At 42.6% G+C, this 51,126-nt stretch overlaps 2 protein-coding genes across 2 annotated transcripts; both read right to left on the reverse strand.

The window, feature by feature from the left end:
- Positions 1 to 3,874: 3,874 nt before the first annotated feature.
- Positions 3,875 to 8,696, reverse strand: otpa (orthopedia homeobox a). The gene is made up of 3 exons (XM_034546961.1): positions 8,403 to 8,696; positions 7,452 to 7,888; positions 3,875 to 5,227 (listed from the first exon to the last, which is right to left on the reverse strand). Exons 1-3 carry the CDS (start codon positions 8,437 to 8,439, stop codon positions 4,706 to 4,708), a joined length of 996 nt encoding a protein of 331 aa, XP_034402852.1. The 5' UTR covers positions 8,440 to 8,696; the 3' UTR covers positions 3,875 to 4,705.
- Positions 8,697 to 13,134: 4,438 nt separating this feature from the next.
- tbca (tubulin cofactor a) lies at positions 13,135 to 21,807 on the reverse strand. The gene is made up of 4 exons (XM_034547226.1): positions 21,662 to 21,807; positions 17,562 to 17,667; positions 15,376 to 15,462; positions 13,135 to 14,032 (listed from the first exon to the last, which is right to left on the reverse strand). The coding sequence occupies exons 1-4, from the start codon at positions 21,712 to 21,714 to the stop codon at positions 13,952 to 13,954; spliced, it is 327 nt and encodes a 108-aa protein (XP_034403117.1). The 5' UTR covers positions 21,715 to 21,807; the 3' UTR covers positions 13,135 to 13,951.
- Between the last annotated feature and the right edge of the window lie 29,319 nt (positions 21,808 to 51,126).

Genomic DNA, 51,126 nt, shown 5'->3' on the forward strand with positions numbered 1-51,126 from the left:
TGTAGATCCCCCTAAATGTTACACACTGTACCGTTAAAGGGCCAGTTACCCCGGAATAACCAAACAACTTCTCACTTCTAATGATATTTAGCCACGTAATTGGATTTTATCCACTTTATTTGCAAGATTTGAAACATCTGCCTCTGATACATTTGTTGGTGGATTAATTCTTATTTTTAATTGTGTGTGTGTGTGTGTGTGTGTGTGTGTGTGTGTGTGTGTGTGTGTGTTGCAAAAAATGCCATCTTTTTGATGATCCACAGAGCAGGTTTTCATAATGAATATGTGCTTCGTATAGAAAGTAGTTGCAGTAACTGACCCTTTGAACCTGCGTGGTGACACTTGTGCCATGAGACCTAATTAAAACCAAGTGATTGGAATATATATACGACACGTAATCCAGAGGGTGATGGTCTGAAGATGACCAGCGGAGACGCCTGAGTGTATTCAGGCTTGTCACTTTGATTTGTCACATGGGGTGTGAATGTAATTGCTGTGTTTCAGTCATCACAGGTTAATTATCAGCCTTGACCTATTACGTACACACATGCAGACACGCGCTTTAGACATGGGGATGGAAGAACCCTAAAAAAAAAAAATTCTAAAAAAAAAGTTAGAAGGCACACAGCTCATGTAATGTAAAGCTGCCACTTCTCTTTCACTCTGTATCATCTTCCTCGCATGTCTCACTGATCACCGCTGCCTGTCTCACCCCTCCCTCCCTCCCTCCCTCATCTGGTGACCCGCTAATGTTCTGTTCATTTTCTCTTATGAATAGATAATGGGCAAAAATCAAATCTCTTCATTTGCGTGTAATACAATTAAGACCTCTTCAAACGATGACAAATGGAGGCAGCAGCGAGGTGTCAGTCAGCCTCGTCAGCGAGGAGGCCGACCTCCTCCGTTTTAACGAAAATTAATAATAAAAAAAAAATAATAAAAAATGGAATTTTCTCGCGGCGCCATCTGGCATAACAATCACCAAGACAGCTCCTGGAGTCTGCCTGTCAAATAAAATTAAAGATCTCATGAATTTGGATTCACCGCGTGGACGTGAAGGCCCCCATCCACCCACCGCCCCCAATAATTACATATTTTTATACACTTCAATTTAAAGAAAAACTGATCTCAGAGATCAATTTCTGTGTTTCCTCATTAAAGTGATTTAAGGACAAACATTAGAAAACAGGTAATAATAGTGTTACTTAAAGGGTAAAAGTCTCTCTCCAAACAATGTGTATAAGTATATTAAAACTGTTTTTCTACTCATCCATGTATCTCCAAACTGCCCTGAAGAGATCCCTTTATGCTAAGCTAAGCTAAGCTAAAAAAAAGGGCAAATGTTCATGTTTCGAGTTATTTATTATCATATTCAGAGACGCATTTTATTAGCAATGGATCTCAATTTCGCTCAATAAATAAGTTTTTTAAAAAACAACTTGTTTGTAGGGAAAAAAAAGAGAATCTAAGATACAGAAGTGCAGAAGTTTAAATATTAAATAATAGAAATTGCATTATGAATGAGCTAAATGTAAATACAAATGTATTAAATGTGTCTGCGTAACGAGGAGTTATAAAATATATTATCCATAAAGGTAAAGTGACAACGTAATGGTGAATTAAAATGACTGCAAACCATAAAATGATTAGTTATATTCCTTGAAAGGAATCTCCTGTTTTGAGACATTTTTGGGGGATATGTGATTATTTGCTTGTGTTTATTCTTCTTTAGATAAGAAGAGTGACGCCATCAATGTTTGTATGCTAGAAGCTAAAGCAACTAGCCGGTTAGCGTAGCTTAGCATAAGGACCGGGAATTTTGTTTGTATATTGTTCCATCGAGACGGGAATCAGGCACATTTTGTTTTGTTAAGACAAAAATAATGGAAAAAAATGTGGACCCCTTAATTATTTAGAGTTTGAATACAGTAGGCTGATGCTAATTCATAAATATAAATTCACAGAAATTTAATTCAGACTTCCTTCCCCTTATTATTCGCAAATACAAACATGTGAACACAATAAGATTGTACACACACACACATACACACACACACACACACACACACACACCGTCTCTCTCTCTCTCTCTCTCTCTCACACACACAGGAAAATTAATGAGCTCTCATTCATAATCCCGGACAGAGAGAGCCGTATTCACCCTTGGATGGTTTATTGACTGATTTCATTTATTTGTGTGGAATAAATAGGAGGTAAACATTGGCTCGCTCTCACGTTGTTCCGCGACACACTCGCTGCACAGCATTCTGGGAGAAATGATCCCACCGGCAGCAGGGTCACTGATTGGCTGTACCTCGTCAGTGTGTGACAAATTACCCAATGAGAAATAGGTTACCCATTTCCACAAACTAATTAACCTGCGTGATAGTGAAACAAATTATTACATTTATGTAATATTATTTCACATCTGTCGCTAGACTGCAAAAATCTTTATCCGCGTGCTTCCCGGTGTCTTTTTCTTTGTGATTATAATCCAGACATCAAGGAAGCTCTGCCCTTTACTGTCTAGTTCATGAAGAGGGACTCACAGTATTTTAAGATGATCGACAAGACATTTATTTTAGCCATATATATTGTGTTTATAACTCAGGGCTTTCTGGTATTCTCTTTTTATTGTGAACTACTTTTTTTTTTTTTTTACCTGTAAAGCCTCTTTGAACCACTTCTTTAAAACATTGTTCATGGGTTAGAGGTTCAGTGTGTCGCATCTAGTAGCAAAACAATTAGAATATATTATTAGTGACTATGTTTTCAGAAATGTATAAATAATAATAAAGGTGTGACGTTTCAGTCGGTTGCGATATGTAACCTCGCCACTAGATGTCGCCAGATCTCCGACGCAAAGAGAAAGATAACAGAGAACCTGCTACTACCTATCTTTAGTTTAAATGCACGCGCTCTGCAGTGGTGCACGTGACCACTTTGTGCACGCAAAGAGTAAAGGCTTACAAATGAAAGGTAAAAGTGGATAACATGGATACAGCTACAGTAGCTGAAGCAGGTTAATATATCTTATAGGTAACACACCCACTAAAACATCCATGTAATAATGCAGTTTGAAGATATCTTTTTTACGTTACCCACAATGCAACTCGACAGCCAAAAGTTCTGTCTGAGATTCTGGTGGGTTGGCCCTGGAGCCTCATGGCCTGCAGTAGAGATGGGTAGCGAGTTACAGAGGTCTCACTTCTTCTCAACTCCGGATTATAATTGTTTTAAATCAATTTCAAGTTTTTAGTGATGTTTGTCCAACATGAAGTTCTCTCAGCAGGTTTTTGGATTAATATTTTGTGTTTTCAGCTAAAAGATAATAAAATGAAGAACGGCACCTTCGGGTCCTCTGCTAATTTATCAGGTTGGTCCTCACTGAGATTGAGTTTGACACTTCTGATTCTTGCCTAAATAATTAATGGAAATTGAGCCTTTTGTGTGGAGTTGCTCCTTGATGACATATATATATATATATATATATATATATATATATATATATATCATTTTTTTTAAATCATACTCCTTGAATGTAAATTAGAAATCTGCAAATGAGAAGTTTTTAGATATATATATAATGTTGTAAAAGAAAAAGTACGGTATTTCCTTCAGAAACGTCTTATATTGCTCAAATGTCACTTAATTTTGTTTATTTTGAGCTTTGACACGTATCTCCACCTTCTCCTCATCTTCATGTCTTCTCTGAATGGTGATGAGGCTTCAGAACTTCTGTGTACATTAAAAGTTCAATTTATTTTAATTATTATTTTGGATTTCCTTTTAAAAAAAATTCTAAGAACAGGACCTTTTTTTTTTTTTTTTTTGACATTTGCTTCAAAAATAAAGGAGGGTTGATTCGTGATGTGACATAATTGAAAATGATTTTTTATTTGATCATTTACATTTAATTGATATAAACATGTCCATGAAACAAAAATGGTTCAAACATTTAAGAAAGTGATAATTTCATTAATAAGCACAGACATACTTTTTTTTTTTTTTGGAAACAGAAGTTATCACAAACTGACCAAAATGGGAACAAGAGTGCTTCCGCTACACAAAACATCCTATATAACAGATTATAGTTAAGTCAGTTTCCAAGTCTTAATTTATAGTATTTCCCGTGTTTGTTTTTGTTTATTTTTCTGCCTCGGACAGCACATGCAGTCAAGTCCTCTTCCATGATGTCCTGATTCCAGGGGAATCTTTCTTGTTCCTTTAAACCTCCAGGTGTCTGCAGGTCCAACATCCCCCACCCCTTTTTTAGAGGCGCGTGCTGTGCAGCAGGTGGTGAAAAAAAATAAAAAAATAAAAGGCATCGCAACCGAGTTTTTTTGGGGGGATTTCAAAGTATCCCTAGAATTTGTCTTCAAAGAAAGAAGAAAAAAAACGTCATTCACCAAGCAAACGTCTCACTGAAAAGGCCGCATGTGCCCAATAAATAAATAAATACAGAACAAATAAGTTCAATTTTAAATAGATAAATAAAATAGTTGCCACGTGGCTACATGCGAAATAATAAGTCATATCTTAAAACAGAACCAGTCCGATGCTTGATGGCGGATCCCCCCGCTTGGTTTGTGATTTGTGGAGGAAAAACAAAAAGAATTGTCTTATTTGATCAAATATCCTGGTTGTATTTCTCCCGGAGCGCCGTTTTGGATGCAGAAGAAACTAAATGCAGAAGAGCTCGTCACTAGGTGAAGCTCATGGACACTGTGTGCTCCAGCGCTTTGCGGCGCAGCGACGCGATGCTTGTCCCTCTCCACACCTCACTCTCCGGGGAGCTGCACAGCTGAGGCGAGTGGGTCATGTTGGTGGGGCCCGAGAGGGACGCGGGCACCATCCCGGGGAAAGTGGGCTGGTAGAGGTGCGACTGAAGCCCGGAGCCGTTCGACATGTTGGACAGACCCATGGAGTTGTGCGGCTGCCCGGCGCCCAGGCTGCACTGGGACAGCGACTGCGCCATGGCCTGCTGGCGGCCCAGGGACGGGGGGAGCTGCAGCTGAGACACGCCGGGCATCCCCGCCGTGGCCCAGCGGGTGTCGTTGGCGTGGAAGGAGCACAGGCTGTCGCCCATGGCCACGGCCGCCGCCGCCGCGGACGGGAACTGAGACAGGCCGTGGTGGTGCGTTGGCAGCAGGGTCCCCGGAGACCGGAAGACGTTGGTGGTCTTCTTGCGCTTCTTCCACTTGGCGCGTCGGTTCTGAAACCAGACCTGCAGCGGGGGGAGACCACGGTGAGTTATAGGAGGGTGTGGTGATGCCTCTGCGGGGTCACGTTGTCAAGAGTGCACATAAAACACCGGTCTGTGGTGGTGATGATGATGATGATGATGATGTGAACCACCGGCGATAAATCTGCTGCGGAAATACACTGATTTATGTTTGTTTATTCTTATCAGCTTGTAACGCCCATTTACATTGTTATCATTTATATATAAAAGTATCCAATAAATGGGTTAAAAATATTATAATATCTGGATCAATCTCGTTATCTCGAGAAGCTTCCACGTGGGTCACATCATGTTAAAGAACATTTTTTTTAATTTAAAATGTTTTATTTTTCTAATTTTGCCATTTTCATTGTTATACTTTTATGTGTAATTATTTCGATTTTGCCACACGTGTAAATTAAGTTTTCGGGTTTATTTAGGTGCAAAATACATTTTTTTTAAAAGCCATTGAACACCACGCAGTCATAATAATAAAGACACCGGTATTGCTGTGACAATCACACTGTGTGTGTGTGGGGGGGGGGGGGGGGGGGGGGGGGGGTCCTTGAGCTCTATGTACGTTTGCTATAGCGCGCGCGTCTCTATGATGAATGTGAAGATTTGCTTGAGAAAGCGAGGCGCAGTAATAAGAACGGGACGATCTCACTTCCCCCCCCCCCCCCACACCCTCTCCCCCCGGGTTCCCTCCGCGTAGCCAGCCGTGAAATCCGGCCTGAAATGCATTACACTTCAGGAGAAAGAAAACCACATTTCTCATTGCGTTTAAAAAAGAAGAGAAGAAAAAGAAGAGAGAGAGAGAGAGAGAGAGAGAGAGAGAGAGAGAGAGTGATATCCCTCCGCGCGGCGTGAGGCATCAAGAAGATTTTTCTTATTCTCATGCCGACCGACGAGCGTCATTTCACTCATTCTTATTGCATGGAAATATGAACCCGCATGCAATAATATTAATATTAATGACTATTTTGGGGTTTTATTTCACATGTGAGAGCTTCACGTTTGCTGTAGTTTAATAAGGCGGCGGTCCCCAACACACACGCACGCACACGCACGCACACAAAGAAGTAGATTGAGCTCCATTTTAATCTGAAGGTAATTAAGACTCGGTTAGTTTTTACTCGAGGTGGACGCAGACGGTCCAATTCTGAATAAAGTCACCGGAAATAACAACACCTGTAAAACGAGCTGCTGCAGTTAAATATTATATTATAAAATAAGCGTGCACGAGTTGTTTTCGTTTGTTTTTTTAAAGGAGGAAATCTCGTGAAGTGAATGGACGACGACAGGATTTGTTGTAAATAAATTGTTGACTTGCTGTGTGTGTGCGTGTGTGTGTGTGTGTGTGTGTGTTAATCCGCAGGTTTGAATCTCAAGTCCACTGCCACTGCCCTTGGGCAAGACTCTCTCTCTCACACACACACACGCGCCTGTGTGCTGTAAGTACACGTCGTTGGCTCACTTCTAAAAGTATATTTTAATAAATAACATTACTTAACAGATATATCTTAATAAATAACAAGACTTCAATAACAACCAATATATTTACAAAAAGTCAGCTGTTGTAGTTTCGTTTTTTTGTAAGTAAAATTGTGGAATATAATGAACACGTGGGTTTTGTATATTCACATTTGTGTGTTTTATGTTGTAGGCTAGAATATTATCTCAGTGTAACCGGAAGCTAATTGGAGACGATCAATATACTTAAAGTTGAAATAACTTAAATTAAGACTACATCAGATGTTATTTTAGGCTACCTAAATTAAAATATAATACTTTTAGTTCCTCCTGTAATAAAATCCTAACACCGACGGCTGAAACAAGTATATTTAATTATATTTTAAAAAGAATGGCAAGCAAATTCTTTTTTTTAAAAGCAAATTTACTTTTTAATTTTAGAGGGTGCGTTTTTTAAATGTAAAATAAATAATTCGAAGACATGTACAAATGCTCAATAAGTGAACACAATAAGACATCAAATAAATAATTACAACAAGTTCTTCGAAGGGATTTAATTTATATATTTTACGACGAATAACGCAAGTTTTTTTTTTAATAGTTTTTTTTGTTATTAACACGCGGATTGATTCGGACCTGCGCGGTGTCTCGTGTACTTGATGCTGCTTTAGATTATTATTTATTTTTTGCCGAGTCCCCGTGATTTCCTCTCTGCCTCCGCTGATTAAAATAGATCCATCCCTTCGGTCCGTACCTGCACGCGCGACTCCGTGAGGCCGATCCTCAGCGCGAGCTCCTCCCGCATGAAGATGTCCGGGTAGTGCGTTTTGGCGAAGCTCCTCTCCAGCTCGTTGAGCTGCGCCGGGGTGAAGCGGGTCCGGTGCCGCTTCTGTTTCTGGCTCTGGCTCTGGCTCTGTTGCCCTCCTCCAGACTGGTTGTTGTTGTTGTTGCTGCTGCTGTTGTTGTTGTTGTTCTGCTTCTCCTGCTCTTTGCTGTTCACCTGCACCGCGTTGGATCCTCCGCCTCCGCCGCCGCTGATGTCGTCGCCCGGGAGCATCGTGGCTCCTTCAACGCCGTCCGAGCCCGGGCCGAGCTCCCCCCCGGAGTGTCCGGGGTCGGGCCCCCCTCCGCCGAGCCGGCACTTCAGAGCCTCCCTGTGGCCCAGAAGCTCCGCGGCGGCGTCCTTCATCCCTGCACAGACAAACCACAGCGGGTCAGATTTGTTTTTAGGTATATTATTTATTTTTTTGGAACAGTAGACACGTTTCTCTGGGAGGAAGAAAAGAAACACACGGTTAGGTAAACATATACTTCTCATGCAAAACGTTATTATTTACTGCAATAGAAACAGATGCGCGTGCATTAAACCAGCTTTAAAACACACGATGCAGAAATGTGAATAACAGCGCGTGCAGCTCTTTTGAGAGGGAGACAACCACAGCATGCACATTACAATCTGCTCCTTAAATACTCTTAATTAAATTCGATCACACCGATATCTTAGGAAATTGTTAAATCAAATTACGCAGTAATATAATAATAATAATTACTTTTCCAATGAATTAAGCGAGTTTGGCTCACTTTCGGTCACATTAAGAGGAAATAGGAAGCAAATTGACAACATTCAGAGCTTTGATTTAGGATTAAAAAAGTGCCTCCAGCTTACAGTAGAGTTGAAGACCGGAGTTTGGTGACGATAACTCACCGAGGCGAGCATCCAGGAGGTCGGCATGAGATAGCATTGCGCACCGCTCCAGGGCGAAAGTGCTATTCCCAACTAAAAAAAAAAAATATCTCTATGACTTTAACCTATTTAAGAAATATATATAGACTAAATGAAAGCAAATTCGGTTTGTGGTTAAAAGGGAGGTTCGTTGCATTATAATGTAGTTTAGAGAAATGGGGAGGCGCTTAACAACGGAATGAACCCATGAGCTTCTCCAAACGAGAACCAATCAGAGCTGAAGCCTGAGGTATGTCAGCTTTAGCCCGAGAGCCCCTTCCTCCTCCTCCTCCTCCTCCTCCTCCATCCTCCTCCTCCATCCTCTCACATCCACAAGTTCATTCCTCCTCATTCCTGTAATTGGCTTTGATTTCTCCTCCAAATTACATCCAATAAAATAACCTGATTTAATATCTGCGTGAAGGCTTTCGACCCGTTAAAAAAAAAAGAAAATGTTGGATCACCACAATGTTTGTTTAATTGTGCATTGCTGTTTTTTTTCCTTTCTTCTTCTTCTTCTTAAAACATTTTTTTTAAATAATAGTACACGAATATATGTGAGTTTATTCATATATGAGGAGGAAGGCTGCATTAACAGATGCAACCCCTTGAATATGAACTTGAGTCTATAATGTGAAGCTTATTCTTTGTTTTGTGTGTGTCTCCATGATGATATTGTCGACCTCTTCAAATACACTAAATGCCTCCTGGAGACCAAGTGAACCTCCTCTAATATGATTTCCCACTCAGCCAAACACAACAAACTTTATATAATTCTAACCAGGCTCTCGTGTTCAAGGCCATTAGGTCTTTTATGTAATTAGTGGTCCGATCCATACGCCTTTATTCCACATATCGGATCAGTGTTATTAGTGGTGATTTACTAGTATTTAGGCACAACTGTCACGAAGGGAGGGACTTGGTACAAATGATGTGTGAGCGAATTAATTCGGCAGAAAGTGGAAGTGGGAGTTCAACACGAGCTGTGAATGCTTTGATAAAAAAAAAAGAAAGAAAGGGAGACCGTTGAAACATCCGAATTTGCAACACGAGGAGGAGGCCTTTAAATCTAAATGATTTATTCTCAATGAGAAGAGAAGTAAGGAGATCCTTTTATCACTGAATAAACCACCATTAGACTCAATTAGCACACACACACACACACACACACGCACACACACACACACACACACACACACACGCACACGCACACGCACCAGCGTGCCTAAATATTTAAGGACAAAACTAAATCAGACCCGCTTTCAGACAGATGTCGGGACGTTTGGTGAGCGAGCAGGTTTTCATTTATTTATTTATTTATTATGTGCCCCCCCAAAAAAAGAAAAGAATTGTTATACAAAGGAGGCGTCCGAGCGTGAACGAGCTTCTTCTTCTTCTTCTTCTCCCTCTTCTTGTTCTTCTTCTTCATCCCCATAGAGGCTTCAATCGCCTCTCCGCTCGTCTTTTATTTGTCTGCAATCTGGTGGCACGAGGGCACCGACCGGGAGGGGACGCACGGAGCGCGAGGCGTGCTGCGCGCGGGTGGGGAGAGAAGAGAGAGAGAGAGAGAGAGAGAGAGAGAGAGAGAGAGAGAGAGAGAGACGCTTCCTCGGAAGGGGTCGCGCGGACGTGGAGGAGATCGCGCGCCGATTGTCGGAGGAGGAGAAGAAGAAGAAGATGCGTATTTGGAGATATTTCTCTCTATGTATTTTTTTTTTAGAAGCTTGACTGTAAGGTGGATTTAAGGCTTGAACAAAGCTTTGTTATTTATATATATATCACTTTTTTTTCTGGGCATGTTAACGTATTTATTTAACATAATTATAAAGACGTTGCCTTGTGTTATATTCGTGTTAATAATGAGGTGCACAATGTGGTGTTTATGTGTTTATTCTCGCGGCTGAAAGCCTATAAAAGGGCCGTTTAAAGTCGTCCCGTTGCGGGATGATGGACTGCGCGCTGCACTTTACGAGCTCCGACAGCTCAGCGCTTTTATGGCTGCGTGTGCAAACAGAAGTGCGCGAGTCCTCTCGTGGCAGCAGCAGCGGGTCATATTTAACCCCAAAACAGCGAGACAGAGAGGGTGATGGGGGGGGGGGGGGGGGGGGGGGGACACACACAAATAAATAAACAGGACAATATTTAGTTTGATATTTACAAAGCTGCACTATAATTATTATTTTCATGGTGAATAAAATAAACACTTTATTTTGCTTGCTGCATGCCTGTTACACAATGTATTTAGTTGGATTGAATCTTGCAATATTTCATGCTTTATTCAATACAAAAACAAATAAACAATGTATTCAATGCATCGGAGACACAAGTTTGTATTATTGTTATTATTTATGGAATGTGACCCAATTTGTATAGTGGTTAATCCTAGATGCAATGTATTTAGTTCGACTAACTCAAAGGCCTCATTTCACTTAATAATGTCAATAGATGCGTGCGTGTGTGTGGGTGTGTGTGTGTGTGTGTGTGTATGTTGAAGGTCCTGGTTCTGCTGACTTGCTAAGGCTGTAATTAGGGTAAACAAGGAGCACCGCGCAGTTCGCTACATCTCTCCACTAACGCGCTGACATCCATCTCATCCATGACATAAATAAAAATAGACAAACAAATTCGCCCCCTGCAAGTTAATGCGGTGCATCTGTGCGTAAAGTCGACGCTTTCACGCGCCGCGGAGATGAGGAGTGACTTTTAATAAAGGGGGAAAAAACAACAACATACGAGTGTGATACTGTAATGTGAATGGCGTATCAAGGTTGAAGCCTCCGAGGCTTTCTTGTACACACCTCCCAGAGCCACGTGTTTGACGGACGCACAGTTTGGTGTATCAGGCGGGGCTCGAACCTGTGACCTCTTGGTTGACAGTGCAGCCTCTCCACACAAAAAAAAACCCACAAGGCCCCGGCGGATTCCCCACCCCCCCCCCCCTTTCCTCCCCCCCCCCCCCTTTCCTCCCCCTCTGCAGTCTGTTTTCACTCAATTAGAGATTTCTGAGGGAGAAAGAAACAATCGATCTTCCATCATGCACGCGCACTAGTTTAACACAATGAGATTCTGGTGTCGTGCAGCGGACTCGGTGACAGTCGTGGCGCGGAGGGATTATGCAGGAGCGGCCGAACAACTCACTGCGCGGAGGAGGAGGAGGAGGAGGAGGAGGAGAGCAGATGATGCTGCAGCCGCGAGACAAACTTTAACGTGCACAAACTTTAGCGGCAGAGGAGGACAATGCGCTCACACGCGCGCGTGCACGGTAAAAACGCATCCGTCTGCCGCCTCGTTTCTATTGAGATGACTGCAGTCATATATATATGGCAACGCACCGCTTCCACGTCATAAATAAGGACTCGTGTCGTCAATATTCCCCATATTTAATATCAATAAACTCTTAACACATTGTTATAATCTAGTGCCTCTTTTGGGGGATTATTATTACACTGATTTGACCCCTTTAGTGTGTTAATTTAATGCTATATGCTCATTATAAGGTATCAACACATTCATCTTGAAATCATTTGAATATTTTCCACTGGATTGGGAAGTAAAAGTACCATAAATGAGTTATTAAAGCCCACTATACACCTCATAGTTACGTGTACAGCAGTTGAGCCAATGCATGCGAATGCACGTGTGCGGCATCCTCTCATTATTCTCTCTCAGTTGGATTGGAAGTGTCAGGTCAGCTCAGAGGTCACACACAGGCCAGACCCTGCAGTTAGTGCTCCTTTCAGAAAGCCCACAGTTGGTTTCTCTGATCAGAGCAGACGAGTTTCTTTAGTCACAGCCCCACTAAATGAGCTCATGCGTGAGTAATAGTTACTTAATAAGCATTTCAAAGTACTTGCACTTTCCTTTTTTTAATGCTTCTAGTCCTGATTGAGACAATTGTGCTTTTTAACTATTCATTTATCTGACAAGAGACTCAAGATTCTTTAAAAAAAAAAACATCAGTTTATGAAACAAGATGCACTTCCAAATAAACATTGAAAAGCATGCTTTCGAATTCACGCATTAGCAGCCTAATAAAAATCTAATTGCACAATAAATATAACTTCGCGAGAGCTTTTATTTTTGGTACTACGACGTGTAAACGTGTTACCCAGCAGCCACCGCGTGCTCCGGGCAGCCTGCACGCGGGGTCCTCTGGTCACACCGACCCAGATGTAGCGCCCCGTCGCCGCATCTCATGCCTCAATTAGCGCCGCTGCTGCCCCCCCCCACACCACACACACACACACCCCCCACACACCCCACACACACACCCGGACTCGATTAGGCCGTGATTTAGCCGAAAGAAATATAATTATACCTGCAAATAAAATAATCAGCATTGAAGAGCGATTTCCTTAACGAGACGGAGCGGGGTGGATGTCACGCAGTAGCAGCGCCTCATTAGGGCGCTAATGAGACTTTGGGGGTGATCCCGATAATTATCGAAATCTGTAAAATAAGGATCAAGTCAAATGTAACCTTAATTTGTCTGGCAATTTGAGTTCATTTATTAGTGGGACTATTCAGGAAGGACTCTTCTCAGCCTGAAAGGAAAAGGTGTCGTTATTTTTTTTTTAGGCCATTTGGATAATAGATGTAACAACTCGTTTTATCATTCATCTTTTAAACAGACAGGCGTCCCCCCCCCCCCCCAAAAAAAAAGTAATTCCTCTTTATTGCAGCTTCCATATAACTGTGCAATTAAATCCACCGGTTAAGCATTGAAACCATCAGTTTATTAATCGATTACAGAGAGAAAGAAAATTACACATTTTTGAAAATGATCGGAAAAAGAAAAAAAAGAAACAGTTGTTGTTTAAAAGTTTTACAAATATGATTATTTGTTGTTTTTACGTCACTAAAGTTGAATATATATCCATGTTTTGGACACACGACACAAATTAAAAAGGAAACGTGTCACTTTTTTCCCCTCTTCCTGTCATTTCATAAACGATCAATCAATCGAAAGAATGCATATAGTCGTTACTTAAATATTCTGGGATGCATCGTCAGCCAGAGCCAATAAACATCCTGCAGGCTCAAGCTTTTTTTATTCCTCCTTTAATATGCATATACAAAAGGAATGCAAAAAATATTATTCAGAAAAAGTATTAATGTAAACCGATTACAGTGTTTTAAATCAATCCAGCAGTGGACCCACACCATTAAAAGTGATGATCATAAAGACAAACATAAGGCGTGTGTATTTAATTGTGTCTTTTGGAGTCCAGATTGTGCATCAGTATGAGAAATAATACCCCCAAAAAAAACCTTGACTCCTCTGCCGTGATAAACCGAATGTTTTATCGTGCGCTTGTGTGATTATTATTTTTTTTTTACACACCCAGGAGGAGCGTGATCAAACGCGGTGGCACGTTAACGGTAAACAGGAGAAAATAATCACGTCGAGAACAGAGAATGGATTCAGTTCGCCCCCTCGGCAGGTTTTTCCAAACAGGGCCTGACGAAAAGGAATGGACATTTAAAGAAGCAAGTGAATCTCACAGTGAGAACAGAAAACAGATCAGAAATCATCCTTCAAGCTTCACCGAGTCTAATATGTTTCTAGCCTCTTTGTACTCCTCTGATTCGCCCAAATCCTCTTCTGTTTCCTGGAAAGACACAAAACACACACACACACACACACACACACACACACACACACACACACACACACACACACATAAGCTTTTAGTTTTATTGCCATTTTAGAACAACGTCGCCATCTCCTACACGAGAGAGCTACTTAAGAACTACTCCACAACCCTTAACTTTGTTATTTTGAAACCGAAAGTGTCGTCGTGGTGAAAAACTTAAATCCTTAAGGTCACATTTCAGTCAGCATCACGTGACGGAGATCTAAATTTAGCCGCTACGGGTCGTCCGTGCCGTTAAAAAATAAAAATAAAAAAATTAATCGAGTTCCTGCGGTGGTCACCGGAAGAAAAAAAAGTGACAGCGCTGCTAACGAACTGTGATGAGCGTGTGCGTATGTGTGCACGTCTGTCTGAAAAGGGGAGGAGGAGGACGTTGCTCTCACACCGCCAGCTGCCCGACTGTTGCTCCGACTTAATTGAGATGACCCCGAGACACGCATGCTTATGTTGCATCAACTCGAGCCCTGAAGGGATGAGACGCACGCCGGGCACCGATACGCCGAAATACTGTCAATTAGTGCAACGCGTGACACTCATTGAAATCACACACACACGCAAAAAAACAAGCATTTTCCCATAATTCCTTGCAGTAGGGCCTAAAAGGTATCGGACAGTAACAGTATCCATCACAGTTAGTGGACCCGCCCCCCAACGCATGAGAACCACGGATCAATTACAGAGGCTAACGTTAACCGTGTGTGAAATATAAGTTTTACCGACTGTCTTTATCCGCCGATATTCAGTAAAATATACGATCGGGACATCGGTATTAATGCTTTTATAGTCACGATCGCTAACGGGCGACGCACAGCGGTTCAGTTCCACTACGATGCCTTCAGGCTCTGTTCAGGGAAAATGAGTACTATCATGATGTGTTCACGTGTAAAAATGTAGTTGTTGGTTGTCTACAAAGAAAAAGGCAACTTTTAATGGTTAGCTACCATTAAAAAAACACAATAATATGACAACTGTGCCTCTGTCAACTTGTTTGAATAACTTCTGGCCCTGAAAAGGACCAAAAAGTATTCATGCAACTTTAATTTATGTAAAAATAGCAATGTTCACCTTCTCCTACAAAATGAGCCGTGGAACAAGTTCACACAAATCAGGCCAGATTTGGTTACTAAAGCACTAAAAAAAATGTTGTGCTAAGCTATGCTACGCTACGCTATGCTACGCTACAGTTATTTTCAATGGGCGTCTCCGTGGTCTCACAAGGCCGTACATTCGTTACGACATAAAGGGGTCGAGAGTCCCCCCCGATACGGATTTGGTCCCGTTGGGGGAGGTTCACTTACTAATAACTGGAGCAGGTCCGCGTGTGCGACGGTCAGACGTCGGTGGCAGTCCGGGACCATCATGTGGGACTCTTGCAAAACCTCGATCTGAAAACCACATCAGATCACCACTTGTGTTAATAAGACTTTCATCACACAAAACAAGCACAGAGCATTAATCCAAATGGGCGTATTCATTCGGGTGGGGGGGGGGGGGGGGGGGGGGTGGGGGGGTATGAAATATGTTATCGAGTTATCGATTGGGCCGCTAGGGGGACCGGGTGGGGGGGACCGCCCCGATCTGACTGACACACCTGGATGAATGAAGAAAACCCACCGGAGCCGAGGGCACCGTGATCAGGCGTAAAGCGGTATTACTACGCCTGGAGTGAAACTGTGTTACGGCCTGGAGGGGGGGGGCTTTCACAGCCACGGCTGGTGTGGAATTCCCCCAGCCGGCACCCCTAAAGAGCAGAGAGGAGCTGGCTAACGCTGTCAGACACACTCACTCACTGACAGACGCTTCCTCACCGCCCCCCCCCCCCTCGAGTCAAAACACGGACGCCGCTGCACGCGTGTACATTACACGGCTGTGCACACAAACAGGCAGTCGGATGAACTCGTACGCGAGGCGAGGCGGGGCTAACTGACACGCCGAAAGACAACCAGCGGCGCCGGGCCCCGGCCGTCCCGATATGACAAGGTGAGGAGTGTTGAAAAACGGAGAAGTCACGGCGCCCTCCCGGTTGCCGTGGAATGATCCCATCAGCGCTGGATAACGATGACACTTACGGGCGTATTGATTCCATTAAAACAAAAACCTCTAATCCATCCTGCCTCAGCCCTCTCATCTCAAAACCATAATCCATCTGGCCTCCCCAATCTCCCCCATTTTAACACCAGGCGAGCCGGCCGCCGCACGAATGAACAAAAACAAAAAAACACACACGCGCTGAATTTTAATGCTACGGGTAAAACATAAATCAGAAGCAGCGCCGCCGGCCGGCTCCGCGGTTCCGCTGCGGCGGGACCATCGAGAAGAGAAACATCCAAAATCAACTGGGACCCAGAACCCCGTGGAGCAGTATTCATGGACCCAACTATTTTAGTAATGTCTACACACTCGGCTGCTTTCAAGGTCACCGGGTTTTTAAGATTTCATCTTTAGTTTCTCTCTTTTTATAGATATGACAGCAAGATTTAGCTTAAAGTTTAAAAAAAAGAAGTACAAGACCACTATGAATACATTCATAAACAATGTCAACTATCTGGGCTCTACTACAAAAAGCTGAAGTAGCCTTACAGACAGAAGATATTGCCGTTTGTTTAATATTCCTTTAAATTTTTTTGGTAAATGATGACCCCCCCTCCACCCCCCCCATCCTCGTCCTTTTGTTCTGCATTTTTAAAAGTTATAAAAAGAAACGTGTCAAAGCGTAAAGATGCCCCACGCACAGATAAAGTAATAAAGCAAGTGAACAACGTTAAAAAAAACAACCAAAAACCCGACCCGCTCTTCTTCAAGTGCGCACCATAAATGATGGAGGGCGCCCAATGGGAGTGGAGGGGGACACTAAATCACCAGCGTGTCAGTAATTATCAAACTCCTCTAAAGAAACATGATATAATTACATCTGCATCAAGCGAATTACAAAAATCACTAATGGTTCTCCTCTCAAAACCTAATTCTTCATTATCACTGTGGACCGACCTCATTACGCCAAAAGAAGATAGAATTCCACTTCCCGAACTACGGGGAGAGCGACACCTCGTCACCCACCGGCTGAGGGCGCGGGAAAAAAACCCTGACGACGGGAAATGCAATATGGAGACGTTTTCGACATCATTGTCGTGCGGTAGTGGCACGAAAAACTATCGTCAACCATCGCGGTGTGCAATAAAAGTGTTACCGACGATCGTTATCCGCCAATATTCAGCCAAATTGTGGGTATTTATGCTTTTTTTTTGTGGTTCAGTTGGGTTACGTTATGATGCGTTCAGGCTCTGCTCTGTGAAAATGAGCACTGGGAGTTCATATAATCTCGTAAAATACATAATAATAGAAACTTTTGATGTTTTACCGACTTCATAGCGATTAATATTATTTCTGGGACGAAAATCTGGATCCTTGTCGTCCGGCTGCTTTAATCAAACAACATCAAAGACCAGGAGAACTTTTATTTTTGAGCTGATCCGCGCGTACGTACCTGCTTCCTGAGGACGTACTCGTCTCCCTTCTCCGCCTTCATGCGCTCCACCTTCTCCTCCTGCTGCTTCGCCTCCTTCACGTATGAAATCTTCTCCTTCGCCAGCCTACCCCCGACAGGAAGAGAGGAGCAGACGGTTCAGTGACGCGGCCGTTGTGCCATCAAACAGGAAGTGGAAACACACACGGCCTTCCCAGACAGATGATAGAGGCCGAAACGGGATTAAAACACTAAGTTTTTATTTTAAAAAAAAGGCGAGCTGCAATGGTCACCTTTTATAGACCTCATCCATCCTCGTTCTCCCCAACGTCGCTCTGACCGAGGGCGAGATCATCTCCCGAGATACACACCTCAACAACAACCACCGAACACATCAGTCCTCCTCGCGGAATACAACACACAGTATGTGTGTGTGTGTGTATATATATATATATATATATATATATAAATATATATATATATTTTTAATATATGACGGAAATGCTTTCCATACATTGTTTAATAAAACAGAAAATTAGCAAATCACTTTCACGTTCATTAAATCGTAAACATTTCCAGAGGCAATTAAAGATTCTCAGTAAATGTAGTGACATTAACTTTAATTAATCATCATTTGATTACATCTTTCTTCAAAAATATATTCTAATAAAAAAATGATGCGGTTCATAAAATACGGATAACATACATTTTTTCTACGTCATTCCGGCTGTACGTCTAATTGAATTCTGATTTAATTAAATCATTAGGAATTAATTATTCAAACAAAAGTAACGTCCAGCACAAACTTTAACGTTAAAGTTGTACATCAGCATTTTTCTGTGTTGCGTAAACCAGCAGCATTAAAAATAATAACCGTCTCATTCATTCCAGCGTACACGATACCGTCGCTGTGCTCATGCGACTCCTTTATTCACCTCCAACACACACACACACACACACACGCACACACACACAGTCCTTTAGAGATTAATTGATCATCAATTTAGTCCCCTAATTGTGGACCAAGTCAGGTGGTAAATGGGCCTCTTTTCCTTGATTGTTAGTGAAAACTGGCTCGAGTGCATTGATAAATTTTGATTATTTGTCAATTACGGTGCCAAATGGAAGTAAATCTATTAAACAGATTTCCGACCCTGATTGGCATAATAAATATCGCTATTGATAATGATTCACAACTAATAGTCTTTTTCCGGCTGTCGCGGTGACAACACAAATTACATTTTTCATATATAAAAAAAAAAAAAATCAGCTGCGTGTGCGTAAGTGAGTGATCCTTCATTAATCAGTAACATCACTGGGAGGACCTTCCCATCCGCGTTACGCTGCTCCGTGCTGAGCCAAGGAAAGCCGACGGCACTCAGTCATATTTTACATCAATTACTCATTCTAATACGGATCCATCAAGAAGCTTTTTTCTTTTTTTTTTTAAACAGCCACCATATGCAACAGCAGCTCCCGCTGAGTGATGCAGAGTGAGTGATGTCACCCGCTCGGAGTCAAAGAAGGTGGCAAAGAGAAGGGGAAAAAGATGGGAAGGCTGGAATAATTTGAATAAAACTGAAGGACAGTCTAATAACAAAATGTCCATTCCTCTCCCCCCCTTTTTTTCCAGGCCTGATGTTAATTTCTTATTTCTCCCAGACTTGGAGCGCCGTGTTGAATGAGGGGTGGGGTCGCGGCTGGTTTTTAAATAGACCTGCCACCTCAGGCTTAATGGAAAAGGCAGCTCTCTGGAAAATAGAAAAAAAAAGAATTAGAGCCAGCCGACACACACATTCGGGCCGCCTCCTCTAGCACTGTATTTTTGAGCCACGCTGTAGTCTGTGCCGGGACCCGGAATGACAAAGGCAAATTACTGTTGTCATTTTATTAAGGGCATCCGCCTCGCTAGGGCAGAAAAGGCACCGACTGGAATGTGCAGCAGAAAAGCCACTGGAAATAGGCCCGGCTAAAAAAAAAAAAGAAAAAAAAAAAAGAGCAGGCAGGTTTCCTCTAAACTCTGATGTGTGGAAAGGGAGGAGGGAAGAGAGAGAGCAAGGTAAGAGGAGAGGAGAAAGAGGGAGATTATGAAGAGACGGAAAGCAATGACAATCCATTCGTTTTAAACCTAACAGCTTGCTTAAAGCTCCGCGTCAAGATGGTACCTTTTGGCCAACAGGGGTGTAATATCTGTAGTATCCAATAGGACACTCCGACGGGCAGTTCGGGGGAAACACTGCTTGATGAAGAACACCATCGTCCTGTTGTTTTCCCTACACTGGACACATTATCCGCTATGGGAAATCCAGCCAGCGTCATCATCGCCGCCTCGGGGAGCCTGTTAGTAATCTGACCCTCATCAAAACACAATCGATAGCACATTACACGATCAGCGCTGACGGGAGGGAATTAGAAGTCTGTCCGATCGGCGAAAAAAAAAATACTCAGTCCATCACACAGACGACTATAACGAGGACATTATGCCACACATTTAGCTCACAGGGGATGCCAACTCTATTAACAGGCCGTCTTAGGCCACATCCGCTACGTTTCCATTTTTTTTAAAGCACGTCCTTTGCTACGTTATCGTCTTGCATCCGCATTTATTCGAGAGATTTAGAACGCCCTCAAAAAAAACAACACCCCGAGGCGTTTGAAAACGCCACCGACGCCGCGTTAGTTTGAAAACTCTGAGGTCGAGTCACGTGGACGGAGAGAAACCGATGACGTAGACCCACCGTCCCCCGTCCCGTGTTCGCTACTCGATCGGGTCTCTGCGGTGACGACGTGTCCGTCCCCGATTCGTCACGCCCGCCGGGGACAAAAACAAAACTATACCATTTATTCCACATGTCTTTAGTATTAGCTGTTGTGCAGTTAAATTCATCCTTTAATAATTCTGCCACTGCCTCCATGCAGAGCATGCGAGCCGCTATTGGGGCGATTGGCGTTATCAGCCTCCAGTATAACAGGGACTTCCAGCCACCCATTAGAGCTACAAGTGTGAGAAGGTTCAACAAAGAAAACGAGTGAAAAACGCGTGTTGATAACATTTCGTTTGAAAAGTAAAAGATTCTCCATAACATTTGACCGTTTTAATAGAAATTCATAAGTCTTTTTTGTACTGTAAGAGTTGATTTTTGTCAGACACACAAAATTCTTAGGCTAAGGCAAAGTGAACGAAGTGGGACAGAATATTGATTACATTTCTGCCATGGACTTTATTTAGGAAAATAATATATTTGGGGTGTAAAAGCAGAAAAAAAAAACTGTTATTGAATCACTTGATTCCTGCTGATTAATACGATGCTGTATCACTAGAGCTGAAACAAAGTCAATAAATGACTGACAGAAGATTACTTCAGAAATACTTTGAATATCAACACTATAATACATTTGACATTTCAGTGATTTAAAAAATAAAATAAAAAAATGCAGATTCATACAATTTGACTTTCAGTCATTCAGTGTTTGCGTTTACCAAACTCCCAAAAGAACTATTTAACTCTACTGGTATCTTCGCAGATCAACTAACTTTCACTTAGCTACTCGGAGCAGCTTTGTTTAGGATTTAATTCACTACATTTAACCACTACTGTCTGTGTATTAGTTTTATTAATCTAATATATTCCCATGTGTTACTACACAACTAATAGTACAGGCTTTGAAACTGGTGTATTACGAGTAATGATCAACACAGGATCTGTTTTATTGTTGAAAATGTTGGATAATCGTTTGATATGCTCAGTCACAGTAGACCTTTAGGCCTTTATACTCCTTGTGATGACCACAGGCCATAATACCAGCAGCGGTACGTGATGCTGCGTCATGGATGTGCAGCTATTTCCTACATCGTCAGCTCAGACTGGGGGAAAAGTTTTCCTTCATGGAGATTAAAACAAACAAAAAGACGACGGTTTAGCAACCAGAGGGCCGCGACAACGCCCCGGGGTGTAGTTGAAAAGCAGACGGACAAACGCTCCTCCACGCGCGGATCAATGTGGAGCTAGCTTGTCTGCCCCGGCTAAGCTAGTTAGCTTGCTACAATTAGCCCATGGACGTAGTTAGCTTTTTTTCGGTACGTGTTAAATCGTCTAATTGAAACAAAAAGACCACCATACCTCCTCACGATGCCGGTTTTGATCTTAATTTGCCGTATTCTTGGATCTGCCATGGCTGTAGATTTTAGATGGAACAAGCGGTCTGTGTTTGTAACGTGCGCAGGTTGACTGGAAGGCAGGGATGACGAGCTGATGGCAGATACATCGAACTCTAGGGGCGGATGATTGTCGAGTGGGTCGATCACGATGACGGTTCCAGTATTTTTTTTAAATTAGATTAGTATTTCAGAATGAATACATAATATAATATATAACATAAGAACGGCCTATATATATTAATAATACAAATATTATTATTATTATTATTAATAATAATAATAATAATAATAATAATAATATAACAACAATAATAATAATAACAATACCCTTTTATTTTATTTAATAACATTTAAATTATTTGAACCAGATTGTACACATTATCTACATGGATATCTGAGGGTTTAGCAGAGATTTGGAGACTATTCTTTGACACTCCATAAACTGTCATTGTTATGCAGATGATACACAATTATATCCATCAATCAAGCCAAAGGAGACCAACCAGCCCGCTAAACTTCATGCATGTCTTAAAGACATGAAAACTTGGACCTGCAACTTCTGATGTTAAACTCAGACAAAACTGAAGTTATTTAACTTGGCCCAGAACACCTCAGAGATCAATTATCTGGTGATGTGGTTTCTCTAGATGGCATTGCCCTGGCATCCAACACCACTGTAAAGAATCTCAGCGTTATCTTTGATCGGGACTTGTCCTTTAACTCCCACATGAAGCAAATCTCAAGGACTGCATTGTTTTCATCTACATAACATTTAAAAAATCAGGCACATCTTGTCTCAAAAAGATGCAGAAAAACTGTTTCACGCTTTTGTTACTTCTAGACTAGATTACTGAAATTCCTTATTATCAGCTCTGTCTGAAGCTGGTCGTGGCTTCAATTCAATTCAGTTTATTTTGTATAGCCCCAAATCACAAATTACAAATGTGCCTCTGTGGGCTTTACAATCTGTACACATACGACATCCCTGTCCCAGCATCGGATCAGAAAAACTCCCCAAAAAACCCAGGAGCCAGGAGCCAGGACCGGCTTCAGACACAGCCAGGTCCAATGGAACCTGAGGCGAGAAGGCACAACAAATGGAGTTAGTAAGGTGCAATGGAGAGACGTACATTTGTCCATTAGGAGAGAGAGAAGATGAGATAGGTGCTCAGTGTATTCTAAAACATCCCCCAGTAGCCAATAAGCCTATAGCAGCATATCTAAGGGGCTGGACCAGGGCAAACCTGATTCAGCCCTAACTATAAGCACTATTAAAGAGGAAAGTCTTAAGTCTACTCTTGAATGAGGTGACTGTGTCTGCCTCCCGGACTGAAAGTGGAAGCTGGTTCCATAAAAGAGGAGCTTGATAACTGAAGGCTCTTGCTCCCATCCTACTTTTTAGGACTCTAGGAACCACAAGTAGCCCCGCATTTAGTGAGCGCAGCTCTCTAGTGGGGCAATATGGTACTACAAGCTCCTTAAGATATGATGGCGCATCACCAATCAAGGCTTTGTAGGTGAGGAGAAGAATTTTAAATGTGATTCTTGATTTTACAGGGAGCCAGTGCAGAGCAGCTAATACAGGATAGATACATAGATAGATCGATAGATATCGATCTATATCTAGCATGTGTTTCACTGTTTACTTAATGGTTCAATTAAAGACTAATTAGATTAATTATTAAGCAGAATGGCCTTTCAACAGAAATAACACACTTAAGTATCAGCTCTAAATCTTCAGTGTATTTAATTGTGTCTTCCAACATTTATTGTCAGTGAGCATTAGACTCATATACAGACACATATTCAACGCTGTGTGCCAGTTTCTTTATTTACACAGTATATCACTTAAGCTAAACAATTGACATGGCTTATAAAGCTGTTACAAAGACAGCACATTAAATATCATTTGAATCTTTGTGCATCTGATATTGATTTGTGTGATCTATGAAAAAATAATCAATTTCATAGTTTTCTTCGAGGCTGCTTGTGTCAAAAGAATATATATATATATATATGATTACAATCCATTCTTCAGCATGCCAATTCCATTAAAAGTTTATCTTACTCAACTAAGTCTGCACATTATGCTGCAACAGCTTGAACACCAAACAGTAGAATACTTATACAGATGTTACAAAGACACCTTTAATGTCTTAATTTCTCATCACAACTGATTACAAAATTACAACTAATGTCAAGAAAGAAAAGGAAGACAGCTTGAATACTTTGCATACAATTTGCCGTATTATTGACATTAGTTGGCTGTGTGGTTTTCGTGTTTTTTCCTCTGTCGAAAGGCAAAATACTTCATCATGTCATAATGATTAACATGAGAAAATTTGAGTGCTTCAGTGATGCCAAAAATGTAAAAATAAAACAGTGTATGAAAAGCTGTTGCACCTCCAACCGAAACAGTTTTATGTGCGTCTAAAGACAGAAAGTCATCAGCATTATATTGGTGGTGCTATTATTTGTAATACAATCCATCCTTAATACAACATCACTGTCTTTTTACATCTTTTTTTACATAACTCAAATTGAAAACATATACTGCACATATTGAGATCAACCAGCACAAAAAGGGGTTAAATTACAGAAACATGCAGGACCAGGATTCCCTTCTAACGCAAAAATAATTAGAATGAGTTGCTATTAATTTATATTATACCAAGACTAAATAGGTTAACATAAGAGGGGAGAAATCCGTTCATTCTCTCTGCAACCGGAACGATCTCATGGTGTTAGATGAGATTTTCCATGCATTATGCACAACGTTATTAAAAAGAATATATATATTAATCCAAAAGGTGTGAGCATGTCTAATATTTATATAGATCTACATGTATATATATATTAATTATTTAAAAAAGAAAAATATATATGTTTCTAATATTTATAAATATATATATATACTGTATATGTAATAAATAATAAATACATATATTATTTATCAATAGAAATATATGTTTCTAATATTTATATATATATTATTTATTTAAAAAAATATTATAATATTTATATATATATACATATTATAATTTTTTTTAAATTTTTATTATTATATAATAATAATAATAATTTATATATATATATATATATATATATATATATATATATATATTATATATATATATATATATATATGTTTCTCTCCCACAGTTGGATAAAATATGTCGCAGGTTTCTGGGGGTTTCTGCGTGCGCGCGTGCCTCCTCCAGGCCTGCATGCACGAGACAAAAACCAATACCGACTGAAGCTCGTGTGATTGCATCTGAGAGGTAGGAGAACCCCGGGCTCTTTACCACCCCCCCCCCCCCCCCCCCCCCCCCCCCCCCCCCCCCCCCCCCCCCCCGCCCCCGCAGCTCCACCGCCGTTGATTATTGGTATTTTCCGAGTTTTCCAAACTAATAAGTGGCACTATCAAGCATTTGGAAGCGCCGCGAGACTACAGACGGGCTGCTCGGCTTAATTGATATTGAGCGAGGCTGCGGTATCGAGGCGCGCGCGCGCGGGGGCCGCTGCTGGGTAATTTGCAGTTTAATCAGCGTTGGTAATGAGAGCCGCTGATTAGCGCGAGGTGGAAATAAAAGAGAGTTACAAGCAACGTCTGTCAGAGTCCGGTGATAATTCACGACTAATTGTAATGATTAGAGCAAACTGGATGACTTTGGAGTTTTCTAATGCGCCGCGCGCCCGCGTGTGTGTGTGTGCGTGTACTTGCGGTCTTTATGTTGTATATGAGCGTGCGTGTGTACGTGTGCGTGTGTGTGTTGCAAGATAGTTATACCCTACAAAAATCTGATATCAATGGCAATTTTCTCCATCAGAAATAGGGTAAGGCATCTGCACACGGTGTTGTGAGTGAGAGAGAGAGAGAGAGAGAGAGAGATAGATAGAGAGATAGAGAGAGAGAGAGAGAGAGGGAGGGAGAGAGAGAGAGAAAAAGAGAGAGAGAGAGAGAGACAGGCTGAATCACATAGATTTGATTATCAAACCAAAGCTAATTTATAACTGAGAGGAGGGAGAAGGGAGTGGGGAGGAGGAAGAGGAGGAAGAGGAGGAGGAAGAGGAAGAGGAGGAGGAGGAGGAGGAGGAGGAGGAGATCGGTGATGGACTCTGCAGCGGTGAGAGCGAGATGTATTCCTCGAGACGTGCCTCGGCCACTGCTGGAATAGCAAATGAGAAATTAGTGAGAAATGTGTGTATGAACGCCGACGGTCAATTAGTGAAAGGCGAGAGGAAGAAGAGGAGGAGGAGGAGGAGGAAGAAGAGGCGAGAATATCAGCTGGTACTCTTATAGTGCGCGCGCGCACGCGCACGCGCACACACACACACACACACACACACACACACACACACACACACACACACACACACACACACACACGGAGACCCCTTCTGTCTTCCTTCTCTCTCAGAAGCTTTATGTGATTTCCTCTGAACTATAATAAATAAAATGGTGGAATAACATCTCTGACTGTGATGAGTGTTTTATTATTGGCTCTATTTCCTGGACCAATCACAGCCCTTTAAAGGGTCAGTTCACTCAACTTTAATACAAAAAAAAAGAAATAAAATCACTTAACTGCAGATGTATAGTTTCTATTCATCTCCGACAATAGAAAGCACTGAACAATTATCATGAATGTGTTTTTCTTTGATCACAAACGTCACTGAACAGTTTTCATATTCTTCAAGCTAACACGATGTGTTCTGTTTTTAAAGTAATGGACATTGTTATTAAATGTTTATTGTGGTTAAAGTGTTGTTTTTTTTGCCCACATGTGAAATAGTCTCACACACCTCGAACCAGAATCAGTAAAACAGAGTTTAAAATACAACAAACAGGCGACGTCCACGGTATACGTTCTCCTGTCGCTCTGCACTGACGTCTTAATAAAGGCCAATAAGAACAAGTTCAAATCAATCAATCAATTAATCAATCAATACGATAGAAGAGAGGGACAGTCTGGCTTTTACTGTAAATAGAGTGCAAAGAGAGATCAAATCTATACAAACTCATATTGATGACAAACATTTCCAAACCCCAAATAACTTTATTTTTAAAATTCTATATGTATATACACACACACACATATATATATATATATATATAATATATATATATTTTGGACACTGAGTTATTAACCTTTGCATGTAAAACTATTCATTTATAATTAATACAGTTTTGAGAATTGAAATCACAAATTATTGCGATTTTTTCAATATTTTCTAAATAAAAATAAAAAGATATTGTGTTATACATTTGACATGTTTTGTACTTTAAAGTACTGCAAACCGTTCTATAATAAATACTTTCAGCAATTACCTCAAAAGATCCACAAATTTTTCGGAAAAAAAATGTAAAAAGTGCAAAACAGAGACAAAAGGTCAGCAAAGGTCAACCGAATTAAACATTGAGGAAAGCTTTAAAAAGGAAAACATTGTGATGATAACGAGACGTTGTGGTTTAAAAAAAAACCTCTATTTCTCCTGAAATGAATCAGTTCCTAGTGTTGCTGCCAGGAGGCCCCTTGGACCCCCCCCTCCTCGTCTCAGGACCCCCGTTGGCTCCTGAAAACCCCTTTTTAACAAAACCCAGGAGCCCCCCACCCCGCAATCGATTCTCCCGCGAGAGGGTTATCTATACGTGGTATTTTAATGTCACGGAGTCAGGCCAAATTGATAGTGATAAATATTTGCCGGAAGATTAGGTGAGGGGAGTGTGCCGAGGGCGCTCCGTCTCAGACCCGTAACCCCGGCAGAGCCGTTGCTCTCTGTGTCGGATTAGCCCCATCCATCCAGTGTCAATGGCTGTCTTGTTGAGAAAATCAGTGAGTAAACACGGCTGACAGAGAGAGAGAGGTGTGTGTGAGTGTGTGTGTGTGTGTGTGTGTGTGTGTGTGATAGGCGGCTGATTACTCATACAAATAGACTCCAAACTCCGCCTGGTCCCTCCAGAAATGTGTTTCCCTCTGTCACCTCCTCTCCTTTTGCTCTCCTCTCCAATATTTACTCCCCCCCCCCCCCCCCCCCCCCCCCCCCCCCCCCCCCCCCCCCCCCCCCCCCCCCCCCCCCCCCCCCCCCCCCCCCCCCCCCCCTCCCCTCCCTCCACCACCACCCTGTCCTGCTGTTCCCACTTTGTCCCCCATCAATCACCGCACCATTGTGTCCTGGATGTTATATAGAGTGACTTAATATCCCCTCCTTCATCTCTATTCACTCCCAGAGACATTTTGGACGAGGGTCCAACGCTGCAGCCGCATTTGTTATTTATTTGTTTGTTTCTCATCGTATCAATTGGGTTTTATTGTTTCGTTTATTTATTTATTGTACCGTTTTAACCGTGTTTAAATGCTCCCTCATGCTGAAGTTGAATATGAAGTTATATTCACGTAACTTGCTTAAGGTTGTTTTTTATTTCAACACAAACAACGATCTTTGCCCGAAACCTAAACAGGTAGTTTAGTTGCCTCAACCTAACCGAGTAGTTTAGTTGCCTCAACCTAACCGAGTAGTTTAGTTGCCTCAACCTAACTGAGTAGTTTAGTTGCTTCAACCTAACCGAATAGTTTAGTTGTCTCAACCTAACTGAATAGTTTAGTTGCTTCAACCTAACCGAATAGTTTAGTTGTCTCAACCTAACTGAATAGTTTAGTTGTCTCAACCTAACTGAATAGTTTAGTTGCTTCAACCTAACTGAATAGTTTAGTTGCTTCAACCTAACTGAGTAGTTTAGTTGCCTCAACCTACCTGAATAGTTTAGTTGCTTCAACCTAACTGAATAGTTTAGTTGTCTCAACCTAACTGAATAGTTTAGTTGCTTCAACCTAACCGAGTAGTTTAGTTGCCTCAACCTAACCGAGTAGTTTAGTTGCCTCAACCTAACCGAGTAGTTTAGTTGCCTCAACCTAACCGAATAGTTTAGTTGCTTCAACCTAACTGAGTAGTTTAGTTGCCTCAACCTAACCAAGTACTTTAGTTGTCTCAACCTAACTGAGTAGTTTAGTTGCCTCAACCTAACCGAGTAGTTTAGTTGCCTCAACCTAACCGAGTAGTTTAGTTGCCTCAACCTAACCGAGTAGTTCAGTTGCCTCAACCTAACCGAGTAATTTAGTTGCCTCAACCTAACCGAGTAATTTAGTTGCCTCAACCTAACCGAGTAGTTCAGTTGCCTCAACCTAACCGAGTAATTTAGTTGCCTCAACCTAACCGAGTAATTTAGTTGCCTCAACCTAACCGAGTAATTTAGTTGTCTCAACCTAACTGAGTAGTTTAGTTGCCTCAACTTAACCGAGTAGTTTAGTTGCCTCAACTCAAAAGAGATATAAATTGCATGTAACTAGCGGAAATTGATCAACGCTGCTTGATGAGTAACTTTACAAAAAGATATCAAACTGTTGCATGAAGACACATTGCTCATTGCCTCACTTTGTTTTGCTTCGTTTCTCAAAGCACTTTGCAAAGTGTTTTTAAAAGGTGAAATATAAATAGTAATCATGATTATTATGATTATTATTAGGAGGAAACAGGAAAGTTTTTACTGCAACAATGTTCAACATTTTGCACCATTCAATATCTGCCGAATATAAATGTTTAACATTATTATCTAAACTTTGCTTTCTTGCGAATAAGATCGATACCTCTCTCGTGCGTTTGATCAAATATGAAGCTAGTTAGCTTAGCTTAGCATAACGACACGAAACAAAAGGTGCTCTTTGGTTTTTAAAGTAATTAATGTTAATTGATGAGTTTTAGACGTGCTGGTTTGCAGATTCTACCTTCAGCCAGGCTAGCTGTCTCCACCCGTTTCTAGCGTTTATGCTAAGCTAAGCTACATTTACTCTGAGGTTTAAAGCACTTTGGTTGAGATTAGCAAAGATACTGGTTTTGGTTAATTGTTGCATGATCGGGTACTTTTGTCAACATTTTTAAATGGTGCAATCAACATTCTAGCAATTTGCCAAATGTGTTAATTAACATTGAGTCGTAAAATAATTATAAAATGTAGTTTGGTTCGATTGACAAGAAAACAATATTAAAAAAATGATAAAAATATTTACAATAAATCATCAAAACAGGCTGAAAATCTAATGTTAGTAAATAAAAAAAAAATAATAATTTAAAACAACATTATTATATTTTCTGCTGCAGCACATTTAGTGAAATCCACTGGAATAGTGTTTTTCCCCATTTTCTCTTCTCTTTTTTCTTTTCCGCCCTCCGTGTTAAATGAAGACATCACATCTCCAACACCGTCCTCGTATTTTATGAAGGGTCCCTGACAAATAGGGCCTCCCCGCCACGCTCGGGCGGGCGCCTTCATTCCGCACTCGGCTTGTTTACATAGCACCGGCACCGTTTCCACGGATTAAACAAATCACGGCCCGAGGGGGGACATCCATAATCCGCTAACGGGTCACCGGCAAAGACAGTTATAAATGCTCCCGTCTGGTGTTCGGGGGGCTAGAATAGATGTCCGTGTCCAAAGATGACCTTCCCTGAATGCAGCACCCACCGGCAGTTTATTATGGGATAGGGAGAAAAGAAGAAGAACAAAAAAGACAGAAAGAAATGCTTTTTTTTATGAAAGGGCTCGTTATAACAAAAGAAAGAAAAGGGGGGTGGAGGAGGAGGAGAGGGGCTCTGTGATGAGAGCCCATCACCTTTTATCAGCTTCCATCACTCTCTGAATGACTTTGTGACACCTGCAGTAATAACTGGAGACGTTTACAGAGGCCGGGGCGAGCACGACGGGCAAAATATTGCGAGGATCTCCGACCAATTCGCTCCATCGTTCCACATTACAGTTCAAATTCGATAACAAGCACTCCGTTGGCGTTATTATGCAAGTTAAATTAGACTTTTTGCTTTATAAAAAAAAAAAAGGATAATAGATGCGATGGCATTCGGTGGGCTCCTTGAAATAAAATGTAATTTGTGTGAGAATTTGTTGTATCTGTCACAAATATTCACAATTAGCGGCGGTAATTATTTGATAGTTTCTGCAATTACGACTTAAACGGTTAAATTTGGAACTGTGTGGAAGCCTAATTGGCCTAAATGCAATATTTTGCATATTTGCATAATGAGGAAATTGGTAGAAAATTGTGTTCATTCATTTGTGAGAAGAAAAAAAAAAAAAAAAAAAAAACCTATGAATGTTATGAATTTGAAAGGTCTGTTGCTGCAGTCTGTGACTTTGCCGGCGGCTCCCCGAGGAGCCGGCTGGAAAGTGGGGAGCAGGCGAGGGGCCAAGGGGAGAAGAAAGGCTTTTTAATCCAACTTTAAAGTTTGTAATATGGCAGCTGTGATGATTTAAATTACTTTTCTTTGGGGGGCAACAAACAGCGCCGTTAGGTCCAAGTGAGTATGACCCAGAGGTTCGTGAGGAAGGTTGGTGGATTGGCCCCAAATACTCACTCGAGCACCAGAATGTGGATTCATCCGCTCCAGAAAATAGTCCCCCCCGTTAAATCGACGACATACTCCTGGCACCTGGTCTGCGTATCGTCACTTCTTCCATGTCAAAGGTCAAAGGTCACGAGCAGCCAGTTGTAACTTCTTGAAGTTGAATCTGAAGGTTTTCCAGATGTATAAAAATATATATCCTCTCTTGTTATCATTTGTATTCGATGAGTATTTTTGCCGTCATTGAGGTCATTTTCCCCTTTAACGCTCACAGATGGTGGCTTTGTTATTTTGGTGCATTGCATACGCAGCAACCTTTAAAATGTTTCCCATCATCGCCCCCGTGAACACGTCTGCTTCTCGTCCTCGTTCACGTGGGAAACGACGACTAAAATGACTGAAAATGTGCTAACAGCCAAAACATAACAATATGTTTATGAAACACTGTTTTAGAGGCCGGAACAGATTATGAGACATTAAGCGTCTCAAGCTCGAGTTGTGGCACCACTGTAATGCTTTATTAACATACCTACAATGTGTTATAACCTGCTTACAACGTATTATAGTTATGAGCACTCATAATTATAGCACGTTAGAGAACATAATGAGGTATCATAATACATAATACATTATAATTTGTTTATATTGCATAAACATAAAGCATTATAATGTGATTATTTGTCCCTTCTCATATGAAAGGCATATTTTAAATTATAATTACTACTTTGACAGTTATTCTTTATCCGTCGGCCTCCACTCAGGAAGAGTTTTACTTATTAAAATGTCTTTTCAACGTATTTATTAAATGTTTACGCGCTGCGTATGAACACATGTCACCAACAACCCCATCCCTCTGAAACACAAAACAACATGTTGATACATCACCGACTCTTCGGCGTCTCGTGTTGACACAACAAAACAAAAAAAAAACATTTTCATCAAAAAAAAAAGGAGAATCTGGTTTGTTTATGTTTTGAGGATTCTTCCGCATTAATTACAATTTGATAGATCCAATTAAAAACCTCCAGGGGGGGAGAGGAGAGAGCGGCCTCAAAACAAACAGCGCTAGTTTAATGTAAAGGTTGAGGGGTGGGGGGGGTGGGGGCGGGGGGCAACGCAGGGACTACTTTTTCACGGCGTATAGTCGCTCCTCTCCGCCGTTCCCCAGAAGCTCATAAAGCTCACAGACAATAACGATCCCGCCATAGACCGTAATGATGCCGCCATTTCATGGGGTGTTACACTATAATGATGATAGTCCTGCACATTTGCATCCCATCCAGCCTTTAGCAGCCGAGCTGCACCTCCATCTTTTTTCTTTTTTTTTTTTTACCTGGCACGGGTAATTTATAGAGCAAAGGCGTGAATAAGCCGCTCTGGAATAATACAAGCTGCACTTAGAGTCAGCCGCGGAGATTTATTACAGGAGGGCGAAACCCCAGAAGGCAAATAGAAATGTTCGTGGTGTGTGTGTCTGTGTGTGTGTGTGTGTCTGTGTGTGTGTGTTTGTGGTCGGTGTTCAAGAATGAAGACATCCATGACAACCCGCCAATGACAGCACATAAAGGATGATGGGGAGCTGGGTGTGAGACCTGGGAGGAGGAGGAGGAGGAGGAGGAGGAGGAATCGTAAAAATATTTGTCTGCATGAAAAAAAAAAAAGAAAAAAAAAAAAAGAAGGTGTTTCTTTGCTCGAGAAATTTTTCCCCACCGTTCTTTACAAACAGAGAGACACGTGCAACACAAAGACACAGCGAGGAGGAGGACGAGGAGGAGGGGGAAAAAAAACAACAACCCTGTGCGTATTTTACTCTGAGAGTTAATGGGAATAAAATACCTCGGTGGATGAGTGCAGATGTGTTTGATACAAATAGTCATTTTCCTATTTGCTGCCTCATTGAGCATGATGAATGATGGGAGTCAGGGAGGCGGCGTGATGAATGGCAGCACCTTGGCTCCATTGCATGCCCTATTGATTCTCCTTCTTTATTACTCCTACAACCCAGCTGGCTGCTCCTGCCCTCCCTACACTCTCTCCTCTCCACTAAGGGGGGGGGGGAGGAGGGTCTTCTTCCTACTGTAAGGGCCCACTTCTTATGTGCGTGTGTGTAAACAAGCACTGTGTGTCTGTGTGTGTGTGTGTGTCTGTGTGTGTGTGTGTGTGTGTGTGTGTTCGCGGGCTGCTGGGAGTTCATGGATAGTGGGGTGTGGGTGTGGGGGGGGGGGGGGGGTTTGGGGGGGGAAATGAGTTTTCTGATTAGCGGATTAGAGGCCAACCGTCTCTAATAGGGACTTGTCTGGGAGCTGCTTAGTTAGGAGGCGCTCTCAGGTGACAACGAGAGGGGGGGTTGGGGGGGGGGCAAGGCAAGAACGAAATCAGACTTTAATAGTGTGAATCTAAACGACAAAGGGAGACGGAGTTTCCTCAACTTGTGTCGGGGTTTTAAGATGAGGAAGAATAAGTCTTTTTTTGGGGGGGATTTAATTCATATTTAATAATATATATATTTAATTAAATGTAACATATCAACTTTCCCCTCAGAAATGTGTAAATCCTTATAAACGGATATTAAATTAATATAATATATACATTTTACGCAAAAACGTAATATCAAATTATATAATTTAATAGTTGAATATAAATGACGTATTTTGGCAATGAGTCATTTACGATGACGCACATCTTCTATTTAAAAAAGTAATAAAGTTGAAGGTATTTCACACAATATTTTTAATATATTTTAATATATTTAATATTAATATTTTTGTATATTTGATGAGTGATTTTTTTTTTTGCTCGTCGCCAACAAATGCCACGAAAAAAAGACAAAACGCAGCCTTGAATTCATCCTACTAACAAGTTGTGTCTGTCGACGTTGCACCGGGTTATTATTATTATTATAATGAACACTGTAGTTTATTTCAATCCCACATACACTTTTCTCCAGCTGTGAATAATCACCGGCGCACCAAGTGTGGATTAATCCGCCGCTGAAAATAGTCCCTAACAAACGCACTATTTACTCCCGTTTAAGCAACATTTGATAGAAACCACAGTGCCCGGTTGATTAGCCTTTTAAAGAATGAAACCCATCTAATCTTTGATCTTCAGGCCCACTTCCCCGGTCCATCCCAGGTGAGAGTATCGTACCCACGGCCCTGTTTGAGTGGCGCCTTTGGAGACTCGACTGTAACCTCAGTCCCTCCGACTGTCAAAACAAAAGGCCTGTTCATCCATCCGTCCTCTCATCTGAGTCCACATCTGAGGGGCCGAGGCGGTGTTTTTTCTTTCTTTCTGGAGGTGTTGACTCCGAGTCTCTCTGCGCGACAGGCGCTTTGCTCCCCGTGCGGCTCCAGCTTCCCGTGACGCCGTTGGGCCGAGAGGATGACACGGAGAAGGTTGAGAGAAAGGTCACGACAAGGAAGGAGGAGGAGGAGGTAGGAGACACAGTGGATCCACTGCGGCTCCATCTCCAGAGTTTAAATCGTGGAAAATAATCGTTGGAAAGCTACGATGTCGACAGCGTTGATTTATGTATCGGTAGAGGCACTTTAACCCCAAACGACCATCTTTTTTTTTTTCTCGAAAACCCAACCGAGTAGTTTCCTGTGAAGTTTACTTTGAAAAGCTGCAACTAGAGAAATCTGGCACGTGTTGCTGTAAAAAAAAAAAACGCATGAAAATTGATGGATGATCAGCTGCATTCCTGCAGAGCGGAGCAAACTCTACCTCGGGGTCGACGAGAACGACACCTGTAACCATGGTAACTAGGCACATCACGGACGGCGACAGCGGCAGCCAGACATTAAAAAAAAATAATTGTAACACGAAAAACGAGACTGACTGAACTTGACTTGAACTAGAATCAAGATCAAAAACACGTCACGTGAAAGACTAAAAAACGCACGCCGCCGCCGCGTGGCGTTCGGCACCATATACGTCTCCGTGCGTGTCGTGCACGCGGCCGGCGCTCAACTCCGGGGTCAGTAAATCCAAATCCGACGAGCCCCTGATTTGAAAAACAATACTCATTGAAAATAATGGGGCAATCTCTGCAACTGATGAATTAAATTTCGATTCATTTCCTAAATGGGCGAGCTAGAGATAGAAATGATCCCGACCAGTAATATGCATGCAACATATCACCCTCCCGAGGCCTGCACACACACACACACACACACACACACACACACGCACACACACACACGCACACGCACACACACGCAGCCATCTTCGTCTCAGCTCGGCCTGCGCGGAGCTTCACAGACTAAATTACAAATGTTTCAGTGGATTAGAGTTGCAGGACATAATGAAGCAGTGCGGCACGCTGAGAGGTAATTACCCAGCAGCACTGCTGCCGTTCTGCAGCCCTGCGGAGGTGAGAGAGAAGATGAATAGCCAAAGTACAAAACCACTGACCCCTCAAAAGTTTCATTTACCATCTCCCCCCTCACTCCCTCCTTGTATCTCCCTCCCCCTGGGTTTTTTTTTGGGGGGGGGGAGGGGGGAAGAGCTTGAAAGAGGTAATCATCTAGGGACAGTTTTGGTGGGTTGATGAATGGTGTGTGTGGCTTTGGTGCCCGTACGCACACACACACACCTATTTATCTGCTCCGGGGCCTAAAGAACCCAGCCGAGCAGGGCTGGAGATGCGGAGCATGGCCGAAGCTTTATTGAGTCACCAGGGCTGGTTGGGTGGGGGAGACAGGGCCGGGGGGGGGGGGGGGGGGGGGGGGGAAGGGGGGAGGGGGAGGGGTGGAGGACGGAGCGATGGAAAGAGGACAGACCGCCTGGCTGGGAGACGTGGCGCCGATCAATTTTCCCCTCCAGCCTATCAGTCATGTCCTCTCACTCTGTCCGTTTCTGCTGATGACACACTTTCTCTGCCCATCGGCCCATTTCCAGGCCAAAAAAAAAGAAAAGAAGAAAAGTCGAGGTGTGTGTGTGTGTGTGTGTGTGTGTGTGTGTGTTTGTGTGTGTTTGTCTTGAGCGTGCATGTGTGTGTGTGTGAGAGGGGAAAGAAGGCACACCTGGGGGTCGTCCGAAGGGAACGTCGCGGAAGATGGAGGCTGGCTTCTGTCAAAGTCTCCTCCCCCCCCCTCCCAGGAGTGCGAGCGTGGGACGGAGGAGCAAGGAGTGTGTGTGGGGTGTGTGTGTGTGTGGGGTGTGTGTGTGTGTGGGGGGGAGCAGAGCGGAGGCCCCTCAGGTGAGGCCCGACTCGGCCTCCTTCTCCCCGGCGTGCCAGCGAAGGTGGCAGGATCCAAAGCCTTGTCAATGCATAATGCATTAGAGGCCTCCTTCTACTGACAGCCCCCTCTGCCGCCTTCCACTCCGGCAGCCCGCCCGCTAATCAGAAACGACACATCCGAATGTCCAGACACACACACACACACACACACACACACACACACACACACACACACACACACACACACACACACAGGCAGAAAATTTACTAATCAAAAAGTGTATTTCCTAGAGGCTGACTCCCAAGAGAAATCCAGCTGGAAGAAATTGGAATAATTTATTAGCTTACAAGTTTTCGTTGACAGTTAGCCCGAGGCTATTTATCTCAGTAATAGAGAACGTCTCCAATGTGGCAAAATTGACCAAATCAAACAGCTTTGATCAGAAAATGAATCTGGCAAGGCTGTCGGTCTCTGGGTGTCCCGCGAGGGCGGGGGGGGGGGGGGGGGGACAAACAAAAAGCAAGAGACGGAGAGAGTAAGACGGAGAGGGAGAAAGAGAAAGAGATTGTTTAACAAGTGACCACGGGGAGAGGACAACGGGAGTGAAGGATATCGGCGAGCGCCGCAAGTGAAATCTCTCGCTATAAATTATTATTAATTCGACAAAAAGGGAGGTGGGCGATATTCCCCCCCACAAAAAAAATGGATAGACGTCGCCGAGGGTTAAAAATAAATAAAATAATGTGACAGCGGTAGAACATCGGAGCAATTTGTAAAGAGTTTACGGTCTCTCTCTAGAAATATTACGAAACATTCCGATTCCCCCCCGAAGCCAAACATACTTCCATCTCCGTCACTCGGCCTCGGTGACAAAGACACTGAGGCGAGCTGTAAAACACGCTTTTGACACGATTCCCCGGGACACGTCCATTTGCCCGGAGGAGACTGACAAGACGGTTCAAAAGGGGTCGTCGGGGGCGACGCCGGAGGAGGAGGAGGAGGAGGGGTTGGGGGACAACGACAACCGTCTCAATTAGCGTGGGGGCCCTTTTTGATTCACAGGCATCCCGGAGACGGGTCTCATTACGTTAAATGCGTGTCAATCACGCGACACGATGGAGATGGAGGAGGAGGAGAGAGAGAGAGAGAGAGAGAGAGAGAGAGAGAGAGAGAGAGAGAGAGAGTGACGCATGAGTTTAAAGAAAAATAAAAGATGAAAGTTTCACTCCGAGAACAACAACAAAGCGGAGAGAGCCGCGCGGTGAAGGAACCGGGAATCGGATCGCAGAGGGAAATTTCTCCATAGACTGGCATTAGCATTGACCCCCATCCTCCCCCCCCCCTCCTCCCTCCCCCACCCTCCACCTCCACCTGTTCTAGTCCTCCCTCTCCTCGTCCTCTCCAATCTATCCGCCTAATGAATTTTTACCTGGCACAGACTGTTTTAAACTCCATTTGGACTCGTGCCTACAATTACCTCCTCAGAGTCTCCAAAGTAACTGCGCACAGCCTAATTAGTATGCATTATCAATTAACAAACTTAATAGCTGGCAGATTGATTGGATCCTCTGTAGAAAGGGGGAGGGGGGTGGGGTGGGGGGGGTGCTGCAGAGCCGAAGTGATACACAGAATGAAAAATCATCTCCCTCCGCACTTCTCATTCCTCTCGGACGCAGATTCATACGCACGTGTACGACCAACACTCAAGATTTATTATCGTCGTAAAAATCCATAAAATGTGCAAAAATATGAACATATTGATGGAGAATGTAAGCTAGTATGATAGAATACTGTGTTACTGATGGAAAAATACTGCAGCGGAAGAAGTATTCTGATCTTTTTACTGCAGTAGAAGTAGTAAGAAGGTGGTATTATTGGAATAAACAACTTGTTTTATTATATGTTGGATTATTGGATTAATATATCGGATGCATTCAGTAGTATTTTACCGTTTTAGCTGTTCGAGGTGGAGCACATCTTTTACTGCTTATATGAGTATGTAAAGGTTAAAATCTACAAAGTAGTTCAAAGTATATAAAGCAGTAAACTTGGATATACTCAGTTAAGTAAATGTACCGGGGTTTCTCTTCACCCCCCGTAAGGTTGTATGAATGTTATGTAATACATATTATACACACATACCAAATAAGGGAGGAAGTATTCAGTAAAAGTAGCAATAGTGTTGTGTAAAAGTACTCAATTACAAGGAAAAATCCTGCAATAAAAAAAGCCATTTAAGTAAAAATACATAGTAGCACCGAGGTAAAAATACACCCACTATGCATGATGTTATAGATTATATTACTGTTGTATATAGGATTATTATTACGGACGTATTAATGTGAGTAGTGAGAGTATTTTACTGTTGTAGTGGGTAGAGGTGGTGCCTATTGATTAGTTTAATCTATAAAAAAGGTGTTTTATGTTGACTCTTAATCAACAAATGTCAAATAAAGAAGTAACAATGTTTCCTGCCTGAATTGTCGTGGTGTAAAAGTCTAAAGTAAGATTAAAATAAAGTATTTGTTGTCCCCTTCCCCCCCCCCCATACAGTAAAGGACACTTCCTGTAATTCAGCATTAGGAGCCTCATGAAGAAGAAAGCCGGCTGACGGAAGCTGCCGGCGGGTGAAAAATGAACCGGCGTTAAGTGGCAGCCGGTGAGACGCATGTTGGGCAAAAAGCAACCGATTTGTCAGGGACACAGAAAAAAAAAAAAAAAAAGAGAAGTTAAAAGGCGAGCATTCATTTTCCGGGACGTCGACGTTAACAAAAATCTGCGCTGCCCGACATAAAAAGTCGCTGAATGGAGAGGAACGTCGGCATTTTTCACTCCTCTCGTAATTAACGCCACCAAAAAAAAAGAATCTCATTTCAGAAGACGGACGTGTCCTCGAAACTACCGCTTTGTGTTTTTAAAACCAGATATCTATGTTTAAAAAGTCTATTTTATAGTTTATTTGTATTGTTTGGCTCCAGGCAGCTACTTAGCAACACAACCGGTCCACACCATTTAACTGCGAGGGTAAATAATCCACCTTCATATCGCTCTCCGTCCACGGCGCTAATGCCGGGGAATAACATTCATAAACGCGTTACCAAAACGCGTTTGACAGAGTCGTTTTAGATGCAAATTGGCCGATACGTCCTCGGGTTTAAGCGCGCGCGAAGAAAATTACCGCCGCGTCGATTCTCAGCATGCGCGGCGTCCTAATGAATCCAAAACGGGTTTTTTTTTTTTTCCCCTCACCTGACTCAAACGGTTTGATTAAAGAAAACTCGCCTATTTACATAAATATCAATAAGAAGACATTATGACAATTACCCGCCCTATTGGCCACAAACTTTATATGCTTGAAAATATACTTTATTTTCATTAGGAGGCATGAAATGCAGTCATTAGCGCATTAATTAAAGCCACTATAAACAATTATCTGGGTTAGTTTTTCAGTTATCCTGTAATGGGTCATTGTTGTGATAGCGTCAACACCGCAAGTGAGACTAATTTCTACAACAATGCCACTTAGGACGGTGCAAAGGCCGGGAATTTCCTCCAGCAGCAAGATGAACAAACAGAACATTGTTTGGTCTTTTTGGGGGGTGGGTGGTGGGGGGGGGGGGGGGGGGAACCAGCACCTCAGCACATCGGCAGAACAAAAACAAAAAAACAATCTATTATCTGGTGCAAACACCGGTTGTCCAGATAGTTCATAGCGCGGTAATGCAGCGGCAGAAATGTGCTGTAAATGCAGGGAAGCAGCGAAATTGAAGAGTCACATGCAATGAGTGTCACCTCAGGGTGGGGGGGTTGGGGGTGGGGGGGGGGGGTTGGTGGGGTACAGCTGCAGCAGGACTTTCTAAAACACCGCAGCAACTTTATAGAAAACAGAAACTTATCTTTACTTAAATGTTAAATACAAGTTGGACTAGTTTTAAAATAAAGTTTGTTAAATAATAATAATTTTTTTTTTTTTTTTTTTAAAGTGTGATTTCAGAAAACCAGCGACGGATCAGGAAGATAAATTGATCGACGTGTTGTTCGCCCGTTAATCGATCACAGTTACTTAATGAGCGAATACTTTGACAATCAATGTTTTCCAGCAAAAAAGCGATAGACCAGCTTATTTGATATTAAATTTAGTGTTTTGAAGACCTTTGTTTTCCGAGCAGCAGGGTCCCTTTCGGCCTCTCATTTGACTGCATCGGTCAGCTAAGTGCAGTCCTGGTCCTGGTTCTGGTTCTGGTTTCCCCCCCCCCCCGGGCCTCCCTTCCCTTTACATGGCCCAGGTCTCCAGCATTGTGGTGATGGGGTTGGCTCCCAGATAGGGAACGCCAATATTTTAACCCACAATTCCTTTCTAAACCTAACTGAGTATTTTTTGTAGATTTTCCCCATATTTTCTTAAACCCAACTAAGTATTTTCACGATCTTTTCTTAAACCCATCTAAAGATTTTCACAATCTTTTCTTAAAACTAACTCATTTCACGATCTTTCCTAAACATAACTAAGTATTTTCTAGCTGTTTTAAAAAAAAATCTTCCTAATTATTTTCACGATCTTTTCCTAAACCTAACTTAAAGATTTTCACGATCTTTTCTTAAACCCAAGTAATTTCACGAACTTTCCTTAAACATAAGAATTTTATATATATATATATATTTTTTATCTTCCTAATTATTTTCACGATCCTTTCCTAAACCTAAAGATTTTCACGATATTTTCTTAAACCTTAACTAATTTCACGATCTTTCCTTAAAACATAAGTATTTTATAGCTTTTTTAAAAAATCTTCCTAATTATTTTCACGATCTTTTCCTAAACCTAACTTAAAAAAAGATTTTCACAATTGTTTCTTAAACTTAACTTAAAGATGTTCACGATCTTTCCTTAAGGTACTCAAAGACACTTTACATGTTACATTCATACAACCGTAGCGCTACGGGGAGCAATGCTTGGCTAAGTGTCTTGCTCAAGGACCACATCGACTAGGGCGGGGATTGAACCGCCCAACCCCCCTGATCGAAAGACAGACCTGCTAACCACTTAGCCACTGTCTCCCCTTAAACATAACCAAGTATTTTCTAGCTCTTTTTATTTAATCTTCCTAATTATTTTCACGATCTTGTCCTAAACCTAACTTGAAGGTTTTCACGATCTTTCCTTAAACATAACTAAGTTGTTTCTTTGTGACAGAAGTTTATTTTGAAAAGGACTAACGAGCAGAAATTGACACTAGTTGCTTCCCCTTTAAGAAAGGCCTGACAAAAAATAAGCAGACCGTTTTATTTAAACGTTATACTCACCATTGAGGATACGTTGACCCATCATAATATCTGCCAATAGAGGCCCCTCAACGAGACACTGTTTCTTTAAGTACACTTAACACACTTTGAGCTTTGGCCGATGCACGATTGTGTTCTTTCACAAATGACCAAAGCATTGAAATATCAAGGAATGTGTGTATATATATATATATATGAGAGAGAGGGAGAGAGAGAGAGAGAGAGAGGAGAGGAGATGAGAGAGAGAGAGCATACAAGGGCATGTGTTTCTGTCTTGTGTGTGAGCATGTGGCTTCCTTCTTTTTTGCATTGATGTATATTTCGTTGTCCGTCGCGCCTTAATTTTGATTTATAGTTCCGTCCATAAATTAGAAAAATATGTTTTAGAATTCCATCCCGCGGAGAGAGAGAGAGAGGGAAAAAAAAGCGTCCCGTGATGTCATCGGGGGATTGGGTGATATTTAAGATGTCAGAAATACATATTGGATTAGTGCGCTTTTGTTCCCCCCACAATGCAACAGCAGTGTTTTAATCATAGCTGATGGCTGCTGATGGTGAAATGCGTTGAGGACAGGCCCAGGCACACGAACTAAACTGGGAGCCGCATTCCCATCTAGCAGATAAATCATGATACGGCCCATCGTGTTTTGTTACATTCACACTCGGATGCCTTACACCACACACACACACACACACACACACACACACACACACACACACACACACACACACACACACACACAAGCGCTCAGGGTGTGTAACTCCCATCATCACGTGCTTTCCTCACACCTTTTTCCACCTGCGGGTTAAACCAATTGATCAGCGGTGTAATTGAAGCAATAGTCCATTATCTGAGCCGACAGGTGAAACAATAGGCTCTAATATTCATTAGAGCTAATAAACAAACAACCCTGCTTTAGAGAAGACGCTTTTGAAAATATATTTTCTTTTCTGTCTTATGACTGGGAACCGAGGGCCCGGGTGTCATTTCCCCCTCTATCAGCGCGGATGAGCAGTTGAGGACAAACCAATATACACAGTCCCTCTTTAAATCTGATATAAATCCAAATCCCAAAAAACAAACTAATTCACGCCTTTCTGGAGGCATAATTGATTATTTTTGTTGTTCAATTTGTTTTAATGATTATTAGAACTCCTGTTTTATGACTCCACCTCTAAACCCCATCACATCCCCGTGATTATAACCGTCTTTGTGCCCCGGTTCCGGTTCGTCCACCCCCCTTATACCCCCTCTATCCCCCCCCCCCCCCCCCCCCCCCTCCAAACCGAGGCTCTGTTTCTCTCCCCGGGTTCGGCCGTGGGAGACGTTTAGGAGAGCAAACATTCTCAAGGTCACCCGGTGAACTGGAACAAAAAGGAGGGGAGATGCATGGAGAAAATAGTGCGTTTTGACACCCGCGTGCCGTTTGATTAAAAGGCAAAGTAATGGGTTTAAACACACGCACCGAGAATACCGCCAGACTCTGTTGCCCCCACCCAAACCACCTCCCTCCCCCCAAACCACCTCCCGCCCCCCACACACACACACAAATTACTTAACGGTGCAGTGATGGAAATAAGGTTGTAATGTTTGGTAATGGAAAAAAAAGCCTATTTATTCCTTGTTTTTTTTTTCTTCATGGGTCTTCTGACACACACAAATAATTGCCCGAGCTAATAACCGTGGCGCATGGGAATTTTTATTTTTGTTATCTGCTCCTCCAGTGAGGGAGTTTTGATGTTCTGCCGTTTCATTAAAAAAAAATATATATATATATATTTATTGTTTACATCTGTGGTCAAAATGATGACACACCAATCTTGTAATGTGACTAGAAATAGAAGGAAAAAAACTACAAAAAAATCAGAAGACTGTGTTTTACGCAGAGTCTTTGAACGCCTCGCGGTGGGCGACACCTGCAGAGCAGAACAATGGAGGATTTACTAAAACACACCGGAGGATGATTTAATAGCTGGCCGCGTGCACGCGCGTGGGGGGGGAAAAACAACCTCGAGCATATTAGCTTCCAGAGGGGAAAACAAAAATAGTGCTAATCATGCATGCGCGCCGTGAGGGAATTCTAAATATAGACTTTATTGAACATGGGAATCCAATAATCAAAGTGACTCGGCAGAAAACCACTGCGGGGCCTCGTGCGTTCTCCTGCCTGTGTGCGTGCGTGTGCGCGTGTGTCTGTGTGTTTTACCCTGGAACCAGCTCTCCAATGAGTCTCTTAATTCCTCTCTAATTCCGCGTGTCAGGGCCGCGTGCACCCGCCGGCCGCCCTTTGTCGCCCCCGGTTCTCACCCCTCCAGCATTACTCCGCTCAATGACACACGGCAAATTGCATTTAATAAATTAGCTTAATGGATTCGACGATCGGTTAGCGCCTGCGCGCCGTGTTTCCTCTGGTTAAGCAAACATTTATATCCCACAATCCCGCGCGCTCTCACAGAGACACACGCGCACGCTCTCTCTCTCTGTGTTACATCACACACACACACACACACACACACACACACACACACACACACACACACACCACACACATCTCTGCTGCGTGCATTTTAGTTTTCGCAGATTCGGAAATTCACACGTGCACAATTACTCACAAAAAAGATGTCAGTCTCGCGCATTCCCTTAAACCTGTGCGTCATTTAAACCACGTGCGTAAAAATGTGATTCCAACTCTTATTATAGGCTATAAATCATCATCATCTTCCTCCTCCTCCTCCTCCTCCTCCTCCTCCTCCTCTTGCAAACAGGCCACGCTGCCTGCACGCGGTTGAATGTCATGACATGCCGCCTCCCCCCACGCGCACGCGCGCCCCACGACAATCCTTTATGGCCCTCTGCATGTTTGGTTGCGCAAAACAATCTCATCGGACATTATTGATGTTACAGATGTTATAGTAATCAAATTATCGGCCTGTGAAGGGCCCCGCTGTCCGCGCGCCGTGTGATGAATTACAGTAAAGGTCACAGCCTGCCGGGGCTCTGTGGAGGTGTGTGCGGCGACGCTCAGGTGAGCGCCTCCAGGGCCGCTGACGCGCACGCACGCGCACGCACGCGCGCGCACGCACACATCATTCGTTCAGGTTTAAGGGCTTCCTGCCTCTCCCGGGAGGAGGGTGGAGATGGGGGTCAACATTTACAGGTAATGGGAGCTTAACTTCCCATGAGCCTCTCTGGTGCCGAGAAAAGTTGTTTTTCTTCTTTCATGCATTGTGATCACTGGGATTTGGGGGATTGTTTTCTTCTTCTTTCAGACAAGTGGAAGGAAAACTTCCAAAATACACATTTAGGTGTTTATTTGAGTACTTTCTCTGTTTGCATCTGCAGATTCACTAACAGTTAACCATAAGACAATGCCTCATTTGCATATTTAAACAATATTACAGACAACTTGTGATACAGACATATGTGTCTTAATGTCAGTAATCAACTGGGGAAGTTTCATGGTGATATCTATTAGTTATTCTTTTTTTTACCTTATTCACATTTAACGTCTTCAAAATGTCTGTAATTTGTAACAAAACATCTATAAATTAGTTTTTTTCTCAGATTCACTTCAGCACCTCTCACACCACCCAAACTTACCAGTTTCATTCTTCTCTATTTTCTGAAGGTTACATAATTAATAAATATATCATTCATAGTCTGATTCATACATCATTGTATTACTAAAAACATGGAGAAAACGTTATATGGATATTGGCCATATTTTCTGATAGTGATAAGAGATACATTCCCTCTGTAAAACCCTTTGACTCTCTATATGTCAGTAATCAGCTGGGTTGTCATGGTGATACCCATTAGTTAAAATGTTTACCATAGAGTCTCCCTTTAAAGTGAGGTTTTCTAATGGTCATAAAAAGACCAAAACAAACAATATCTCTTCATCCTGTGAGCCGTTGAGCTCCATTAAAACACCTCAATGAGCCTCACTGTTGTTCCTTCTTCATCTCCATGAACACACACACACACACACACACACACACACACACACACACACACACACACACACACACACACACACACACACACACACACACACACACACACACACACACACACACACACACACACACACACACACACACACACACACACACACACACACACACACACACACACACACACACTTTATTTGGACTCAGTCCAGCGTTCACCGGCCGGCTGTCACAATTACTTATTAGAGCACCAAATGGATTAATGCAATATTTCCTCCTGTTCGTTGGATATAAAAACTACAGTGAGCAACCGTTTAGGGAAATTACTTCACTTACGTCTCTTTTCTTACCCGTTTTTTAAAGATGTAACCTGCGTAGAACCAACGAGCACACATAACGTTACGTTGTTATGGGATTTCCTTTGCCAATAAAGATTTAGAATGAAGCCATTTATCCATTAAACGCTCAATAAAGGAGGCGAACATATTTATGTCACAGCAAACTTAATCACATCAGACGTACTTTTATCTTGCAAGCGCCCCGATGATGATGGCATTTACATGTTTAATTAGGTTCTACATTGTGTTTGTAGGAGCTAATTTGCATCTTCTTCTTCAGCTGATGGACATTTGTATTTTAGTTGCATGGAGGAAAGTTTGTGTTTGTTCTTCCATCCATTTCAAAGTAAATCAAACTCAATAAAAACACACGTTTTCCGGTGTGTTATACAACATTAAATGGGGCTTCGCTTTCTAACGGCTGCATTAGAAGATTAGGTGAAAATGAGTTGCCCATAAATCTGATGATATAGTTATCGAGTCATTATTGAATAAAGCTCAATGGAGCTTCTCAAATGATTTTCATCACTTTAAACTGAACTTAACTTCCTATAACATCTTCCAAAAAAAAAGGTATCCATGCAACACCAATTTCTGCTGTTTCTTTTCAAAATAAAGTTCCGTCTTCACAGGAAGCAGCTCATTTGGTTTTAGGGATTAAAATGGTGGTTTGGGTTCAAATAACTATGCAAGTGGAGTTCAGGTGCGGAAGTCAACGAGATAAATAAATCAATGTGACTGAGATTTCGGTCTTATGTTTTCTGATTGGTCAATAAATAAATAATCTAAATGAATTAACCTCACGGTGAACCATGCTTTTCGATACTCCCGAGGGCATTACATACTTCATATAGTCATATAAAAAGTACAGATTAAGAAAACTGATTACACATTGGGGTATTCAAGGTCTTTGAGTTAGGAGCCGTTTATCGTCAATACATGTTATTCATCACGATATATATATATATATATATATATATATATATATATATATATATATATATATATATATGATTTATTCAGGACATGATTCCATTGAAAGATGATACGTTATTAATATTGAATTAACCCCCCTCCCCCTCGAACATGCTATAAAAAGGCTGATAAAACACCTCTCAGATGAGTCAAACATTAGGAGTGAGAATCAATTCCATGTTCAGATATCAATAACTGGCTTTTTTTGGTGTCAAGCGCTTCGCTGTCAGTGGGGGGGGGGGGGACATTAATCCAGATGCAATTAGGTGTCAGAGAGTTAGTTTGATATGTGTGTGTGTGGGGTGTGGGGGGGGGGGGGGGGGGGGAGAGAGAGAGAGAGAAAGAGAGAGAGAGAGAGTCCTAATCAGGAGAGTAAACTCCGCTATATTTCAATTTGGGCGCGCGCTCTTCCGCTCCGGGGGGCCGTGGCACCGGTGATAAATAAAGCCCCCCCCCCCCCCCCCCCCCCCCTTGTCCTCCCGCAGCTGAAGCTCGCCGCCGGGGCTCGTGATCATGGACGGCGGACATAAATCACACGATTGGAAACGCCATGATTAGGGATGCCAAAGTATAAAAAAACAAACAAATGCAGCGTGTAACCTTGTCAGCACATACGCACGCACGCGCACACAGGCTGATGCGGGAATCATCCTCCACGAGATGACGAGATGACGCAAACCCCCCCCCCCCCCGCGCCCCAAATATTCAAAGTCGCGCTGCAGAGCTCCACCCGGCCCCAGCAGGATTAGCGGCCCCTCTCGTGTAATCCTCCTCAGTATTATGACACGTCCGGTATTAAATGTGACCAAAAAGGTCTCGCGACCCCCCCCCTTTCAAATGTTAAGCGGCGTGTTCATGGAGCCAGGTCAGAGTGTTAATTGGCTGATTGAGTCCATTTATCTAATCCCTCAGCCTCTACTCCAACCCGCCAGTGGATTTGGGGTGGGGGTGTAGGGGGGGGGGGGGGGGGGACAAACTGCTCCAATTAAAGGCCGCTCGCTTTTTCTATTTAAATCGCCTCCAAAGAGCGCCGCTGTGTGCGTGGCGCAAACAAAAGGATCGGAACGGAGCATTTAACTCCCCAAAAAGTGACTCTGAGGGCTCGACCCCCCCCCCCACCCCACCCCACCCCCTCACGGGGGCCCCTTTCAAAGGCTGGCGGTCTCTAGGGGGGGGGGTTTGGGGGGGGATTACATGCTGGATTTGGGTTTTTTTTTCTTTTTTTGGGAGCACACCTCCTCCATTTCTTTGCAGGGTGGCTGCGTGCGCGTGTGCGGCACCGTGGAAATTAGATGCGCATTTAAAATCTGAGAGGGGGGGGGGGGGGGGGGGGTTGTGACGCCGTGGAGCGGACAAGCGCAGCCAGGGAAACCCCGCCCCCCCGCCCCCCCGCCCCGCCCCACCGGCCGGCCCAGGGGTTAATTAAGCGGCCCTCAGAAGGAGGCTCGATGCTCTCTACATCTGTGGTTTCCAGCAAACTCACCTCCTCCCCGTCAGGGAGGATTTTTAAACAGCATATTAGCATTCAGATGAGAGGCCGAGACACGGTTACAGATTACACCGCGGACTATGGGATGCCGATTTACTAAGTGGGACCCAAAAGATGCTGCGTTCGCTGACTGAAGGAAGAACAAGATCTCACTGAACACAACTCAAGATAAATAAATATTTAAGTGTATAGAACCATGAAGTATCTGTCAGAATGATAATCGGGCTTTAAAGTGCCCTCAACCAGATATTAAGTCTTATTAAACTAAATAAGAGTACTGGTCACAAAACCCCATAACGTTGTGTCTAAAAAATATTTTGCAATGGGGACTTTTCAGATAAACATTTGACATTAAAAACGGTATTGTTATAAAACCCATAACGCTTTATTCAAGATTACAGAAGATTAGACCACGTGGTTTCTGTGCTTGTGACTTTTTATAGCTTATTTTTTTTGTGTTTCACTTGTTTCTGTTTTACAGTTTCTCCAAAGAGTCTTTTCACCTCCAAACTTCTAACATGGTTTAATTTAAATGTAAAATATAAATATATATTTGAGGATGGCTCAGATCGTCTAACCAATGGGTTATGATGACCAATACTATTCGCCTGAAAAAAACTGAAGTTTCTAGCTCCACCAACCCAACATGCTGCTCTATTATTGACAGACAAATTAGGCTTTAACAAATTTTTTAACAATATTTTGTATCACTGATGAGATATTTGGTCCATAAGTCAGACCATTGATAAAATCACTGTCAAAATGTCCAAGAGCTCAACGTGGCATCAAAATGTTTAGTTTTGGACAAGAAACAGTCCAAAAAACCAACAAATATTGAATTTGAGAAAGAGAAAGAGTGAGAGACAGACAGAGACGGAGAGAGAGAGAGGGAGACATAAAGATAGAGAGACACAGACAGAGACGCAGAGCGAGAGACAGAGAGACAGAAAGAAAGAGAAGACAGAAAGAGTGAGAGACAGACAGAGACGGAGAGAGAGAGGGAGACAGATAGAGAGACACAGAGAGAGAGAAAGAGAGAGAGACAGACAGAGACAGAGAGAGGGAGACAGATAGAGAGACACAGAGAGAGAGAGAGAGAGAGACAGACAGAGACAGAGAGAGAGAGAAGACAGAAAGAGTGAGAGACAGACAGAGACGGAGAGAGAGGGTGAGACAGAAAGATAGAGACACAGAGAGAGACAGACAGAGACAGAGGGTGAGACAGAAAGATAGAGACACAGAGAGAGACAGACAGAGACAGAGAGGGAGACAGATAGAGAGACACAGACAGAGAGACAGATAGAGAGACACAGACAGAGAGACAGATAGAGACAGAGAGAGAGAGGGAGACAGATAGAGAGACAGATAGAGAGACACAGAGAGAGAGAGAGACAGAGACAGAGAAGACAGAACGAGTGAGAGACAGACAGAGACAGAGAGATAGAGACACAGAGAGGGAGACAGAAAGACAGAGAGACATACAGAGAGAGAGACAGAGACAGAAAGAAAGAGTGAGAGACAGACAGAGATGGAGAGAGAGGGTGAGACAGAAAGATAGATACAGAGAGAGCGAGACAGAGACAGAGAAGACAGAAAGAGTGAGAGACAGACAGAGACAGAGAGTGAGACAGAGACACAGAGTGAGAGAGAGAGACAGAGACAGAGAGAGAGAGACAGAGACAGAGAGTGAGAGAGGGAGAGAGAGAGACAGAGAGAGAGAGACAGAGAGGCATTTCTTTGATTTCCAGACTCCGCTCCGGCTTTTATGATCATTGAAAGAACCCGGAGGCTGATGCAAAGTGTTTGCAGGTCGGCGAGGCTCCGGCACTCTGCTCGTCACACACAGGTCTTCATTAGTGTGTGTGTGTGTGTGTGTGTGTGTGGACGGGGTACTTTTGTGTGCGTGCATCACTGAGGTTTATTTCTTTTTTTGTTGCGCGCCACTAATACGCCACTCTGTCAGGGGGAGTCTGTTTTAGTGCCACGCTTTATGGGGGCAAATGGGCCTCCGGAGCACTTTACCAGCACTCACCCCCCCCCTCCCCTCCCCTTTTAACTTATTAACTTACATCAACTCGTTTCCACCCGTCAACAAGCTCGGCATCTGTATCGCAAATAAATCACAGCGGGGCGCAGAATGCGTGAAGCTTTTTCTTTACCTCTATTAATGAAGCCCATCTCCCCTTCTTCTTCTTCTTCTTTTTTTTTTTAAAACCGCGTGATCACTTTTTAATGCACTTGAGTGTTTTTTTTTTTTTTTTAAAGTGCAATCAAATGCTAATTAAAGGCTGGCGGTGGGTGTTGACTATAAATGCTCTTTTGTGCTTTCACTTTGGAGGAGAAACACAAGCACGAGTCAATTGTTAAAATGCACCTGCAAGATGGCCTCTTTAAAAAGAAAAAAGGTAAACAATGCAATGAAAAGCCTCTTAAGGATTTGAAGTTGTTTTTTTTACCCCCTTTGCTTTGCTCTCAGAGTGACAGCAGACACACAGGAGTCTATACTTTTAAAAGCTAATTATTCATACGTTATTATTGCACAAATATTCCGATGTCAAAGATGTATCCTCGCAAGACGTCTCCGCGTAACGGACGAACCTCGTCTCCTCCTCGACTGTATAGATTGATAAACGTTGGGACGGCGGAAAAAAAAGAAAGAAAAAAGATAAAGTGTAAAAAAAATCAAATCAGCAGAGCCGAATGCGTCTGTCCCTCTAATGAGCCGCTGATTGAACATTTCAGTGGGCAAACATGGAGTCATTAGTCTCCGTGCTCACGAAGAAGC

The sequence above is a fragment of the Cyclopterus lumpus genome, chromosome 12, assembly GCF_009769545.1.
Source record: "Cyclopterus lumpus isolate fCycLum1 chromosome 12, fCycLum1.pri, whole genome shotgun sequence".
NCBI classification, from domain to species: Eukaryota; Metazoa; Chordata; class Actinopteri; order Perciformes; family Cyclopteridae; genus Cyclopterus; species Cyclopterus lumpus.

Coding starts and splice junctions, on each gene's coding strand:
- otpa (XM_034546961.1), bottom strand. CDS start 8,439: ATGCTATCTCATGCCGACCTCCTGGATGCTCGCCTCG. Junction 7,889..8,402: donor CCTCCTGGATGCTCGCCTCG/GTGAGTTATCGT, acceptor TTGTCTGTGCAG/GGATGAAGGACGCCGCCGCG. Junction 5,228..7,451: donor TCACGGAGTCGCGCGTGCAG/GTACGGACCGAA, acceptor CCCCCGCTGCAG/GTCTGGTTTCAGAACCGACG.
- tbca (XM_034547226.1), bottom strand. CDS start 21,714: ATGGCAGATCCAAGAATACGGCAAATTAAGATCAAAACCGGCATCGTG. Junction 15,463..17,561: donor AGTACGTCCTCAGGAAGCAG/GTACGTACGCGC, acceptor TGTGGTTTTCAG/ATCGAGGTTTTGCAAGAGTC. Junction 14,033..15,375: donor CGGACCTGCTCCAGTTATTA/GTAAGTGAACCT, acceptor GTGTCTTTCCAG/GAAACAGAAGAGGATTTGGG.